Source organism: Benincasa hispida, chromosome 12 (assembly GCF_027475165.1).
Source record: "Benincasa hispida cultivar pf3 chromosome 12, pf3_genome.v1.1, whole genome shotgun sequence".
NCBI lineage: Eukaryota > Viridiplantae > Streptophyta > Magnoliopsida > Cucurbitales > Cucurbitaceae > Benincasa > Benincasa hispida.
In genome coordinates, this window is record NC_143489.1 from 1,145,964 (window position 1) to 1,215,734 (window position 69,771).

Sequence of the window (69,771 nt, forward strand, 5' to 3'; positions counted from 1 at the left end):
TGTGGTTCGGTCTTACGTAAACTCATTGCATAGGATGCCCCCACTTGTATATCTCCATATGAACGATTTATAATCACATCATTTGTACCAAATGCAAAATGGGCCGCATTCATAGTGTCCTTAGAATAAGGTACTCAACCTTATCCTTATACTATAGATTGTTTTGGCTTATTTACTCGAACTTGATCCACTTTTATGTCTCCACATATAGTTCAAATATTCATGTAATAGCCAAGGGTTCTTAATTTATTGGATTTAGGGTTTTTAATTACAATTCACATATTCAATAACATCTTTACTGAGTAAATCTCAATAACAACTTTATTGCAAAATAGAATATGTTCATTGTTTACAACCATGAGTTTTAGGACATAAAACCCAACAAAATCCTACTTGGACTAAAACTCTAGTGGGGTCTATCATATATCGTGTTGAGTGTGAGAGAAAAAATAAATACAAAAAACTAGGGCATCTCATATCCATGACTTCTCCCACTTGCCCTAGATTTATATAACTCGTAGTCCTAGACTTATTAGTTGACCCTCAAACACTTTAGCCGTGAGGGTTTTTGTAAGCAAATCAACAATGTTGTACTCCAAGGCTATCTGTTTGACGATCACGTCTCTTCTTTGCACAATCTCCCTAATGAGATGATATTTGCACTCAATATGCTTATCGCGCTTATGGCTTCTGGGTTATTTAGAATTTGCAACTGCACCACTGTTATCACAATAGAGGGTGATAGACAGATGCATATTTGGAACCAGTTCCAAATCTGTCAAGAACTTCTCAAACCATACAGCTTCCTGTGCCACTTTACATGCAGCTACGTAGTTCGCTTCTATAGTGGAGTCAGCAATACAACCTTGCTTTATACTCTTTCATACTACTGCTCCTCTATTTAGAGTAAACACTGACCCGATGTAGATTTCCTTGAATCTTTATCAGTCTGGAAATCATAGTCAGTATATCTTGTAAGGATTAGATCCTTAGCGTCATACACGAACACATAGTTCCTCGTTCTCCTAAGATACTTGAGGATATTCTTAACGACAGTCCAATGATCATATCCTGGATTGGACTGATACCTGCTGACTATTCCCACTGCGTAGCATATGTCAGGTTGTACATGACATAACATACATCAGACTACCAGCTGCTGATGCATAGCAGATATGTCTCATATCCTCAACTTCTTGAGGTGTCTTAGGACACTGTTCCTTAAATAGAGGAATTTCATGCCTGAAAGGTGATAGTCACCTTTAAGAATTTTGCATCTTATATTTTGACAACATCTTGTTTATATATGATGCTTGAGACAAGTTAACATTCTATTATTGTGATTCTGAACAATTTGGATTCCAAGAAGATACTAAGCCTCTCCCAAATCTTTCATTTGGAATTAGGTTGCTAGCCATTGCTTAACATCAGTTAGGAATCCTACATCATTCCCAATGAGTAGGATGTCATCAACATACAATACTAGGAAGGCTATAGTGGTGTTGACAATTTTCTTTGTAGACACAAGGTTTATCAACATTCTGTTCAAAGCCATAAGATTTGTGTTCGAAGCTAAGTAGGTGTCGTTAGTTCTACCTAACCTGAAACAAACAATATTTGTAAAGCTCAAACATCAACCTAAACTAACTCGTAGTTAAAGTGAAAGTAAGAGGTTAGTCCACAGGGAAATGTTATTTAATATTTTCCTTTACCAAGCTTAACTATGAAAACTATAAAATATGGGGTTTTTTTTTTATTAAGACAAGAAACATGCTAAAAATAAAAAGATAAAGGATAATTGTAACCAAATTTAAAACAATCTTGCTTCTAATCCAAGTTATACCTTCAATGCAATTCTTATCATCGAATTCTACAAATTTAATTCACAATCAAATTAAGCTCACAACTACTTACTTAACTAGATTAAACTAGTCTCTACAAAGGCGGACAACTAGCAATAACCTAGTAAAAAAAGTGTCCTAATCAATGATTAAAGTAAGATAGCCCTAACCCTAATCTATTTACATGCTTCTACCTCTATTGGGTTCGATAGTGGCCATATAGAAGAGAAAGCACACACATTAAGTTCTAGGATTCAATTGCGTCGATTAATTAACCGAATTTTCTCTAAATCTAGTAATTAGTACGTTTTTGGACAACCATTCAACACATAGTTACTATTGCCTCTTGGAGATCTTGGCTAGACATTCTATCAAACACATTAAAAGCAATGCATTCAATCATGAGTGTATGTGACAAAACCAAGCATCTAGGCTAAACATGTTCAAGATATAGATCATTCAACATGCTTCAAGAATTAAAATCAGATTCAAGAATGCTCAAGTTCAAATTGCTAATGATAAAGAAAAGTAGAAAACTCAAAAGAATTTGCAAGAACTCTTGAAATAGAAACAAGATTGAATTACTTCACAAATCCATAGACAAATTCATAAAAAATTACAAGTTATTGATTACAAATAAAAAAGAAATCAAAATCTAACCTAAGTAGGAAACAAAATTACCATAGAGACTAATCCATACAGAGAGAAATTCCTGCCTCCATCAAAATTGTGCTTCCTCCTTCAGCAAAAATGAAAGAAAAACTATTTATAGTTGCAGGGTAGCATTGTGACACTGGGGTCAGCGTTACAATGCTAAATCGCAAGAAAAAAAAGCCAAGAAACATTGTGCTTGAGACGTGACACTAATGCTTGACGCTGCGTTTTATGAGGCGCGTCTGCAGGGATGAATCGTGTCAAACTCTAGAGCGTTGCAATGCTGCCCTATTTTGCAGCGAAAGCGAGTGTTCTGTCTTCAAGCATTGCTCGACGCCTCTCCTAGGGTCGTGACGCAGAAACTCGATGGCCTTACTTGATGACTTGATAGCATTTACTCAATGGTTGATGGTATTAACATGATTACTCGATGATCGATGACCTTTACTCGATAGTCTTTTTTGATAATTACTCATGGTACTCAATGATACTCGATCACAATTTAGTAATTTTTTTGATTCTCTTCAATTTAGTTGATTTTCTTGTCATTTTTTGGCCTAATTTTATCAGAGTGACTCTTAAACGCCTCGGAGACCGCTTTATCTACAGAATTAGCAATTAAAGGAAATAGTCAATACTATTTTTGGAAAATTAACATAGAAAATATGTATCCTTTAAAGACCTCACAATTTGATCGCAGTGTTAAATTTTATATTCCAAGATCTAGTTGTCCGTGTTAACCCATAAACTGATCGTTTAAGCTTGCAAACTTTTTGCTCTTGGCCTTGTTTGATGAAACCCTCTGGTTGAGCCATATAGACACTATCTTTAAGATTGCTATTTAGAATTGTTGTCTTGACATCCATTTGCCAAATTTCATAATCATAAAAATTGGCAATTGATAAAAATATTCTAATCGACTTTAGCATGGCAACATGGGAGAAAGTTTCTTCACAATCCACCCACTATCTCTGAGTATAACCCTTTACCATCAGCTGAGCCTTAAAGGTCTATACCTTTCCCACTTGGTCTCGTTTCCTTTTATAGATCCATTTACAAACAATAGGTTTTACCCCCATCCAGTTAATCTACAAGTTCTTAGATCGAACTGCAGTATATAGACTTCATTTCGAGGCCCATAACTTTCATCCATTGGTCTCGGTCTACATCATTCATTGCCTATTCATTGGTTAATGGATCCTCAATACCATAATCACGTATGACGATCTGAGATTTTGTTAAGCTCATATAATGGTCGGGTTCTTGGACAATCCTTTCATTATGTCAAGGCACTCTCAACTCTTGAGAAGGATGTGACTGACCAGAATTATCGGCTTCATCAACAACTCTTGTTGAAGAACCTACCTGATCAACAACTCTTGTTGATTTATCTGTAGCTTCTTTGGAAATTTCACTCAATACTAGTTTACTGCAATGTTGATGATCTCTCATGTGGTCTTCCTCTAAGAATATAGCATTTTTCGATACAAACACTTTGTTATCTTAAGGATCATAAAACAGACCACCTTTCGTCTCTTTGAGGTATCCTACGAATAGGCATAATTTTGAATGACGTTCCAACTTCTTTGGATTTTTTTCCAGCACATGTGCAGGGCATCCTCAAATTCTTAAGTGACATAAACTATCTTTATGCCCTTTTTATAACTCATATGGTGTTTCAGAAACACTTTTGGTAGGAAACATGTTCAAAATATACACAGCAGTCTCTACTGTATATCTCTAAAACGAATAAGGTAATTGAGCATAGATTATCATTGAACGAACCATGTCCAATAGGGTTCTATTTCTCATTTTCAATACACTATTTTGTTGAGGTGTACCGAGTGTTGAGAGTTGAGACTGAATTCCATGTTCTATTAAATAGTACTGAAATCTCAAGTCCATATACTCTCCACCTCGATCTGATCGAAGTGTTTTAATTATTTTACATAATAGGTTCTCTGTGGGGTTGAGCTCTAAATCTCATAGGGTTCTATAGTTTGTAAACATGTGTATGAACAAACATTTGTGATGTAATAACATGATATATTTTCTTCACTATTATAGATGAAATATGAGATATTTTACTTGCATTAACCACAAACCAATAAACTAGGATCCCTGGTTATCGTTGTAACTTAAGCATGTACGTTGAGACATATAAGTGGATCGTGCTTTAAGTGACAACCTAAATGGTCTGTAGTGTATGGATAAAGGAGGTAAATCTTATCCTGGTGACATTACAGATACGACCCGCTTTGTAGATGTTACAAGTGGTGTAAAGTGCTACAAATGGTTTGATCCTGATCATTCATGTGGAGACATATGAGCGGGGGTATCCTATACAAAGGAGTTTGTATAAGATTGGACCACAGTCTCGTTATATAATGCTGTTCATGATAAAGACTTTCATTTCACTAGGATGACCATAGGTAACATGACCTTAATCCTGAGTGAGTTGGAAACTCCTGCCTATAAGGGCGATCCTTTGATTTGCATGGGTGCGAGTGGCCAGATCGTCGACTCAAACTTACCACTTTGGGGATTCGTATGATTGGAGAGCTGGGAACTCAGCTACACAAGACGAAATTCACTCCTTCCCCAAAGAAGGGGTAAGTAGATAGATTGCTTCCTTAAGGGTTGATTCCGGGGCTTGAACAATATGGCGCCACACCTTCTCATAGCCCAAAAAGTGTTCATTCATAGTAGGACTATGATGTATTGTTCATTAGAGGATTCAGTGGTACTTAAGGAGTTAGATGTAGCTACAGGGGAAAAATGGAAAATTGGCCCAACTGTACTTAAGAGCGATTTGTGAAGGGTCATTGTATTGTTGATTGGTTATATCCAATAGACACAGAAATATATTTGTAGGGCGAAGAGTTCAGCTATCGGTCTTTAGTAGAGTGCCCGACAGTTAACAGATAGTGGATATCTTGATTAAAGAGTTTAGTCAGTTATTCACGTACCGCTGGAGCTTCAAGCTACAGTTGCATAAGGTCCCCTTGGTAGCTCAATGGATTCAAGTTGACAATCAATTTTTGGATTAGTTTGAAGTGTTCAAATTATCAAGAGGGAAATAGATTATATATGATATAATTAAATTATTTCAATTATATGTGATATAATTAATTTGATGTATTAGATACATTGATTGGATGATAATATAAATATGATTTATATTAAATGTCATAAAGGAGAAAAGAACTATGGTTTAAATATTACATATGATGTGATATTAAAACTATAGGTTATAAATATAATATGATAAATTAGTTATTATATTTATTTATAATAAAAACAATTATAAGATAATTGTTTGGTTGGTTATTATTTTCTCATTTAACCGTGTTATGAGTGGGAAGTTACTATCAACTTTAATAACTGATGAATAAAAGTGAAAAGTTTTCAATTTTTGGAGATTGCATCACATTCGATCGAGTGAAAGAAAAAGATATACGATAGCCTTTGAGAGATGAACGACGAGGCAACGACTTTACTAGATGACAGCTTCTTATGTACTAGACGATCGAGTACCATGATGGGTGGAAAATGGAGAGCAAGTATGCGTGCGTCTTATGATGTGCGTTGATCTTCATGCATCGATGGTCATGCATTGGACTAAGAAATATGCAAGATGCATTTAAGAGTGTATGCAATGACCATGCATTCCTGCCACAAGTTTTCTTGCTTTCTCGCCAAGTATAACGAGAACACAAGTTTCTCGGGGTGATCCGAGGTCGAGCTCAGGGAATTGTAACTAAATGTTGTGAAGTAATGTGTTTACGGCGAAGAATAAAAGAATAACGAAGTTAAGAGACTATGCTCTACTCCTACTCTTAACTAAATAGATTAAGCAATGGAAGTATGACTATGAGAGTTGGTAGAGATGCGGCAACTATTAACGCGTAATAAGATGCATGGAAAAATAGATAAAATGGTGGAGGGGATAAATTCACCGCATCACTAAGCTTGATCGCAAGGGTAATCCTAACCAGCACAAGTTATGTGATCATGCTATACACAAATATACGCATGCGATGCATATGCAAAAATGTCGATAGAACTTATGTCTAAGTCTCTATTCTTGCTTATGCAATCTAACACACATAAAACAAGGTGACCACATACCACCATATCCTATTTCTAGGTCACATGAGATGTGTAAATAGCAGATAAAACTTATTCCTAAGTTTCTTCTCTTACTTATGCGATCCAATCTGACTCTCCCAAGCCTAGATTTGGTCTTTAGAACACTCTCCCAAGTATGTCCAAATGATGAATGATGCACTCATAAGACAAGATGATCACATAAAGCATGGTTGACATAAGATTATTCCTATCTCTAGAAACACTGCTTACTTTGCTCAGTGCGTTCCACTACTTACCCTCTCGGGCAGTTAGTCATCACTGATCAGCTCATAGACAAGCATTGTTACAACCTCACACTAAGCAAAGAGAATTTACTCACTATACTCACGCAACGCACACCTCTCGGTGGTTTGCTACATGCTTCATATGTCTATGTCGTATGATTAAGTATGCGATACTCTTGCAATCTTACTTAGTTCGTTGCAATGAAAGTAAGGGATGATAAAGAAGAAGTTAATGAAGATGGAGTCAAAAGAAATAAAGAGATGCATTGATTACAAAATGTATTAATGTATTAAGCCAAAATGTAATACAATACAGAGATAAGAAGAGAAGTGGAGGGCTAGATGTAGGCAATCTCTTACTTCCATCAGATGTGTGTTAAGGCTACCGGTGGTGCCATGGATGGGTGGTGAAGTAGTCTCTCTCGAGATCTATCTCTGACAAAGCTTCGGTCGTCACTTGGAATGGTTGAAGGAATGAAAAACTCTCAAAGAATGTCTTCTCACACTCTCATCTGTGATCACAAGGTCCTGCCTTAAAGCAGAAGCTCGGATACTCGGAATTTGGGCTCTAAGGCTCTATTTATAGAGCTCAATCGCCGACAGCATTAATAGTCCCACTCTGAGTCTCCGCCACTAACGACGCGATGGACCTGCGCTGAATCTCTACTACTAACGACGTGGTAGGTAAAATGTCAACATCATCTTTTTTATACTCCCAATGTATGCGTTCATGCTTGGTTTTCGAAGTACCATCGCATTCCACCACCCTTGCGTTCATCCTTCTATCATGGTTATTATCCTGTAGCCACAACCTCTATGCGATGGACGCATGCGATTAATAGCCACAACATCCATGCGATGAACATACGCGATCACCCTTGCGATGGTCTGGGATTCACCGCATGGAATTGGTTCCTGCGATAGCTATAAAAATAGACGTTTTGTCGCAAAATAACGCATAATATTGGGTTAGCCAAGATTTTCAATGTTGATCGACGCAAGCTCACTTTTCACATGAATTCTTAGTATAATCACTGCATATTCTACTTGTTAGCCCTCATAATTCTAAATAAAAAGGCTACAATAACTTGCATTTCTACCAGTTATCATACTAGTGTATACGATAGACTTAAGACATTCTCCCACTTACTCGATCGTTTAAATTGATCGTATACTTCCTCCTTCCCTCTACCAAAACCACATAGAGCCCACACCTCCTGGATTCCCACACCGAGAATACCAAGGCAACCGAGTGGTAGTATTGAGTGTTGCTGTTGGAGGGTCGAGAATCGGTTTTTACTAGATTGGGGTCGAGGATTTTGTTGGGATTGATGTACTAATTCTCCTAGAGTCTCATTGTTTGTAATTTATACACATTTTTATGAATAAAATAAGAGTTATTTTATCTGACATTACTCATATCCAATAAATACAGCTCCATGGTTATTGTATGCAAACTTAAGCATGTATATGAGATATACAAGTGGATCACCTAAACAGGTCTGTAGTATAAGGATTAAGGAGGGATACCTAATCCTGTTGACACTACGGATATGGCCCACTTTATAGAGGTTTGCAAGTGTTGTGAACTACTACAGATGGTAGATCCTGACCATTCAAGTGGAGATATGCGAGCGAGGGTATCCTATACAAAGAGTTTGTATAAGACTGGACCATGAGATGATTCATTTCTGTATATAACGCCGTTGATACTGGAGATTTACATCTTACCTAAATGACCATAGGTAACATGACCTCAATCCTGAGTGTTTTGGAAACTCCTGCCTTTGAAGGCGGTCATTTGATTAGTATGGGTGAGAGTGGCCAGATTGCCAACTCAACATGCTTACCTTTTTGGGGACTTGTCTGATTTGGGAGCTGGGAACTCAGTTACACAAATTGGAATTCACTCCTTCCCCAAAGCAGGGGTAAGTAGATAGATTACTCCCTTAAGGGCTGATTCCGAGGCTTGAACATAGTGGCCACAACTTCTCTTTGGAAGAGAGGACTTAGTCATAGTAGAACTATGACTTATGTTCATTAGAGGGATTAGTGGTACTTAAGGAGTTAGATGTAACTACAGAGGCATAACGGTTATTGGCCCAACTGTACTTACGAGCGATCTTGAAGGGTTATCGCACTATTGATTGGTTAATATGGACACAAAATATATCTGTGGTAAGGAGAGTTCAGCTGTTGGTCTTTAGTGGAGTGTCGGGCAGTTAAAGGATAGTGGATTCCGTGACTAAAGAGTTTAGTCAGTTATTCACGTACCGTTGGAGCTTCGAGCTACAGGTCCATAAAGTTCCCTTGGTAGCTCAATGGATTCAAGTTGATAATCAGTTCTTGGTGTTGATTTGAAATGTTCAAATTGACAAGAGGTAATTCGATTATATATGATATGATCAGTGTGATGTATGAGATACATCAAGTGGAGGATTAATGTAAATGAGATTTACATTAAGTACCATGAAATATAAAAATAGCTATGGTTATATGTTTCATGAAATGAAATATTAAAACTATAGGTTATAAAAATAGTATGATAATTTGGTTATCTTATATATATTTATAATAATATTAACTATTGGATAATTATCTCATTTTCTCTAATAACCAATTGAGTGGGAGGTTATTGGTGGTTTCATGGTAACCGTGAGATAAAAGGAAAAGTGTTTTCCTAAATTTAGTAGTTGATGATTGAGAGTTTCTATTCTAAAAAATTACACATGGTGGCTGTCAAGTGAATTAGATTTACTAAGCGACAGTTTGAAGAGAGACTCGACGATCGTGGAGTGATTCTATACGATAGTTCACTCAGCTGGCCGATTAGCTAAACGATCGTATTTTGTAAAGTTAACTGGATCCCTCCTATTACCACAACTGAGATGATGCCAGGATCTAATCCCCTGAAAAGAAGAACAAATATGATTAGTGGCGCCCGAATCAATAATCCAGGTAGAATCATCATTCTCCACTAAAGAAGTTTTTAACACCAGTAAATCATATTTTCCTTTGTTTGCCTTGGCCACCTTCTTTTCCTTCAACCAGCGAGGACAATCCCTCTTTCAGTGTCCCTCTTGGTTGTAGTGGAAACATTTTCCCTTATCAATAGGCACCGAACGCCTATTTTGCTGGGCGACAAATGGCAGGTTAGCAGGTGCTTTCTCCTTTCCCTTACCACACTTCTTCTTCTTCCACTTTCTAGTGTTAGAAGGAGAAGGTGCAGACTTTGTCCCTGAGGTCGAACCTCGATGGAACGTCTTTGAAGATGAAGCAACATTTGCCTCACCTCTTTTCCTCTCCTTACTTTTCAGTAAAGATTGGTATGTCTTCAACTCGTTGAGGAGAGTTGTAAGATTATATTCCATTTTGTTAAGAATCGCATTGCTAACAAAGTAGAGGAAGCTTTCTCGCAATGAATGCAGGATTATGCTAACCTGACTGCCCTCATCGATCCTAGACCCATTCATCTCCACCATATTGAAGTGGACCATCATGTTAAGCACATGTTTGTGAACAGAGGTGCCTTCCTCTATTTTGGAGTTGAAGATGTATTTCAGAGCCTCATGCTTAAGCTGTTCAGACGGTTGTCCGAACATCCCCCACAGGGACTTCATGATCTCACGCGTTGAGACCATGGGCTCATGCTTCTTGGCCAACACATCGCTAAGATTGACCAAGATATAGGCTTGGGCCTTCTCACTCGCCTGTGTCCATCGCTCGTACGCCTCCCGAACATTTCGAGGCGGCGTTAGGAGTTAGAATATGAGGATGCTCTTCTGTAAGGGCGAACATAAGATCCTCGATGATGAGTATTGTCATGATCATATGTTTCCAACTAGCGTAATTGTCGCCATTTAACTTATTGGCACTTAGCAAAGCAATAGTGGCTGTAGCCATTTTAAAACCGTTGCTGAAAAACGAACAAACTTTTATAAGTATTTTGCTAAACCACATTTTAACACCAAGTAGTTATAGCAAAATAGTTACCAAGTACCCTAAGTGATAAGACTTCTATTTTATAATGATGCCCCAGCGAGGTAGGACAAATGTCACCGGTGGGGTGATCAGATGCCCCTTCACTAGAATGAGACACTTTCAACCATTAGGCAGAACCAACCCTTGGAACTGAACCTAACAACCACTATTTATTCGGTCCAGAATTGTTAATTCTTGATAATTCTGCGTAAGTGTAACTCCTCATTTTCGGCCCCAAAGTCCTGCCCTAATGCGCCTACCGTAGGGAAAAAGTAGATTAGGACAAGAGACTAAGTAACCTTATCCTATACAGGAGATCAAATAAAGAAACGTGCAAAACTGCCATCCTATAGGGGGACGCTTTCAGGGTGTCTCGAGGCGATGTACAGAAACTTTATTCAACCTAACGAGAGAGACCATGGGATATGTTAGTGCACTTCCCGCTCTCACTTACTATGAACATTCTTTCCATCTACCTTGATATGACCTACCCAAACATCATCCTTTAGGGGGACACTCCCAGGGTGCCACGAGACCAAGGATAGATCTCACGATGTGGACAATAAAGGGAGGAAGCGAGAGGTTCAAATGAAGCATCAGATGCCCCAAGTACCTCCCACTGAATGTTCTATCTAGGGGTTCATTAACCTAGACAATCCGGCTACTGATTTTAGTCTAAGTCATTTTTAATCTGCTCAAAAACAATTTTGTCTTTGAAATTAAACAAGTTCAAGTAGTCACATTAAACTCTTTAATGGATTGTCCTTAACCTTGCATGCATGCATCAAATCTATCTAATTCACCTTTCTAAGTAGGTTCCCAAGTAGGGGTGTTCCGTTTCCATCACCTTAAATACCCCAACCTAGACAGAACCTGCCTTAGACAAAAAGTCCCTTATAGATAGATTTGCTACACATTAACCTTTTAAACTGATTAAAAGATTAAAACCTATGTTTGCTAATCATATTAGAACCATGATAATAGGTCTATCTCAACCAAGTTTTAAAACACTTTTAAAACCATGATTTAAACCTAAGTGGGCATGCATGTCTTTCTTATAGATTTTAGTTCTAATTTCCTTATAACCATTATAAAAGAAACAACTAAAACCATACAATGCCACACAACTAGGTATTTATAACGCTTACAAATTTAACCTATGTGTCATACTTCATGCAATATCTGTTTATTACTATACATAACTTTTACATACAAGTAACGAACCAAGCACACATGCTCCAAACACCCTTATACTATAACACTTATAATGTAAAGATGATGCATGTCAATGCTTTATACATGCATAAATATAACTCTTATATTAGATGATGCATGAGCATGCTCTTATGTAATTAAATCATGTTTCTCTAAATCATAACACTTATAATAAAGAAATGATGCATGACCAATGCATAACCAAAGGTAGGATTTCTTCTATATGGCATACCATATGACATATAAATAAAATATACATCCTATGTACACTCACAAAGAATTAATGGACCGGAATGAACCACCTAAAAAACGGAAGTAAAAACTCTATCTATTACATTTTACATCGAGCAAATCGGTTCACATGTGAACTGGGTCTTGAACCGCCGGGCGAAGCTCCCCATGGTTTAGTAAACGCGGCCAGGTATATAATCGTTTAGTGCACAAGACAAAAACACGCAGGTGCTAAACAATCGTGTAGACGACAACGTAGCTGCGAAGCCCGATCGTCTAGACGATCATTTAACACGCGATAGGTAAACGATTTACTCTGCAATCATGTAGTCAGGAACTAAGCGATGAGGCTCGTTGAGCTACACGATCGTCTAGTGCCCATGCGTAAACTAGCTCCCGAGTATCCGATACTCAACAATCGTCTACCTCATCATTTACACGAGCCGACCAATGCTTGGTTGTCTTTTTCCTCGAAGAACAGCAACCCTTGCTATGAAGCTTCTTCACGAATGACTCACAGACTCAAACTCTTTGAAATTACAGACTTGATAGCAGTTAATATACCCAAAAATGCAGGGGCCCTTACAACTAACTTCAAATGTAAAAGAATTTAAACAATCCAGAGGCTTCATCCTAGAAACTCCATCAATCCCACATCCACATAATTATTTAACGATTAAACAGAGAGTAGATATGCTTTTACCCACCGAGAAAGTAAATGTAATTCTTTGCATCAATGAATTTGGAATATCAGAACCTGACTCTGATACCAATTGAAGAAACTCTTATACAAGAGTACCTCTGAGTGGAAGTGGATCGTTCCAAATACATTGTGACAGAATTTTCACATTTACGATCTAATAGACAAGTTATGCAATTAAAAACTAATTACCGGCATGCTTTGAACAATAAATAACCAGAGAACGGAATATGTACCAGTCGAAGAACCTTTCTTCATAGCAAAACTCGTTCTCTCCAAGGGACTGCTCCTATCGCTCTCGCTGGAACATCCAAGCAATCGTTCACCAAAACCACCGGTAGTCTACTCACAAACGGATTTCACACGAACAAAAGAATGAAGATGACACCACCATTTAGAACCCTCGGTATTACCGATGTAAGAATCCAAAATGTGGGCTCTATTGGAATTTGGTAGAGGGAAGGAGGATAAAAGATCGTATATAACGACCAAGGAAGTGGGAGAAGGTTGAGTCCATCGTATAGACAATTCTTGATCGTTTAGAAGAATGTACACGATTGTGTAGTAAATAGGTTGTGATCGTATAGATGATAGTTTAGTAATTGATGACGGAAAATTGGGAGTCAATTTTACTCGACAACCAACTTCCCTTGGACGCGGTATGCGATGCATGTTCCTAAGATATGCGTTGATAGTCATGCGTTGATGGTCATGCGTTGGAATGAAAAATGCGTTAACGAATGTATGCGATGACCATGCGTCCTGCCATAAGTTTTCTTGCATTAGTACCAAGTATATTTCCAACGCAAGTTTCTCGGATAATTCAAGGTCGAACACAGGGACTTGTAGCTATATGTTTGCAGCGATGTGCATGCGACGGTTTGAATAAAAGAATGGAGGGGATGTTGCTAAGTTAATCCTACTCCTACTCCTATCTAACAGACAACACAATGAAAATATGTATGAAAGGTAGAGATGCGACAAACCTTGACATGGAATAAATGTATGGGAAAATAGATAGAATGCGGAGATGAATTCATTGCAATACTTAAGAGTGACCGCAAGGGCAACCCTAGTCAACGCAAACTAATGCGATCATACAACACTCATACAATAGTAAACCACCTCTCGGTGCAAATGCTACGACTTCTAATGCTAGAACGCATGCGATGTATGTGCAGAGGTGTCCATAGAGCCTACACATAAGCCTCTAATTCTTGTCTATGCGATGATACACAAACAAGGTAACCACATATCATCATTCTTATTCCTAGGGTGCATGCGATGCAGTATTGACAAACAGAGCTTATCTCTAAGTCCCTATCTCTTGCTTATACCGATCTAATCTCGCTCTCTCGAGTCTAGATTCTAACCTAGCTCTCTCAAGTCTAGACTCTAACCTAGCTCTCTCGAGTCATTAGGTTCTTTCTTTAGACTCTCTCTCGAGTAGCTCTAAAGGGGTGTTGGGCACAACATAAAACAAGACAAACGCATGAACTTGGTTGACGCAAAATTGTTACTATCCCTAGTGAACAACACATACCTTGCTTAATGCGTCCAACCACTTACCCTCCCGAGCAGTTGATTGTTGCTGACTTTACTTATAGAAAAGCAATGTGTTAGCCTATAGATAGGTGTTGCAACAGCTTCACACTAAGAAAATAAGGTTACTCACACACTCGTGCAATGCACACCTCTCGGTGGGTTGCTACATGCTTAATATTCCTAATCCACATGACTAAGTATGCAATACCCAAGTAATCCCACTAAGTGCTGCAATGAAAGTAAAGATGTTAAGCAAAGAAGATGGAGATGGAGTCGAAGGAATAGAGAAATGCATTGAAAACAGATTGTATTAATTCTTTAATTCCAAAATGTCATACAATACAATGTAGGAAAAGAATGGAAAAAGAAATGATTGGCTGGAAGCAAAGCTTTATTTCCAGTGGATGTGCGTCAAGGCTGCTGGTGGTGCTATGGATGGGTGGAGAAACTGACTCTCTCGAGATCTAACTCTGGTTGAAGGCTTCGGTCGTCACTCGGAATGGATGAAGGAGGTGAAGAACTCTCAGGCGTCTTCTCACACATTTTTTCTGGATCGCGGGGAAAATCCCCGGTTGAGGGATAATTTTCGGATGATTGAATTTTAGCTCATCAACCTCTATTTATAGAGCTTGGGTCGCCAATAGCATTAATTGGACTGCTCTGAATCTGACATTCGGCGTGTTAGTCCTTTTCTGAACCTCTTCCACTAATGGCATGGTAGATGAAATGTCAACATCATCTTTGGATTTTCTCGAGGTAGATGTGTTGATGTGTTCATTTCACCTACCTTGCGTTGATCTCATTAGTTTGAGTTGTTGCGTAGCCGCAATCATTCAATGACTGCATTTGCTTAATACCGAAACTCTACATGATGACCGCATTTGCTTGACGAGCGCAACTCCCATGCGATGGACGCATACGGCTGATTACCGCAACATCCATGCGTTGATTGATGTGTTTGCCTTTGCGATGGAGTGTTTCTCCGCATGCGGTCATCTATGCGGTGGTCTGGTTTCCTCATTTGTGTTCATTTCCTGCATTAGCTACAAAGATAGAATATTGAATGCATAATTAACGCAAAATAATGGGTTAGCTGAGATTTGACATGCTGATCGACGCAAGCTCATATTCTTATGAATTCTTATCATGATCGATGCATATTCTGCCTAACAACCTTCATAATTCTAAGTAAAAGGCCTAAGATGACATGCATTTCTGCATGTCATCACACCTCCAAACTTAAAATCATGCTTGTCCTCAAGCATGCGTTATACTCAAGAAATTTCCTCAAGCATGCATTATACTCAAGAAATTCTAACTCACCTTCATGCTTTCCTTTGCGATGACCAGCTTCTCAAAATATAATTTACACACACCTTTGACCATCACCACAATGCTCTCCTCCACTTTGGCTGCTTCTTCAAAAAGATCTTTTCTAAGTTAAATCTGGCAAGCCTTTGCTAAAAAGCCTTTATTCATTCACCGCAACTTTGTGTTCAGCTTTTGAGAATGCATTCATTCAAAATACTTCAAAACTTTGCGATGGTTTATTCAAATGCGACATTGAACCTAGTTACGCCCCTCGTTTTGTCTTACCCCCACATGTGTCATACAAGCATCCAACTTTGGTTGCATTCCATATTCAACTTCAACTCTTGTCTCTTTTGATTTGGCTTGCACCGGGCAGAGGAGTTGCACTAATGCGTTGATCCTGGCGACTTTCCTTCGTTTTGGCTTGTCCTCCACGTGTGTCATGTGGACATCCAACTATGAGCAAGTGCCTTTCACAACTTAACTCTTATCAACAAGGGTTTCCCTTTTGTGTTGACAGTGGAGTTATTATTCTCAAAAGCTCACCTCAACTTTTTTTTTTAAATGATCGCAATATAATGAACGTAATTCTCCGAGACCGCTGCCACCCCCAAACTTAGAGGTTGGCAGCGTTCTCACTGCAAAGCTAAAGACAAAATTAAAAGAATGCATTAATAAATGTTTGAACAAAGGTTTGCACAAGATAAAACTCAAGAATTCCGAAATTTGAAGAAGCTAATAAAAGTGAAGAATGCCTTGCGTTGATTAGTTAGAAAATGCGGTGAACTATATATACCATCATAGAAACATCGCAAAACAACACAATCGAGAAAAAGAGAATTTCAAAAGGATAAGGTATACAAGATAACAAGAAAAGACCTTAGGTGGAACAACGTGTGCGCTCATGCGTTAGAATCCACATGATTGAAGCCATGTATTGAAGGGTGAAAGGAATTCTTCCGTTGTTCTATGAACCGAGGAGACTTATTGTTGCACCTATAAGAGCAAATGTACCACAACCAAGGAAGGAGCCATATATCCAAAATAACAATAAAAAGAAAATAAATAACCTATACTAAGAAAGCAAAGTAAAGATAGAACGGAAGACGTCCCTGGAAAAATAGGAGTGTTGTCACTGCAAGGAGTCCTCTATGCAGGAGATGACTCTCAACTACTTGGGTCAAGTTGCCCTGACCATTGGAACTTCCAGCAATTGTTGGGCGCATGTTGGCCACCATGAGCTTAGAACTGCCTTCAGTTCTTTTGCGACTGATTACCCTTCTACCTTGGGGTCAACATTGGCTTTCAGTGCATCGCCTACACTTCAATATTGTTTGCAACCTGGTCGCACAATCTGTAATACACCCAAGATAAAAAGTTTGCTCGCAGAGACACAAAACTTAACAAACATTTAGCTTCCAAGTCCCCAGTAACAGCACCAAAAACTTGATGACGGGAAATTGGGAGTCAATTTTACATGACAACCAACTTCCCTTGGATGCGGTATGCAATGCATGTTCCTAAGATATGCGTTGATAGTCATGTGTCGATGGTCATGCGTTGGAATGAAAAATGCATTACGAATGTATGCGATGACCATGCGTCCTGCCACAAGTTTTCTTGTATTGGAACCAAGTATAATTCCAACCTAAGTTTCTCCGGTAATCCGAGGTCGAACACAGGGACTTGTAACTATATGTTTGCGGTGATGTGCATGCGGTGGTTTGAATAAAAGAATGGAGGGGATGTTGCTAAGTTAATCCTACTCCTACTCTTATCTAACAGACAACGCAATGAGAATATGCATGAAAAGTAGAGATGCAACAAACCTTGACATGGAATAAATGTATGGGAAAATAGATAGAAAGTGAAGATGAATTCATTGCAATACTTAAGAGTGACCGCAAGGGCAACCCTAGTCAATGAAAACTAATGCGATCACGCAACACTCCTACAATAGTAAACCACCTCTAGGTGTGAATGCTATGAATTCTAATGCTAGAACGCATGCAATGTATGTGCAGAGGTGTCTATAGGGCCTACACATAAGCCTCTAATTCTTGTCTATGTGATGATACACAAACAAGGCGACCACTGATGCGTTTTTTTTATTGAATGGAAATACGGATGATATGCATTGATGTATTGCGTTGTGCACTCAAGTTTCCCCAGCGGAATTCAAGTGTAAATTCTCCTGAGTTTCCTGGTAAGTCAAGAGTCGAACACAGGGACTTGTGAAAATAGTTGCGTTGGTAATGTTTATGAAAACTTTGTGGTAACCAAGTAAATAAATAAAGTGTTGGGTGTGTTGTTGCGTTCATGAAAAATAAGTAAATAAAGGCGGCGGATTTGAGAAAGATAGTTGCGTTGATAGATACAATGAGTATGTGATGAACGGGTTGAGAAAATCTTTAGCTATCGTTACTCGGGAATGCATCAGACTATGCGATCATGTTACAACCATGCACAGCAAATCATTTCCCAATGTAAATGCGATGCTCCTAAGTCTAGGACGCATGTGTTGAATGCAAAATGTCCATAGAGCTTATCCCTAAGTCTCTACTCTTGTCCTATGCGTTGATGCAAAATGCATGAAAGCAAGGTGACCGCATACAATCATATCTTATTGCTAAGATGCATGCGATGCGTTAATAACAAATAGTGCTCATTCCTAAGCGCCTATCTCTCGTTTATGCGTTCTAATCTGATTCTTCCAAACCTAAATTCTGACCTGACCTTCCCAAGTCTAGATCTTGTCCTTAGACTACCCTCCTGAGTATCTCTAATAGACGAATGTAGTATTCCTAAAAAAGACAATCGCAAGAATGAAGATTCCCTCGTCATGCTAGCTAATTGCTTCTCAACCCATTCAACTAATTTAGCTACTCATGTGTGAACAACAGAGAGTGAACAGATATAGAGAAAGAAATTTCATTCTTATAAATAAGTTGAATACAAAAGAACAGTGGAAAGTAAAGGTAGAGAGCCTGGTAGCAATTCCTTGCTGACCGAGGCTTTTTACACTGAATCTCTATTCTAAACTAAAGATGTTCCCACTTCCGCAGCCGTCGGCCCTCTCTCTGTCTTGGAGCTTCCGGTGCTTTCCCAAGCTTACCAGAATGATCTACCGGCGCACTTTCTTCCTCACGACCACCTTAAAGTGAAAGAAAACTATGGACAGAGGCGTGAGCTTGTAAAGTGATGAATTAATCGACTGCTTAACCCCTTCTCTGAAGAATGCACTTGGTATTTATAGAGCTTCCATTATGAAAGGCGGTTTCTCTCTCCCGATTGTACAGATGGGACAACTTTAATTCCTGATTGACGTATCGAATAATTATCACCGATAAAGCTGAATGTACTTTGTGACCGTTATCGACTGTCAACTTAATTTGGATCCGAGTGTCATCAGCTTTCTGTCCCATCGCTCTTAATTATCCTTTGACCCGAATGCGCCCACCATGTTGCGCTGACCAAGTTGCGGCGATTCTTCTTGGGCGAATGTTTGTGAGCAAGATCAACACAAAGCCTTGCAGTGAAGTTGTGCTCGACTAATGAATTCCTATGAATGCAATCTTTGCATTGTATTAATGAATATTCTGTATAAAAATATAAAGATCAACTGTTCTAATGCGTTGGACGCATGCGACCGCAATATTATAGATTTTATGCTTAATGGACGCAATTTAACATATTTCATCAACGCAATCTAATATTGTTTAAGAACTTAGCACTATGATAACGTGCATTTCTGCCTGTTATCAACCACATATCATCATTCCTATTCCTAGGGTGCATACGATGCAGTGTTGACAAACAGAGCTTATCTCTAAGTCCCTATCTCTTGCTTATACTGATCTAATCTCCCTCTCTCGAGTCTAGATTCTAACCTAGCTCTCTTGAGTCATTAGGTTCTTTCTTTAGACTTTCTCTCGAGTAGCTCTAAAGGGGTGTTAGGCACAACATAAAACAAGACAAACGCATGAACTTGGTTGACACAAGATTGTTACTATCCCTAGTGAACAACGCATACCTTGCTTAATGCGTCCAACCACTTACCCTCCGGGTAGTTGATTGTTGCTGACTTCACTCATAGACAAGCAATGCGTTAGCCTATAGACAGGCGTTGCAGCAGCTTCACACTAAGCAAATAAGGTTACTCACACACTCGCGCAATGCACACCTCTCGGTGGGTTGCTACATGCTTCATATTCCTAATCCACATGATTAAGTATGCAATACCTAAGTAATCCCACTAAGTGCTGCAATGAAAGTAAAGATTCTATGCAAAGAAGATGGAGATGGAGTCGAGGAATAGAGAAATGCATTGAAAACAGATTGTAATAATTCCTTAATTCCAAAATTTCATACAATACAATGTAGGAAAAGAAAGGAAAAATAAATGACCGGCTGGAAGCAAAGATTTCCTTCCAGCGGATGTCGTCAAGGCTGCCGGTGGTGCCATGGATGGGTGGAGGAGTTGACTCTCTCGAGATCTAACTCCGGTCGAAGGCTCCGGTCGTCACTCGGAATAGATGAAGGAGGTGAAGAACTCTCATGCGTCTTCTCACGCATATTGTCTGGATCGCAGGGAAAATCCCCGGTTGAGAGATAATCTCCAGATGATTGAATTTCAGCTCATCGGCCTTTATTTATAGAGCTTAGGTCACCGACAGCATTAATTGGACTGCTTGAGTCTGACATTCGATGCGTTAGTTCTTTTCTGAACCTCTGCCACTAACAGCGTGGTAGGTGAAATGTCAACATCATCTTTGGATTTTCTCGAGATAGATGCGTTGATGCGTTCATTTCACTTACCTTGCGTTGATCCGATTAGTTTGCATTGTCGCGTAGCCGCAATCATTCAATGGTCGCATTCGCTTAATACTGCAACTCTACATGATGACCGCATTCACTTGATGAGCACAACTCCCATGCGATGGACACGTACGGCTGATTACTGCAACATCCATGCGTTGATCGATGCGTTTGCCTTTGTGATAGATTGTTTCTCCACATGCGGCCGTCTATGCAGTGGTCCGGTTTCCGCGTTTGTGTTCATTTCCTGCATCAGCTACAAAGATAGAACATTGAACACATAATTAACGCAAAATAACGGGTTAGCTGAGATTTGACATGTTGATCGACGCAAGCTCATATTCTCGTGAATTCCTATCATGATCGATGCATATTCTGCCTAACAACCTTCATAATTCTAAGTAAAAGGCCTAAGATGATATGCATTTCTGCATGTCATCGATAATCGCTCGGACACTAGACGATCATTTAGAAAAACTTATACGAACGTTTAGAAAGTTGCGCGCTTGTATAAAATCGTGTAACAACGATGAGCTATTGTGTAGGCTCTCAGTTTGCTAAGCGATAGGCTATATACACTTTCTTGAGCGAATGACCGATCTCTATGAAAAATGAAAACGATTTTTATTTTATTCTTCAGTTACAAAAATTGAATGAAACCTCTCACTAACACACGGTTATGGAAAAAACGTCGGCACAATTATCCCATAATTGTCCAATTAAAATTAATAAATATAATCATATTATATTCATTAACCTATAGTTTAATATCACATATAAACCATAGTGTTTTCTCCACCACAAGATATAACTTATATTTATATCCATTTTCCTCCAATTAATGTATCTCATATAAAAAGTCAATCATATCATATATAATCGAACTTCCTTTTGCAAATTTGAACATTTCAAACTAACCCAAAAACTGATTTTTAACATGAATCCATTGAGTTATCAAGGGGACCTTGTGGACTTGTGGCTCGAAGCTCCAACGATACGTGAATAGCTGACTAAACTCTTTAGCCACGGGATCCACCATCCATTAACTGCCAGGCATTCCACTAAAGACCGGCAGCTGAACTCTTCTTACCACAAATATATTTTTGTGTCCATTGGATATAACCAATCAACAGTACGATAACCTTTCACAGATGTTCATAAGTAAAGTTGAGCCAATTTACCATTTTGCCCCTGTAGTTTCGTCTAACTCCTTAAGTACCATTGACCCCTCTAATGAACAACACAACATAGTCCTATTATGTGTGGACACCTCTTAGGCCATGAGAATGTGTGTGGTGCCATATCGTTCAAGCCTCTGGATCAACCCTGAAGGGAGTAATCTATCTACTTACCTCTGCTTTCGGGAAGGAGTGAATTCCATCTTGTGTAGTTGAGTTCCTAGCTCCCAAATCAGACAAATCCTAAAAGTGGTAGGTTTGAGTCGGCGATCAAGCCACTCGTACACATGCAAATCAAAGGACCGCCCTCAAAAGCAGGAGTTCCTAACTCACTCAGGATTGAGGTCATGTTACCTATAGTCATCTTAGTGAAGTGAAGTCTCTATCATGAACAGTGTTATATAACTAGACGTTAACACTTCGTGGTTAAGTCTTATAAAAACTCTTTATGTAGAATGCCCTCACTCAAATGTCTCCACATGAATGATCAGGATCAGATCATCTATAGCAAGTCACAACACTTGCAACTATTCTACAAAGCGGGCTACATGTGTAGTGTTACCAAGATAAGGTTTCCCTCTTGTATCCATATACTACAGACCATTTTAATTCTCACTTAAGACATGATCCACTTGTATGTCTCCACATACATGCTTAAGTTACATAATGACATCTAAGGATTTTAGTTTACTGGTTTGTGGTAAAGCAAATAAAACATCCAATGCTCATAGACAATAAGTGCAGAAAATATCATATATTATACATCACAAGCGTTTGTTCAAAACTGTGTTTACAAACTACAGGACACGAGAGTTTACGGCATCATCCCCAACAAAAGTAAGCTTGTTTTACATGAGATTTCTAGTGAGACTACTAAGGTTCAACAAGAGTTGTTGACCAGGCCGAATGATCAACAAGAGTTGTTGATATCGATACATCTAGTCAACTAGCTCAAGAATTGAGATTACCTTGACGTAGTAAGAGGGTTATGAACCCACCGGAACGCTATATGGGTTTGACTGAAGCCCAGAATATCATTTCTGCTGATGGGGTCGAGGATCCATTGTCTTTTAAGCAAGCAATGGAGAATGTTGACAAAGATGAGTGGATTAAGGCCATGAACCAGGAAATGGAGTCTATGTATTTCAATAAAGTTTGAGAACTTGTGGATTAGCCTGATGAGGTAAAATCTATAGGGTGTAAGTGAATCTACAAGTGAAAACGAGGTGTAGATGAAAAGGTGCAAACCTTTAAGGCTAGACTTGTGGCAAAGGGTTATACCCAGGTCGAGGGGGTGGACTATGAGGAAACTTTCTCACCTCTTGTCATGTTAAAGTCTATCAAGATACTCCTGTCCATAACCACATTTTATGATTATGAGATATGGCAAATGGACGTCAAGACTGCCTTTCTTAATGGTAATCTTGAGGAGACCATCTACATAGCTCAACTAGAGGGGTTCATGGTTCCAGATTAAGAGCAAAGAGTTTGCAAGCTTAATAGGTCCATTTATGGGCTGAAACAAGCATCTAGATCGTGGAACATTAGATTATACAGTGCGATCAAATCGTTTGGCTTTGATCAGAACGTTGATGAGTCTTGTGTCTACAAATCATCAATAGCTCAGTAACTTTTCTAGTACTGTATGTGGATGATATCCTACTCATTTAGAATGATGTAGAGTTTCTGACTGACATTAAAAAGTGGCTAGCCACCCAATTCCAAATGAAAATTTAGGAGAGCCGCAGTATGTTTTAGAGATCCAGATCATTCGAGATTGTAAGAATAAGAGGTTAGCTTTGTCTCAGTCATCGTACATCGATCAAATATTGATCAGGTACAGGATGCAGGATTCCAAGAGTGGTTTATTACCCTTTAGGCAAGGAATTGTATTGTCTAAGGATCAATGTCCTAAGATACCTCAAGAGGTTGAAGAGATGAGACAGATTCCCTATGCTTCGATTATTGGAAGCTTAATGTATGGAATATTATGTACCAGACCTGACATTTGCTATGCAGTAGGGATTGTCAGTCGTTATCAGTTATATCCAGGATTAGATCACTGGATGGTAGTTAAAACGATCCTCAAGTATCTTCGGAGAACGAGAGACTACATGCTCGTGTATGGAGACAAGGATTTGATCCTTACAGGATACTCAAACTCTGACTTTCAGACTGATAGAGATTCTCGAAAAACGACATCAAGGTCAGTGTTCACTCTAAATGGAGGGGCTGTAGTTTGGTGAAGCATCAAACAAGGATGCATCGCATACTCCACTATGGAAGCCGAATACGTAGCAGCTTGTGAAGCAGCTAAGAAGGCTATTTGGCTAAGGAAATTCCTTACAGATTTGGAAGTTGTTCCAAATATGTCTTTTCCGGTCACTCTTTATTGTGATAACAGTGGAACTGTGGCAAATTCGAAGGAACCTCGGAGTCATCGTAGAGGCAAGCATATAGAATAGAAATACCATTTGATTAGGGAGATTGCGCATCACAGTGATGTGATAGTCACGAAGTTCGCGTCGGAGCACAACGTTGCTGATCCGTTTACAAAGGCTCTCACGGCTAAAGTGTTTGAGGGCCATCTGGAGAGTCTGGGTCTACGGGACATGCGACATCTTTTCTAGGGAAAATGGGAGATGATACTGGGGTATAGAGTATGCCCTAGTTTATTGTATATTATACTTGTATTTTTCATGTATTGTACATTAGTCTCCCAAGGCATTAGAACAAGTGGGAGATTGTTAGGATTCGTGTCCTAATTCTCCCGAAGTCTCGTAGTTTCTAAACTTTGTACACATTGTTATGAATAGAATAAGAGTTATTTTATTTAGCATTTACTCATATCCAATAAATAAAGCTTCATGGTTATTGTATGTAAACTTAAGCATGTATATGAGATATACAAGTGGATCATGCCTTAAGTGATAACCTAAAAAGGTCTGTAGTATAAGGATTAAGGAGGGATACCTGATCCTTGAGACACTACGGATACGACCTGCTTTGTAGAGGGTTACAAGTATTGTGAACTACTACAGATGGTTGATCCTCCATTCATATGGAGACATGCAAGCGGGGGTGTTCTATACAAGAAGTTTCTATAAGACCGGACCACGAGATGACTAGACTCTGTATATAACGCCGTTGATACTGGAGACTTACATTTCACCTAAACGACCAAAGGTGACACGATCTTAATCTTGAGTGTTTTGGGAACTTCTGCCTTTAAAGGCGATCCTTTGATTAGTATAGATGAGAGTGGCCAGATTGTCAAGTCAACAAGCCTACCTTTTTGGGGATTTGTCTTATTGGGGAGCTGTGAACTCAGTTATACAAGATGGAATTGACTCCTTCCCCAAAGCAGGGGTAAGTAGATAGATTGCTTCTTTAAGGGCTGATTCCGGGTCTTGAACATAGTGACCACAACCTCTCTTTGAAAGAGATGACTCAGTCATAGTAGAACTATGACTTATGTTTTTATGACCCAAATATATCTATGACTTATTAGAGAATCAGTGGAACTTAAGGAACAAGATGTAGCCTTGGGGGTAAAACGGTTTTAATGACCCAGCCGAGATTACGAACAACCTGTGAAGGATTAATTTACTAATCATGGTTATATCAAATGGACACAAATATATCTATAGTGAGGGGAGTGCAACAACGAGACTATAGTGGAATGACCCGCCAGTTAACGAATGTTCAACGGATCGTTGGAGCACATGATCTATAGGTCCATTAGGTTCTCCTACTAGCTCATATGGAATAAACTTAGAATAGTATAATAGAATGATTCGAATTGTTCGAATTAGGTGAAGAGAGAGAAACCGACAAGTATATGTGATATAGTGGTCAGATTTTTAGTTTAGAGATATAGCTTTAATATTTAAATGTGATTTAAATATCAAGAATATGAATACGTTCATATTCGGAAGCTTGAAAATAATGGAAATGGTCAAAGATGTAAAAAGTCAAACTTTGACCGACCTTATTCAAATGTGATTTCAATTTTGAGAAAATGAATGCGGATTCATGCTCGGGAGGTCAAAATTAGTCAACACGAAAAAAATCATAAAAAGTCAAAATGTTGACTTTTTGGTCAAAGTTTGACTTTGACCAAATGATTATTTTGCCTTTTGACTATAGTTAGTGGGAAAATCCAAACTTTTGTTGGATAATTCCACTAACAAAATAGTGGGCTAAGTGTTGGCTTATAGTGGAGACATTAAGCCCACTAAGATAGTGGATTATAGGTCTTGGGTTTTTATGGATTTGGTTCATGCAATTGTTGCATGGTTTTTTTTCTATAAAATGGGCTTTCATTTTGAATGAAAAAAGTTTTTTCCAATTTTGCCAAATAGTTTTTCAAAATTGGGATGAAAAAAGAAAAACCCAAAACCAAAATTCCATCTTCTTTTCCCATCGCTTTCTCTCTCTCGGTCTCTTCATCCACCAGGTCCCACAACTCGGTTTTGAGTCTAGAGGATAATAAGTCAACTCTAGTGGTGGTCCAGAAGAGTTCGGGTCGAGATTCAGCGAGGAGAAGCAATTTTCAGGAGCTTCAAAGGTAAGTTAATTACTGTTTTTTTTTCCATTCAAATTGCATGTTTTTCCTTTAAGTTAAAAGCAATTAGAGTGTAATTAGATCCTATTGCGCTGCGTATGTCTCGTGTTCCATCATGTGGTATCAGAGCATCCCAGAATTACACTCAATTGCTTTTGGTGGGTGTTTTTTTTTCCTATCTATTCAAGTGTTGAATGAAATGTGGACTAAAGTGGATTTATTATGATTTTGGCATTGTTTTTCTCTAAATTTCTCGTGGAAATTTGTAATTGCTCACATGTTTATGAGCATTAATGTGTGAAAAAGGGTCTGTAAATTTGTTGGAGTCATTAGAGTTGAAATTAGGCTGTAATTTCTTGATTCCGGGAGAGAGAATAGCAGCAAATTGAAGAAAAATGCATCACAAACCCGAATTTGGCCACAAGACTCAAGAGAAGGCTCCCAGACTCGACCAGACCCGGTTCGCCACCTAGATTCTCTCGCACATGTGCCTAGCTTCGCACACCTGCCTGGTCAGATCTGATCCGAGCGCCCACCCGCTCTGGTTCGCGCGACTCGATTCAAAGTTGCCCGCGTGCCTCCCGCCTACTTGCGACCCACGTGCCTGCTCCGCCTCCGTTGACCCGACCTTCACTTCTGTTGACCAGCTAGTCCAAATGGTTTGGACCGGTCCGTTTGACCTGATTAGCCAGTTTGACCAGTTTAACTTGGTTTTTGGGGTTTTTGGGTCGGTTTGAGAGTTTTTGAGCCGGTTCGAGAGTTTTTTGGCCAGTTCAAGATGATTCAAAGTGTTTGAAGCCGATTTTGGGAAGCTGGTTGCTGAATTTTGTAATAAATTAGTTATTTGTTTGTTTTTAATGCCAAAATGGGTCCACTTTAGTGTTGTTTACCTATTATGTATGTGATGTATAATGTTGTTTGATTATATGTACATATAGTATGCCATATAGTTTTAAAACCCCACCATAGGAAACGCATGTGACATGTATTTGTTATATCTTATAAGTGTTATAAAATATATACTATGCATGCTTAATTTTAATATAAGTGTTATATTAAAACATGTTTGATTGAAGGAAGCATGTTATAGATGAATGCTCTAGGGTTATAATTGTTATAAAATAATCTAGACTTCTAAAATCTATAACAAAGATAAGATGCATGCTCATTTAGGGTTAACCATCGAGCAATCCCAATAACCTAGACTTCTAAAACCGAAGTTACAAGATAACTCACCCGGCAAGATCTTGGAAAAAAGTCAGATAAGATGACTAAGGTTGAAGGTTTTTAAGTTGACGGTTCACAAAACACTTACTACTTGGAAATCGAGTTGGCATCTGAGTTAGGTTAAACCGATTTTATGAGCATGCATGAGCGGTGTGAGGTAATAAAATTTGTTTATCACCTAGACATCGTAGGTTAAAAATCCAGTATAAAAGTTATACTTGGACGAATCACCTAGACTTAGGATATGTTTAGTTAGCCGAAATGTATCGCTAAGTATTTTATACCCTAACCGTCTAGAACACTTCAGCTGGAGAGAAGTAATGTACTTTTAGCTCTAACGTCCCTAAGAGTTCACACCGTGAGATTCATGTTTGGCTTTGGGCCGCCCTGGGAGTGGACTTCATTCGGAGAGTGTTTGCATGAGTCAATACCAAGGTGAATAGAGGAAGTTATTCATAGTAAGTGGGAGAAGGAAGTGTGTCAACACATCCTACGGTCTCTTCCATTAGGTCGCATCGTGAGATTCCTATAATGCGCCTGCATGTCTACCCTGAAGGGACCTTACCAATCAGAGGGTTGTATTATAGAATTCGAAACTCCACAAACTCTAGAAATTGATAGGGTCTCTCAGGTTCGTTTTCATTCTTATCTTTCCAACTTCGGGAGCATAATGATTCTGATCTTTGAGGTCTGAAAATGGAGGGTCACACTTATGAGAATTACTAAGTGTTAGTAAATTCTTGACCAAAGTAGCGATAACTGAGTTACTATAGGGATAAGAGTTATTCTGGTGATAGTATCTAGTCAAGATAGTCTTGGTTCAATGGAGGAATAGTCGATCACCCCTCGGTGGAGGTTATTCTAAACCATTGAAATATCGTTGCAAAATATAATAATGAAGGATACATTATTAGTTTTTTTTTGCTAAACTTGATTGGATTTAAAAGATTAATGTTTTTTACTAAAAAGGATATGTTTTTCTTTTCAGCATGACTAGCTTTCTAGATCCACTCTTAGCTTCCGAGAAACTAAACGGCGATAATTACTAAACATGGAAAAACAATATGAATTCAACACTAGTAATAGATGACCTGAGATTTGTCATAACTGAGGAATGTCCTTAGGCCCCTGCCTTGAAAGAAGCATAAGATAAATATGATTTACTAGTTACTGAGACATGTTTAGTGGAGGATGATACCTCAACCTGGATATTGGATTCAAGAGCCACTAATCATATTTGCTTCTTTTTTCAAGAAACTAGTTCCTGGAAAAGCTTGAAGAAGGCGAGATCACCCTTAAGGTTGGAACATGAGAGGTTGTCTCGGCCGAAGCAGTGGGAGACTTGAAGTTGTTTTTCGACGATAGATATATCATACTTAAAGATGTTTTGTATGCACCTCTTATGAAGTGGAATTTAATATCTATCGGTTGTATTATGGAACAAATGTATAAAATATCTTTTGAAGTTAATAAAGCATTCATTTTCAGAAAAGGTATTCAAATTTGTTCTGCTATACTTGAAAACAACTTATATAAGTTAAGACCAACTAAAGCAAAATTTGTCTTAAATACTGAGATGTTTAGAAAAGTCGAAACTCAGAATAAAAGACAAAAAGTTTCTTCTAATGTCTATCTATGGCACTTAAGACTTGGTCACATAAATTTCAATAGGATTGAGATTGGTTAAGACTCCTAAATCAGTTAGAAGGTAATTCTTTACCTTCATGTAAGTCATGTCTTAAGGGAAAAATGACTAAGAGATCTTTTCTGGAAAAGGTCTCAGAGCCACAATACCCTTAGAGCTCGTACATTCGGACCTCTGTGGACTAATGAATGTCAAAGCACGAGGTGGATATGAATATTTCATCAGTTTTATCGATGATTATTCAAGGTATGGTCATATTTACCTAATGTATCACAAGTCTGATTCTTTTGAAAAGTTATATCTATGACTTATTAGAGGATCAGTGAAACTTAAGGAACAAGATGTAGTCTTCAGGGTAAAACGGTTTTTATGACTCAGCCGAGATTACGAACAACCTGTGAAGGATTAGCTTACTAATCATGGTTATATCAAATGGACACAAATATATCTATAGTGAGGGGAGTGCAACTACAGGACTATAGTGGAATGACCCGTTAGTTAACGAATGTTGATTAACTCCATCTAAAGAGTTTAGCCAGCTAATCTCGGATCGTTGGAGCCCATGATCGGTCTATTAGGTTCCTCTACTAGCTCATATAGAATAAACTTAGAACAGTATGATAGAATGATTCGAATTTTTCGAATTAGGTGAAAAGAGAGAAATCGAAAAGTATATGTGATATAGTGGTCGGGTTTTCAGTTTAGAGATACAGCATTAATATTTAAATTTGATTTAAATATCAAGAATATGAATACGTTCATATTCGGAAGCTTGGAAATAATGGAAATGGTCAAAGATGTAAAAAGTCAAAGAGTTGATTTTTTGACTTTGAAAAGTCAAACTTTGACCGACCTTATATTCAAATGTGATTTCAATTTCGAGAAAATGAATGCGGATTCATGCTCGGGAGGTCAAAATTAGTCAACACGAAAAATAAAAAGTCAAAATGTTGACTTTTTGGTCAAAGTTTGACTTTGACCAAATGACTATTTTGCCTTTTGTCTATAGTTAGTGGGAAAATCCAAACTTTTGTTGGATAATTCCACTAACAAAATAGTGGGCTAAGTGTTGGCTTATAGTGGAGACATTAAGCCCACTAAGATAGTAGATTATAGGTGTTGGGTTTTTATGGATTTGGTTCATGCAATTGTTGCATAGTTTTTTTCTACAAAATGGGCTTTCATTTTGAATGAAAAAAGTTTTTGCCAATTTTTCCAAATAGTTTTTCAAAATTGGGATGAAAAAAGGAAAACCCAAAACCAAAATTCCATCTTCTTTTCCCATCGCTTTCTCTCTCTCGGTCTCTTCATCCACCAGGTCCCACAACTCGGTTTTGAGTCTAGAGGATAATAAGTCAACTCTAGTGGTGGTTCAGAAGAGTTCGGGTCGAGATTCAGCGAGGAGAAGCAATTTTCAGGAGCTTCAAAGGTAAGTTAATTACTATTTTTTTTTCCTTCAAATTGCATGTTTTTCCTTTAAGTTAAAAGCAATTAGAGTGTAATTAGATCCTAATTTCGCTGCGTATATCTTGTGTTCCATCATTGTTATCTTCTAGTCTCTTCCTCTAACCAAGATCGTACAGAGCCCACAACTCTAGGATTCTCACACCGAGAATACCAAGGTAACCATTATGGTGGTGTCCTCACTCAACTCGATTGATATCGAGGTTCTGGAGGTCGTTCGTTGGGTTTGTGATCTTTGTGCTCGTGTTGTTTGTGTAGTGTTTTCAATTGATCGTATTGTTGTACCAATCGTTGTGGTTTGAGCATTTCTGTACTTGGATGCTTGAAGTTTGTTCGAGGGAGTTGTGAAGAATGTTTCCTCAAAGGTATGCATACTCTATCCCTTAACTCTCTCTTAAAGCATGTTGTAATTTCTTGTTGTGTATGACCTATTAGTTTATGTTCTTGTACTGTAATTATTGTTATTTAATTTCGAATGGAATTTGGAACGATCCTTCCGCTGCTCATGGAAATCCTCATATCTGATTTCCTTTAGCCCCCATCCCACCATCCCATGATAAATCAAAACTATATTAGTAGTTTTCAATTTGAAATGATATCCAATGTACTTTAATCAAAGATTTAAAGTTAAAGTTTACCTGGAGATATTTTGTTTCTCTGTCTGATTGCTAAAGACTGCCCGATAATCCTTCAGCTTTCTTGAATTTAGTTAGCTCTCCAAGTATCATGTCTTGAATGTCCAAAGAAGCAACCATCTTTGTTATACATGTATACAACCTATTAACAATTTCATCATCAGCTTAAATATTTGGATTTGAATAATATAATTCTGGGTTTAGATAACATCCCTCAGCATGCAAAGGATAATGCAACTAAAGCTCCCATCGTTGATCAATTATTGTAAAAATATCCTGGTACTTTTCTTCCTTACCATTGAAGGATTTGGCAATAGCCTTCTTAGCTCTATTCATAGCCTTATAAATGTATCCCATAGGAGGCTTCCTCTCGCCATCCACCAACCTAAGTACTCGCAGAGGGCCAGATACATTAAGAGCAAATAGGGGTGGAATCGGTTCGGTTTGATGGTCAAACCGAACCAAACCGCTTTTGTTTATACATGAAACCGAACCGAACCGAACTGTTCAAGAATCGGTTTGAGTTTTTTTTTTTTTTTTTGCCTTTTTTTTCTTCTTCCTTTTATTTTCCTTCTTCTTTCCAAGTTCCACTCTCTTTCTTTTATACTCTAAATATAATTTAAATATCAATCCAGTAATCCACAATAAGAACATGTCACATAGCACAAATCTCTAGCACAATCCAAATGACTACAATAAAAAGTTAAAAACTAAAAGTTCTCCAAAGTACACATAGCACAGATTTCTTAAATATCAATCCACATTCACAATAACTCATAAAAACATATCAAATCAATCTACAATAACTCAGAAAAACATTTCCATCTAAATGACTACACTAAAAAGTTCTCCAAAGTAGAAGTACACAATACACAAGTCACAGAAAAGCAAATAACAAGCTAAAACACTAGTGCTGAATTCCAAAAATCCAATCAATACAAACAAATTTGTTCGCTTATTAATCATGATTCTCCTTCTGCTTGTTTTTTGCATTTGCCGCTCCGTTCAATCCCGTTATGAAAACTAAGAAACAAATCATAAACTTGTTAGTAGTTACTATAATAAATATATGAATAAATATGTTAAAATATATATATATATAAATATGTTTAGAATATATGAACCTCCTCTTCATCTTCAATTTCCTCTAAGTATGGTCGTAAACCAGTGCTAATTTGTTCAGAACGTAACCAATTTTGTGCACATACAAGTGCCTCAACAGTGGTTAGAGATAATGAGGTACGAAAAGAATCAATTACTCTCCCACTAGTGCTGAATGCGGACTCAGAAGTAACTGTGGATATCGGAACTGCTAAAAGATCTCGTGCAATTTTGCTAAGAATCTTATATCTAGAAGAATTCCCCTTCCACCAATCTAAGATATCAAAGTTATCTTCACGTTTAACACGAGGCTCTAGTAAGTAAATATCAACTTCTGAATCCACACTTTGCGAATCATCTTCATCCAAATATTCAAAATCAAAACGGAAAATCTCTTAAGCACTTGCACTTGAAGTTTTAAATGGAGAACTTTTAATGATACATGAAGATTGACCCTTATTAGCAACTGATAATGACAAATTGTATTCATTGAACAATGCTCTCAAAACACCCTCTACCTTACTTCCTATGGCTTTTGCCACATCAACATCAAATAATTGATTTAGGCAATTCAAAAGAAATTTCATCTTATAACGAGGGTCCAAAATGAAGGCAACATACAAGAATAAATTTGTTCTATCTCTTTTTCCCCAATACTTATCAAACTTTTCTTGCATTTTCATTGTCATTTCTTGCAAAAGCACATCATTAGGACTAGTTGAAATTGAATATTTTTTTATGCAATTCTGAACAATACTAATCTCATGGAAGACTGTATTGGAAGTAACATACAAAGACCCTGAAAGCCTAACAATTACTTCATAGAACACCGACAAGAATTTGGTAAATATTCTCGCAATTTCCTAATCCCTGGTGGTTGATTTTTCCTCCTCATTCATGTAGATTGTGTTGTAGTCTTCTAACCTCTCAAATTCTTTTTCAAATTTTACAGCGGCCTCAAGCATCAAATAGGTAGAATTCCATCTAGTTGGGACATCAAGACACAACATACTTTTACTATCTATGTTCTCCTCTGTGATACACTTCTTAAATGTGACAAGTCTAGCAGGAGAAGATCTAACAAACCTCATAGCATCTTCAATTCGAACCAATGAATCATTAATATCTTTTAGGCCATAGCATACAATTAAGTTCAATATATGTGCACAATATCTAACATGCAAGAATTCACCATCTAACACCAACCCATGCTTAAAACACTTCTTCAAATAAGCAATGTCAGTATCATTTGACGAAGCATTATCAACTGTCAATGTCATAACCTTTTCAATATCCCACTACTTTAGACATTTCTCAACCTCTTTTCCTATCATCTCCCCTCTATGATTCTCAATTTGGGTGAAATTAAGAATTCTCTTATGTAATTTCCAATCTTTATCAATAAAGTGTGTAGTTAAAACCAAATAGTTCATATTTTGGATTAATGACCACGTATCGGTTGTGAGTGACACTCTATATCCTTCTTTCACAAAAATGCCCTTCAACATCTCTTTTGTGCTATCATAAATTCCCAAAATATCCTTAGCAATTATTTTTCGAGAAGGAAGAACAAAATTAGGTTCTACTAACGTCAAAGTCCCATTCACAAACATCTTAAACCCTTGGTTCTCCACGAATTTAAATGGCAACTTATCTATAATAATCATCTCAGCAAGTAGTCTATGAGCACTCTCAATAGTAAACATCTTGTAACTAAGGGATGAATGTGGTTGCGAATTATCTCCAAATCCCTCATTGTTCTTAAAAACCAACTTAGTTTATGTTACATCTAACTTAGACTTGTTAATCTGATAAGGTTTTTTTTACAGTAGTGTTCAATATGCATTCTCATAGATGAATTTCTATTCCTTCTAGGATGACATGCATACACCATACCACAATAGTTACATTTAACATGCAGATCATCATCACTATATTCAAAACATTTAGTAAAGTGATCCCATATAATAGATGAATTTTTCCTCTTTCGTCCACTTGTATGCTTTGAAACTGTCTCCTCACTTTCGTTTTTTCGTGGTGGTGGTGGTAGTGATGGCATCACAATAACATCATCATTGGAATCGTTGCTCTTACTCAAGCTCATTGTGATAGACGGGTAGTACCTATAAAGGGGAAAATAGAGAGAACTTATTACCATCAAACAAAATCATTTACATTTTACTTAAACTAAAAATTCAAACACAACAACAACAAATTATTTATCTAAAATTTTATTTTAGTTACCTAAAATTTCAATAATTCAATCAGAAGAGGACTGACTCGAACCAAATAATTGGATGAGGATGAGCTGCGGCCTGCGGGTGGCAATCTGAGCACGAACCAAATTTTATTTACCTAACATTTCATTATTAATGTGGTACTGGAGTTAATCAGATGAGTACTAGAGTTAAATTTTATTTTAGTTACCTAAAATTTTACTATTTAGTTATTTACCTCTGTTCGTGTTCAGTGTTCATGGCGATGCTACGAAAGAAGAAGTGAACGGCCTGGTCGACGTAGATGAACCAGACGGTTTGGACAATGAAGAAAAACCAGACGAAAGAAGAACTCTGGTTCACGAAAGAAGAAGTGAACAGCGTCCGTGAGGTACAGATCTGATTTCGTAAGGCAGTCTGGTAACGAAGAAGAACGGCGGCGGTCTGGTCGACGAAGAAGAACGACGGTAGAACCCTAGTTGGTACAGATCTGATTGGCGAAAGCGATTGTGAAATGGAAATGTGAATGCGTGAGGAGGATGGAGGTAGAGGGGTGCTTGAGTCGCTGAGTTTAAATTAGGTTATTTATTATTAAATAAATATTAATATTATATATATATATATATATATATAATTATATATAAATGGTTCGGTTCGGTTTAGAAATCGGTTTTCAAGCCTTGAACCGAACCGAACCGTTTAAATTCGATTTCAACAGCCCAACGAACCGCATCAAACCGAAAAATTTGGTTTTGCTTATAAATCGGTTTAGTTCGGTTCGGTTTGAGCAGTTTTTTTGTCCACCCCTAAGAGCAAATACGATGGTATTCCAAAAAGTTGTCAACAAAATTATTTGAACATGTTCTTTACTACATTTCTTTTTTTTTTTTTTTCATTCGTCTGAAGTAAATATCTTTCTCAATTTTTTTTAATGATGTAAAGTTTATAATGTTATGCAAGTTGTAGCAAAGCGAGTCTTAGTTGGTCTAACTAACTTCTTTTGATTAGTAAACTGGCTCATCACGTTTAACAATCTGGGACGAACATAAATGAAATTGCTAACCTCTATGCCTCTTTTTAGTGTTTTGTGAATATGTGGGATCTTGTATATATCCTCTAACATCAAATCCAAGCAATGAGTGGCACATGGAGACCAAATTAATTGTGGTCATTTTGCTTCTAACAATCTCCATATTAACAAAGTAAAACAAGAATATATTTAGGTTTCTTAAATGTGTAAGAGTAAGCGTAAGACTAACAAATTAAGAAAGGGTTAGTACTGTGCATTCTTACTTGCCATAACATTTGCTGAGGCACTATCTAACAACTTGTGACATTGGCTTCTCCAATGCGTTCTACAAAATTGTTGAGTAACTTAAACATTTTCTTTTCATCCTTTACATAAGATGAAGCATCAATAGACTCAATAAATATGGTGCCTTTAGGACTATTGACTAAAAAGTTAATTAATGTCATATTTCTTCTATTTGTCCATCCATCAGCCATAATAGTGCATCTAACCTTGGACCACTCTGCCTTATGGTTCTTCATCAACTCATTTGTGGCTTTTAATTCCCTTTTCAAACACGACACTCTCAACTCATGATACGATGGTGGTTTCAATCTAGGATCGAATTGCCCAATTGCTTCAATCATAAGGGTAAAGCTTTTATAATTGCAGGCATTGTAAGGTATTCCTGCATCATAAAACCATCGAGCAATTCTTTGGATGGAGCGCTCCCTCATTTCCTTTTTACTCATTCATGGTAGTTTGTTTTCCCTTTCCTTTATCATTCTTTCTATTTTGCACCATATTTTTCGGGTTTGGTGTAAAATATTCATCCGTTGGACCCTTTTGTCTTGACTTCTTTGAACTTGGTGCCACTATTTTATTCGAATTATTTATGCACACTTCATCTTCATCCTCGTCCTTAATACCATAGTTTTCCACATCAATGTCCACAATCAAATTTCTTTTATCTGTAATCTCTTTTTTTTAGACATATACTTTTTAATCTCTTCCTTCACATGATCTGGACATTTCGTACAGGCTGTGGCATTTCTATAACCACCAACAAGAAGTTGTTTCATTCTAAAAACTCCTCCTTTTGTTATTTTACAACAAAATCCACACACTAATGTATTACATCTTGAACATTTTGCAATTTTGCATATTTCCATGTCATATCCTTTCTTAAACCGTCTTCATCCATCAATTATTAGAAACTTAAATGAATTAGTAACTACCTTAATAAATTGATCACAAAAGTGAGGAATTGGGATTTAGGAATTAGGACGTACCGGAATTTTGATGACGGCTGCTATTTTGTGGAGTTTTCTTCTCTGTTTTGAAGCCTTTCTTTGTTTCTTGATGACAAAATAAAGATTCCAATGTGGTAGCAAAGTAAGAGGGGTTGATAGCAAAAAAAAAAAAAAAAAAAAAAAAAAGAAGAGGACTTTCTTCTCTTTTTTTGAAGAAAAAATAGGGTTGGACACCGAGACGTAAGTCACACTCTCTGTTTTTTTTAAGAAAAAAAAACTCTCTAATTTTTTTTAAAAAAATAGAAGTAGACATATCACACTCTCTCTGTTGTTTGGAGACTTTGAGATGAAGAAGAAGAAGAAGAAGAAGAAAGTAACTTAAGCTTGGAAGAAGAAGAGACAATTCTGATTTTTTTTTAAGAAACCTTGAATGAAGGAAGAAGAAGAAAAAGAAGAAGAAAATAAGAGATGTTCTTTTTTTTTTTTTTTTTTTTTGAAGAAATTGTGAATGAATGATCAAAGAAGAAGAACAAGAAGAAGAAGAGAAGAGAAGTTTTGATTTATTTATTTATTTTTTTTGAAGAAACTGTGATTGAAGAAGGAAGAAGAATAAGAAGATTTGGTGAAGAAAGAAGAAGAGATAGAGGAAGAAGAAGAAGAAAAGACTTACTGAATTCTTAGAGATGGAACCGTGAAGAAGAAGCAACAAGCAAGCCGTCCAGTAAGATTTGATTTGTTGACATTGTAGTCGTCATTCATACATAATATAATGATGCCAAATTAGGTTAAAAAAAGTATCAATATATATATATATATATATATAATATTAAACAAAATTTCATTTGTGTTTAACTGTTTAAGTAATTATTTTTTTCTAAAACAAAGAAGTGATAGGCATACATAAGTGCGCCTCGATGCTTTGTGGAAGGCGCCAGAGGTCACACCTTCTCTCATGCGCCTCGCCTTTCTGAGGTGAGGCGCCACCATTTGAAAATCAAAATTCACATTGATTTGAAAATAAGAATCAGTGTATCCTGTAAGGATCAGATCCTTAGCACCATACATAAGCTTGTATAAGATGTTCTTAACAATAGTCAAATGATCATATCTAGGATTGAACTGAAATCTGTTGACTATTCCAACCACATAACATATGTCTGGGCGTGTACACAACATGGCATAAATCAAATTCCCAACTATTGATGCATAAGGAATTTGTTTCATAGTCTCAACTTGAAGTCTCTTAGGATATTGTTCCTTAGACAGATGAATTCCATGTCTAAAAGGTAACAAACCACTCTTGGAATTTTGCATCTTATATTTAGACAACATTTTATCAATATAAGATGTTTGAGATAAGGCTAACGTTCTATTCTTATGATTCCAAACTATTTGAATTCCAAGAACATATTGTGCATCTCCCAAATCTTTCATTGAAAATTGTGATGCTAGCCATCTCTTAACGTTAGCAAGAAATCCTACCCCATTCCCATGAGTAGGATATCATCAACATTAATACCAGAAAAGCTACAGTCTTATTTGACAATTTTCTTGTACACAAAAGGTTCATTAACGTTCTGTTCAAAGTCATAAGACTCGTTCACAGTGTCAAATCTTATATTCTAGGATCGAGATGTTTGTTTCAACCCATAAATGGATTTTTTAAGCTTGCAAACCTTTTGCTCTTGACCCTATTTAATAAACCTCTCTAGTTGAGACATATAGATACTCTCTTCAAGATAGCCTTCAAAAGGCTATCTTGACATCCATTTTCCATATTTCATAATCATAAAAGATAGCAATAGATAAGAGTATTCTAGTTGACTTAACCATGGCAATTGGATAGAAAGTTTCTTCATAGTCCACCCCCTCTCTTTGGGAAACCCTTTTGCCACGAGTCTAGCTTTGTAGGTCTATACCTTACCAGCTTGATCTCGTTTTCTCTTGTAAATCTATTTGCAACCAATAGATTTTACCTCATCTGATTGATGTACAAGTTCCCAGACTGAATTAAAGTATATAGACTCTATTTCGAGGTTCATAGCTTTTATCTACTAATCTTGATCTACCTCTTCCATTGCCTGTTTAAAGGTATGGTTAATGGATCCTCCAAGCCATCATCAAGTATGACAACTTGAGTTTATGGAAAACCCATGTAACGGCCAATCTGTTGAACAACCCTCCCACTAGTCAAGGCACCCTCAACCCTTGAGAAGGATATGACGGACCAGTTTGATCAACAACTCTTGTTGAAGGATCAGCCTAATCAACAACCCTTGTTGATTTGTTTGTAGTTTTTGTGGACATTTCTTTTAATACTAGCTTACTACGAGGTTGCTGGTTTCTTATGTGATACTCCTCTAAGAATGTTGCATTTGTCGATACAAATTCCTTATCCTCCTAAGGATCATTAAATAGACCACCTTCTATTTCTTTGGGGTATCTAAAAAATAGGCATACTTTTGAATAACGTTTCAGTTTCTTTGAGTTATGTACCAGTACATGTGCTAGACATCCCTAATCCTGAAGTGACATAAACTACCTTTACGCCTTCTCTATAACTCATAAGGTGTTTCTAAAACACTTTTCGAGGGAACCATGTTCAAAATCCTACAGTTTGTACTACATTTCCCATAATAAATTAGGCAACTGATCATAACTCATTAACGAACGAACCATGTTCAACAAGGTCCTATTTCTCCTTTCCACTACACCATTCTGTTGAGATATACCGATACTGTGAATTGAGACTGAATTCCATGTTCTATCAAATAGTCCTGGAATTTTAAGTCCATATACTCGCCATCTTAATCTAATGGAAGGATTTTAATCTTTTTACCTAATTGGTTCTCAACCTCTACCTTATACTCCTTGAACTTTTCAAGAATTCTGGACTGATGATGCATTAGGTAAATATAACCATATCTAGAATAATCATAAATAAAACTGATGAAATATTCATACCCTCCCCGTGCCTTAACATTCATTGGACCACAAAGATATGAATGCACGAGCTCTGAGGGTTCTTTGACTCTAAGACCTTTTCCCATAAAAGATCTTTTGATCATCTTACCCTCAAGACAAGACTCGCATGATGGTAGAGAGTTGTCTTCAAACTAATTTAGGAGTCCACTCTTAACCAATCTCCCAATCTTATTGAGATTTATGTGGCCAAGTCTTAAGTGTCAAAGATAGGCATTAAGAGAAATTTTTCGTTTTTTATTTTGAGTTTCAGCTGTTTTAAACATCTCTATATTTAAAATAGCTTTCGCTTCAATTGATTTTAACACATACAAGTTATTTCCTATGTTTGCAGAACATATTTTAATACTTTTTGAAATAATGAACACTTCATCAACTTCAAAAGAAACTTTATATTTTTGTTCTAGCAAACATGAGATAGATATTAAATTCCTCCTCATAACAGGAACATAATAAACATTTTCAGGTAAAATGAATCTATCTTCAATAAAAAACTTCACATCTCCCACTGCTTTAGCTGAGACAACTTCTCTAGTCTCTACCTTAAAGGTTGTCTCACCTTTTGTAAGTTACCTCCAGGAACTAGTTTCCTAAGCGAAAGCGCAAATATGATTAGCGACATCTAAATCCAATATTCAAGTTAACTTATCATTTTTCACTAAACATGTTTCAACAACTAATAAACCATATTTACTTTGTTATGCTTTCTTAGCTTCTTCATCTATGACATTCTTGTTTATTACTTTCAACATATCTAAAACATGTTTGTTAACAGAGGTTCTATCCTTTATGTCACAATTATAAACATTATCGAAAGTGTGCTTGACAGATTGTCCAAACAATGTTTGTATCGAATCCATGATTTCTTTGGCGGAAACCATGCTCTCGTATTTCTTATCTAGTATATCGGATATGCTTGCCAATATATACATTCAGTCCTTTTGATTTGCCTTAATCCATTTATCATAAGCATTCTAAATCTTTTGGTTTGCAGATAAGCTGGGAGTTAGAGGACATTTCTCTGTTAAACGAATTTTAAATCATCATCTATTAGTATTGCGTTTATATTTGTTTCCATGTTGAATATTTAAAATCGTTAAACTTATCGAAAGAGAGTGTTTGTTTAGAAGGATTCGACGTGTTAAAAATATAAACAAATTCTAATTAGTAAATTATTTTTTTAAACGCAATCAAATTTTAGCAAAAAGAAATAATGTACCCAGATTTCATTATTTATTTGCAATGATACTTTAGTGAGTCAGAATAGCAGTCAAATACTCCTTTACTGAAGCAAGACATTCTCAACTAAATACTAACTCTAAAATAACTCTTTATTCCCATAGTCATTTAGTTATCATTTTCAATCAAGAACCTACTAATACTTACTAAATTTGACACTTAGTCGAGGAAACCGTACATAGATTTCATAGATTTTCTACACTTACTAGCTTTAATCTTTAGCAAAAAGAAATCGCTTTTACTGTTTTTAGTTCTAAATCCCATTTTACAACCCTCCGAAGGGATAGTCACTGAAAAGACGACTAGCTAATGTCGCCTAAAAATGACAGTAGGCACAACATGGGAATCTCACGGTCCAACCTAATGGAGGAAACCGTAGGATGTGTTGACACACTTCCTTCTCCCACTTACTATGAACTACTTTCCCTATTTACTTTGTTGTTAACCCATGCAAACACTTTCCGAATAGAGCATTTGTAGTAAAAGCGACACGAAGCTGAGCAGGACTTCACGGTTTGAACTCTTAAGGACATAAGAGCTAAGAAAAAGTATATATTATTAATCTCCCACTAAAGTGTTCGATTTGTTTTTAGGTAAACATTTACTCAGGTATGTTCTGGCTAAAAAATAACTTAAGTCTAGGTGATTGTCTAAGTATAACATTTATATTTGGATTTAATCTACAATGTCTAAGTGATAAATCAATTTTATAACCTCACATCGCTCACACATGCTCATAAAATCGGGATAACAACACTCAAGAACCGACTAAAATCCCCAAGTAGCAGGTTTTCCGTAAACCGTCAAGTTAAATACCTCCAACTTTAGACATGATTTAGCCCAGGTGAGTTTGTAACCATAGTTTTACAAGATAACGACCTATTTTAACTAATCAAAACAAGTTATTATGTGTTAACCCGAAGTGAGCATGCATCTTATCTTTGTTATAGATTTTAAATGTCTAATTCATTTTATAACACTTATAAAACTATAGACATGCCTTTCCATAACAAACACCGAGCATTTTATAATTTAATACAACAAATTATATTATGATGGAACAAACACATGCACAACGGAAGAAATAACGGATCTAAAGTACTCTAGTTAGGTTAATTTCAAAGAATAAGCATACTATTAAAACAAATAAAAGGGGAAGAAGAAATACAATCTTTGTTGACTTAAATCTTCTCCAAAATAGCTCCAATATCCTCAAGAATGATTCGTAGAATACCACGAGAGCCTTTTCGACTATTCTCCAGCCTTAGAACGGGATGGTGGACTCCGATGAGTGATTAATTTGGAGAGGAAAAGGTTAAGACTTTGAGAGAAAATAATTATGAGATATCAATCTCATAAAAATCCACTTTGGCCAAGAGTATTAAAATTCATTGAACTCTTCCTTTTACAGACCATTTCAACATGCAACTTTGAGTTTGATGAGAATTTGACACTAAAAATTCACTAACTCAAAGTGGGATTAGTGGGGCAAGTATCTTCAAATGACGACAACACTTAGCAATGCAAAAGTTGACATTACCACTCACAAATGTTGGATCGTTCCATTAACTTGATCCAATGTCAAAGTTTGACTCTCAAAGTCTAAAGTCAACAATTTAACTTTCATTACATTTTTTACCTAGTCAACAATTTTGACTTTTTAATACAATTTTGACCAATTCCATTTAATTTCAAAATTAATTCTAACAATTAATTTTAAAATTAAATTAATATTAAATAATTAATTAAACAATTTAATTAATTTAATTTAATATTAAATCCAACAATAATACCAATCAATATGAATCTATATTCATAATCTTAGATTTAAATATCTTCTATTTTCTCTCTCTCTTTATGTTTAATTCACAATTAAACAATAGGTTAAGTATATCGTATATATTTAACGTTTTGCTCCAAAACACTGAATTTGAACATTTCAAATTCGTTCGTCACATTATTCTAAGCTTTAGTTCAATATGAGCTAGTAGGTGTTGGGTTGTATGTCCTAAAACTTGCAGTTTGTAAGGTTAAATATATTCTATTATCAATAAAGATGTTATTCGACATTACTTCAATAAAGTTATTGAATCTATAAATTGCATGTATAAAGTCTAAATCCAATAAACTAATATTGTTGGCTATTATATGAATACTTGAACTTTATATGGAGACATAAAAGTGGATCAAGTTTGAGTAAATAGTCAAAATGATTTATAGTACATGAATAAGGTTGGGTGCCTTATTCTGGTAACACTATTGGATGCGGCCCACTCTGTAATTGTTACAATTTGTTGTAAGGTGCTCCAAACGAAGTAATCCTGATTCGTTCATGTATTAACATGAGGAGTGAGGGCATCCTATGCAATGAGTTTGCGTAAGATCGGACAAAGAAATAAGTCACTCTTACTTTATAACGTTGTTTACTGTTTAAGACTAACTATTTCTCTTAGATGACCTAGGTAACTCGATCTTAATCCTGAGCTAACTATGAACTCCTGTTTATTCAGGATTTTCTTTAGATTTGCATAGGTGAGGGTTGGCTCAACAACGCCGACTCAATAAATCTCCCATTTCAGGGGTAAGACCGAGTTGATAGCTGGGGACATAAGGTGTAATAAGAAATTCACGTCTACCTGATTTAAGGATAGGAGAAAGGTTGCTCTTTTAAGTACTGAATCCAGGTCTTGAATAAAGGGCCCCCTCTCATTGGCCTGAAAGGGATCCGGTTTAGTGATTGGATCACAAACCAATTGTTCATTAGAGGATCAGTGGAACTTAAGAAGCAAGATGTAATATCAGGGGTAAAAAAGCATATTAACCCAGCCAGTATTACGAACAACCTGTGAAGAGTCGACTTACTGATTATGGTTAAATCAAGTGAACAAAAATATATCTACATTGAGGAGAGTGCAATTATCGAGCTATAATGGGGTGACTTGATAGTTAATGAATACTGATTAATTTGCTTTAAAAAGTTTTAGCCAATTAATTTTAAATCATTGTAGCTCATGATCTGTGGGTCCATAAGGTCCCTCTACTAGCTCAATATGAACACCTTGAATTAATAAATTGAGTGAATTTGGAATGATATCAATTTGAAATGTTCAAATTGAAATTAGGGTTTGAATTTGAATAAGTTCAAATTCAAATTAGGGTTTGTACAATTATATTCTATATAATTAATCAATGTTTAATTTAACGAAATTAAACAAAATTAGAGAGTTTATAATATTTAAATATATATTTAAATATTAATTACATGAATAGGATTCATGTTTTAAATTAGGTGTGTGATTAGTTTAATATTTGATATTAAATTATTATTTAATTAATTAAATATGTTTAATTAATTAAAATTAAATTAATTTCTCGTTTTATTTCAATTTTCAGAAATTGAAATTTTTATTTTAATTAATTTTGAATTAATTGAAATTAAAAACAAATTAAAGGCAAAATGAAAAATTGAAAATAGAAAGTAGAAACACCCCACTTTTGTGAAGTAGGAGGTGTTTCCTCTTCAATTACACACCTTGCCCATTGAATTTTAAGTGATTGAAGTGTCAATTGCTGAACTTCAATGCTTGCATGTGAATAATATAAAACCTCTTAAATTTGTAGATGTGATTAGAGTTTTTGTAATTGGAAAAGTTCTTGCTGCAGTGTTCTTCTTCATGACAAAAACCCACTCTTTTTCCTTCACAAATTCACTTTAATTTGGAGTTCCACCACTCAAATTCAAGATTGAGACTAGTAGAGAAGATCTCTTGGTGGTTCACTGTAGAATTGGAGCTAAAATCACGTGAAGAGCAGCTTGGAATTAGGAGAATTCATCAAAGGTATGTTGTTAAGAAACCGTCTTCTTAAATTTTTGTTTAAGCATGCTTTTAGAACTCAAATTAAATGTAATTAGAGTGCTTATTAATTCTATTTGCTTCTATTTCATGCTAGTAGATCGTATTAGTAGGGGGACCTCATGGACCTACAGATCATGGGGTCCAATGATCCGAGATTAACCAGCTAAACTTTTTAATAAAATTAACCATAATTCGTTAACTACCAGGTCACTCCACTAAAGCCTAGTAGTTACACTCCCCTCACTGTAGATATATTATGTCCACTCGATATAACCATGATTAGTAGGTCAACCCTTCACAGGTTGTTCGTAATAATAACGGGGTCAAAAGCTATTTTACTCCCGAGATTATCTTGCTCCTTAAGTCCCACTGATCCTCTAATGAACAATTGGTTTGTGATCCAATCACTAAACTGAGTCCCTCTCAAGCCAATGAGAGGATGGGACCCCTTATCCAAGACCCAAAGTCAGTACTTAAGTGAACAACCTCTCTTCTATTCCAAAAAGTGGGTAGGAGTGAATTTCGTCTTGCACCCAATGTTCTCAACTATCTACCCAATCTTAACCCTGAAATGGGAGGCTTATTGAGTCAGCGCTGTTAAGTCAACTCTTACCCATGCAAATCTAAGGATAATCTTGAATAAATAGAAGTTCATAGTTAGCTCAGGATTAAGGCCAAGTTACCTAGGTCATCACTTTGAAATAGTCAGTCTTAAATAGTAAACAACGTTATAAAGTAAGAGTGACTTATTTCTTGGTCCGATCTTATGCAAACTCATTGCATAGGACGCTTCCGCTCCTCATGTCAATACATGAACGAATCAAGATCACTTCGGTTATAGCACTTACTACAAATTGTAACAACTACAGAGTGGGCCGCATCTGGTATTGTTACCAGAATAAGGTACCCAGCCTTATTTGTATACTATAGACCATTTTGGCTATTTACTGAACTTGATGCACTCTTATGTCTCCACATAAAGTTCATGTATTCATATAATAGCCATAGATCTTTAGTTTATTGGATTTAGTCTTTACAAGTTCAATTCATATATTCAACAACAGTTTTATTGAATAAACGTCAATAACATCTTTATTGATAATAGAATATGTTTAACATTACAAACTGCGAGTTTTAGGACATATAACTCAACATATTAAACACATGAAACCCTAAATCATGCATACTATATATTATAACAAATTATAATATACTTTCAATGCATGATACATGCTTTTCTATGGTGGGATTTTAAGTCTACAGGGCATACATTATGCACATACAAGATTGAATATACATTCACAATGCATAAATAATTAAACATACACTGATATGAACCCGTTTTGGCATCTTAAGCAAGCAAACAAGCTAAATTATTAAATAATAATTTAAAAAAAGTATCTTAAACTGCTTCTAGACCATCCCAACCAACCCGAACCGGCTTCAAACAGCTCGAACTGGACATCCAAGGCAAGAAAAAGGGTTGAACCAATCAAAACTGGGCTAAACCGGACGTCCATGACCGGAATTGGCAACCCTCGAACCGAACCACATTGCGCGCGTGTCATCTGGGCTGGACAAAGAACAGTGTCGCGACGCTTCGAGGCAGAAGCTTCAACTCCAGTTTTCTACTATTGTGCTTGCTTCCAAATTTCTTCAATTACAACCTAATTGCAACTCTACTGACTCTAACAAATTTACAAACTTTTAATCACAAATTCAGGCCCAAATAGCCAATTATAACTTTCGCAACGGAATTGAAGAAAAATCTAATGTCAAAATTGAAAAACATCTATATCAGCACCCATTTCGTACAATTTATGAAAAACACTTGCCATAATTAAAACTAAAGTAAAATTGATTTTAATATTAGAATGAATTTTTATAAAATTCAAAATTTTAATTTTAAATAAAATTAATTCAAATATTTGACTTTAATTTTAAATAATTAACTAAACAATTTAATTGATTTATTACAATGATTTAATATCTAGTATTAAATTATTACCAATCAATTCCTCAATCATGAATCCCTATTCATGTATTTAATATTTAAATCATATTTAAATATTTTTTCAACTCTCTAATTTACATTTAATTCGATAATTAAATGTATAATTATATTGTATATAATTAATAATTCTGTTAATTCAAATTTGAACGTTTCAAAATTTCTCATCACATTATTCTAAGTTTTAGTCTTTTTATGAGCTAATAAGGGGACCTAATGGATCTACAGATCATGAGCTCCAACGATTCGAGATTAATTAAATAAACTCTTTTAGCCAAATTAACCAACATTCGTTAACTACCGGGTCACTCCACTAAAGCCCAGTAACTACATTCTCCTCACTTAGATATATTTTTGTCCATCTGATTTAACCATGTTCAGTAAGTTGATCCTTCACAGGTTGTTCGTATTTACACTCAAGTCAAAATTACTATTTTACCTCTGTAATACATCTTGCTCCTTAAGTCTCCCTAATTCACTAATGAATAATTGGTTTATGGTTCTAATAAACCGAGCTCCTTTCATTCATAGAGAGGGTGAAACCCCTTGTTAGACTAGGAATTAGTACTTAAGGAAACAACCTATCTGCTAACACTGATCTCGGGTAGGAGTAAATTTCATTTTGCAAGACTATGTTTTCAGCTATCAATTCGACCTTACCCCTAAAATGGGAAGCTTATTGAGCGGCAATGTTGAGCCACTGTCACCCATGCAGATTAAAGGATTATCCCAAATAAACAGGAGTTCATAGTTAGCTCATGATTAAGATCGAGTTATCTTGGGTCATCGAGTTGATATAGTCAGTTCTAACAGTAAACGGTGTTATAAAGAAAAGTGATTATTTCGTGGTCCAATCTTATGAAAACACCTTTTGCATAGGATGCCTCCATTCGCATATTTCCACATAAACGATTTCAGGATCACAACATTTGTATAAAATACAAAGCGGACCACATCTATAATATTCCTAGGATGAGATACCCAACCTTATCCTTATACTTATAGACTATTTTGGCTATATACTCAAAATTGATCCACTTTTATGTATCTCTATAAAGTTCAAGCATTCATGTTATAGCCAGGGGTTTGTTAGTTTATTTGATTTAGGCTATTACAAATGAAATTTACATGTTCAATAACAACTTGTGAGTTTTAGGACATACAACCCAACATAATATACTTGCAATGCATGCAACATGCTTATCTTATGGTGAGGTTTTAAATCTACATGACATACTTTATGCACAAACAAGATTTAATTTAATTAAAACATACATTCATAATGCATAATTAGTTAAAATACACTAAAGTGGACCGATTTTGGCATCGTAACAAAGCAAAAAGTTAAATTATTACAATAGTAATTTAGAAACAGCTCTGAACTGCTCCCGAACACTTCGAATCGGCCTGAATCGGTTGAAAAACTCTTGAATCGGACCTCCAAGCACCAAAACAGGCTGAACCAGAGCGCAATGCATTGAATCGGACCAAACTGGTCCAGCTAGACCGTTGTTTCTCGTGTGCACGTGTTTCTAGAAAAGTTGAAGAACTACGCCGCAATGCTATTGAAGGAGTATCGTGGTGCCGCTTGACATAAGTAGCAACCTGTTGCTATTCTTGCTGCACTTTGCTCCAAATTCTTCCAATTATGACCTAATTTCAACTCTAATGGCTCCAGCAAATTTACAGACCCTTCTTCACATATTAAAGCCCATAAACAAGGGGCCAATTACTACAATCACAACAAAATTGAAGATCAAACTTGATACCAAATCTGTAATATATCCACTTCAGCTACCACAACATTCATCACATGAATTAACACCCATCGAGCTAAAATTAATGCAAATTGAGTACTTAAAACATACTCTGATACCAATTGTTAGAGTTAACAATGCACATACAGAAGCAATTAGGATCTTAAGCATTCTAACCATATTAATTTTAGGATTAAAGCATGCATGTTTATATCAAGAAATTAGGGTTTGAGATACAACCTCTAAAGAATATCAAAATTTCAGCAATCTCTAATTTGAATCTAATCACGAACTTGGCGTGGACCATTGTTAGAGTCTTCCCCACTATTCTCTGACCTTAGAACGGATTGTGGAATCCAAATTGTGGTGAGCTTAAGGGAATTTTAGAGAGCAAGATTGTTTTGGAGTTAAGGGTTTAAAAACAATTTTTACACCAAAAACTCATATAAAAGAAGAAATTCTTCATAGCAATTTCTTCTATTTATAGAAGATAAACATGAAAAGTTAAATTGATGTGCACTTCACACCAAATTAATCACGACAAAGTTGGTTATGAGATGTTTAGGGTTAATGGAAAAAGTTAGAATTTTCCACTAAAATTTTCATTTTCAAAAAGAATTTCCTAAGTTCAATTTTTTAAATGAAAATTAATTTTAAATAAAACATTTCAAATAATTGATTTTAAATAAAATTATTTTCTTTTAAAATAATTTTAAATAAAATTAATTCTAATGATTAATTTTAAATAAAAAAAATTAAAAATTAATTAAATATTTTAATTAATAATATTAATGTAATATCAAATATTAAATAATAACCAACACCAATCCCGAACACGTAAATTTCTATTCATGTGTATAACATTTAAATCGTATTTAAATATTTTCAACTCTCCAATTTTTTTAATTCGACAATTAAACGTTTAATTATGTCGTATATAATTAATAATTTATTCCCTAAACCGAATTTGAACGTTTCAAATTCTCATTACTTTGTTCTAAGGTTTAGTTCAATATGAGCTAGTAGAGGGACCTAATGGACCTACAAATCATGAGCTCCAATGATCGAAGATTAGCTAACTATACTCTTTAACCTAATTAACCAACATTCGTTAACTATCGGGATACTCCATTAAAGCACAATAGTTGTACTCTCCTCATTGTAGATATATTTTTGTCCACTTGATTTAACCATGATTAGTAAGTCAATCCTTCACAGGTTGCGTAATTACAGCTGGGTCAAAATTACCATTTTACACCTGTAAATACATCTTGCTCCTTAAGTCCCACTGATCCTCTAATAAAAAATTGGTTTGTGGTCCACCCACTAAACTGAGTTCCTCTCGAACCAATGAGAGGGTGAGACCCCTTGTTCAAGACCTTAACTCAGCACTTAAGAGAACAACCTATCTACTATCCCTAGAATCGAGTAGGAGTGAATTCTATTTTTGTAGGATTGTCCCCAGCTATCTACCCGGTCTTACTCCTAAAATGGAAGGCTTATTGAGCCGGCGATGTTGAGACATTCTCACCCATGCAGACTAAAGGATAATCTCAAATAAACAAGAGTTCATAGTTAGCTCAAGATTAAGATCGAGTTACTTAGGTCATCAATTTAAAAAAGTTAGTCTTATCAGTAAACGGTGTTATAAAGTAAAAGTGACTATTTCATGGTGCGGTCCTATGCAAACTCATTGTATAGGACGCCCCCACTCGCATGTTTCCATATTCACAATTCAGGATCACATTGTTTGTATCAAATATAAAGTGGGCCACATCCATAGTGTCCCGAGGTTAAGGTACACAATCTTATCCCTACACTATAGACCGTTTTGGCTATTACTCGAACTTGATCTACTTTTATGTCTCCACATAAAGTTCAAGTATTCATGCTATAGCCAAGAGTTCTTCGTTTATTTGATTTAGGGTTAAAAGGTGCAATTCACATATTCAATAATATCTTTACTGAATAAACCTCAATAACAACTTTATTATAAAATCGAATATGTTTAAAGTTTACAATCCACGAGTTTTAGAACATATAACCCAACAGTACAAATGTGACATTAACTAATAATTTATCTCCTCAATGTTTTTAGATTAAAAGGAAGAAAACTCTTTTGTGTGATTTGTTCAAACCCTCAGCACGATTCAATCAAGCATGACTCGAGTACTTTTTTTTCTCTCTCATTTGTTAGCTTTTATTTTTTGTTTATTATTGTTTTTACATTAACTTCAGTTTTTGTTGTATGCTTTCATGTAGGTTGAACAAAATACTCCCCAAAATGTATATATAAACACCAATCAAGTAAGAGATCAAGGGAAGTTGGAAGGCCAAAGATAAATTAGTCACATCCATGAAGATCAACCTTGAGATTAATTGTGTATAAACTGCTAACATAGGAATATAATATGTTTTTGTGCAGATGATAAATATTTTTTGTTGATAAAATGTGGCTCAAGTTATTTGTTAGATGTATTAGAAGGTCTATTTTATGTATTGAACATATTTAGTACTTATATTTTGAATGAAATAGATGTGATCAGTTAAATATAGCTGTGAGAATGACTTGAATAGATATTGTTTCTGTTAACTGATGTGAGCAAAAACTGGAGCTTCCAATTACTTCTTGTTGTTGTCCCTAAAACAGAAATCAACTAAAAATCAGTTAGAACTGATTTAACCTTCTTGCAAACTCTCTTAAATGAATAGATAGCTCAGCATGTAACGTAAAAATAAGATATAGTGATATAACTGTAAGAAGAGTCATAGAAAACTTATCTTCTCTCGAAGAATAAAGAACACTCTGATGAACTTCCACAGTGGATGTAGGTGAAAATTGAACCACTATACATTTTCTTGTTCCTCTTCTTCTTCTCTACTCAGTTCTAGTTTTGCATGCTTGATTTACCATGGATTTGAACTTCAAAATACATCAGAAAACCAAGTTTATAAAAGGAGAATAAGGAGGAGGAAAGAGTTTCTGAAAAATGTTGAAGAGAAAGAGGAGAAAAGTGACAGCGCTCTTCATTTTGTCACTTCTGTAATCATTTTACAGATATCAAAGAGATTTTTTACACCACATGGGAAAGAGAGGAAACGTGGCACATTAACCATCATCCATTTTAATTTTTTTTAGACCGAGCTGGTAGAATGGGCTTCTTTAATAAAGAAAGAATTGAGGGCCCATTTATTAACCATTGGTATCAGAACCTTGGCTAAAGTATCCAAGACACTCCAAGAAAGTTGCAAGAAACGCTCCAAGAACCTGTCAAAGAACCTTTGTTTCATCAAGACTCATTCAAGAAGTAAGTGATGTCTTGAAAAAGGTATGAAATAGAGAAATTTAATGGTTCGAATGATTTTGCACTATGATCCAAGAAAATTCAGGTTATTCTCACAGCACAAAAGACTTTCAATGCCTCAGAAGATCCTAAAATGCTGCCTGATACATTGATAGATGAATAGAAACAAGAAATGGAAGATACAACCTTCACAACACTTATTCTAAACATCACTGATACGGTATTAAGGTAGGTGATCAATGAATCAACAACTCATGGTGTCAGGGAGAAATTGAAGCTACTCTATGACAAAAAGGACCTACCTAATAAGATCTTTATTCGTGAGAAATTATTTTCATTTAAGATGAACCCATCAAAGTCTCTGGATGAGAACCTATATGAATTCAAGAAACTTACTAATAGTTTCATTCCAGGAGAGGAAACACTTGGGGTAGAAAGTGAGGCTGCAATCATCATTAACTCAATACATGAAGCTTATAAAGAAGTGAAGTCAGCTTTAAAATATGGCAGAGACAATGTGACAATGGACTTAGTGATTAATACTCTAAGGTGTAAAGAATTTAAGCTAAAAATAAAGAATAAGACAGGAGGAGTTGAATCTCTCTACTCAAAAGGGAAGAACTTCACTAGAGGGAGTCATTTTTGTTGAGATTGGTGTCCTAATTCTCCCAGAGTCTCGTTATTTGTAATTATACACATTGTTTTATGAATAAAATAATTGTTATTTCATTCTGGCATTTACTCATATCCAATAAAAAAAGCTCCATGGTTATCTTACATAAACTTAAACATGTATATGTGATATACAAGTGAATCATGCCTTAAGTGATAACCTAAATAGGTCTGTAGTATAATGATTATGGTGGGATACCTGATCCTGGTGACACTACGGATACGACTCGCTTTGTAGAGGTTTATACGTGTTGTAAACTACTACAGATGATAAATCCTGACCATTCATGTGGATATATGCGAGCGGAGGTGTCCTATACAAAGAGTTTGTATAAGACCGAACCACAAATAGCCTCTATATATAATACTATTGATACTGGAGACTTACATCTCACCTAAACTACCATAGGTGACACGACCTTAATCTTGAGTGTTTTGGGAACTCCTGCCTTTGAGGGTGATTCTTTGATTAGTATGGGTGAGAGTGACCTGATGTCACTCAACATGCCTACTTTTTTGGGGACTTGTCTAATTTGGGAGTTGGGAACTCAATTACACAAGATGGAATTCACTCCTTCCCCGAAGCAGGGGTAAATAGAGAGATTGCTCTCTTAAGGGTTGATTCTGGGACTTGAACATAGTGGCCACAACTTCTCTTTGGAAGAGAGGACTCAGTCATAGTAGGACTATGACTTATATTCATTAGAGGATTCAGTGGTACTTGAGTTAGATGTAACTACAGGGGCATAACGGTTATTGGTCAAGTTGTACTTATAAGCGATCTGTGAAGGGTTGTCGCACTATTGATTAGTTAAGATTGACACATAATATATATGTGGTAAGGAGAATTTAGTTGTCGGTCTTTAGTAGAGTGCCTGGTAGTTAACGGATGGTGGATCCCATGACTAAAGAGTTTAGTAAGTTATTCACATACCGTTGGAACTTCGAGCTACAGGTCCATAGCCCCTTGGTAGCTCAATGGATTTAAGTTGAACATCAGTTTTTGGTGTTGATTTAAAATGTTCAAATTGACAAGAGGTAATTCGATTATATATCATATGATCAATATAATGTATGAAATACATCTAATGGAAGATTAATGTAAATGAAATTTACATTAAGTGCCATGGAATAGAAAAAGAGTTATGGTTTGTATGTTTCATGAGATGAAATATTAAAACTATAAGTTATAAATATATTATGGTAAGTTAGTTATCATTTATATTTATAATAATATTAATTATTAGATAATTATCTATTTTTCTCTAATAACCAATTGAGTGGGAGGTTATTGGTAGTTTCATGATAACCGTGAGATAAAAAGGAAAAATGTTTTCCTATTTTAGGAAGGTTGATTGATGTTGATTTTGAGATTTCCAATCTCAAAAAATACTCATGGATAGTGGTCGAGTAAATAAGATTTACTAAGTGACAGCTTGGAGTTAGCTAAATGATCGTGGAGTGTTCTTAGGTGATAAACACTCAACTAAACAATGAGCTAAACTATCGTAAAGCTTTTGCTAGACGATCGCATAACTTTTCCTAAATGATTGGGCATCGACCTATACAATAGATTCTTCTATCTCCCACTTTCTTAATCGTTTATACGATTGTGTTTCCTCCCATTTTCTGCTTCAAACCAAGTACACAGAGCCCACCCTCTGAATTTTCACACCGAGAATACCAAGGTAACCTTCTTGGTGGTGTCATACTCAATTCAACACTGTCGAGGTTTTGTGGAGGTCATTCATGGTGTTCGAGGTGTTCGTGACCTTGGCGATCGCTTAGTTTAGCGGTGTTCATGCTGTGTAACGATCGTGTTGGATGAACGTTCGTGTGTTGTTGTGTTGCTGTGTTCGAGCGTTCGTGGTCAAGGAACTCGAAGCTGAATTTACAAATGTGTGTTGATTCTTGTCCTTGATTTTTTGTATAGTATGCTGTAATTTATGTATTTCACATAATTATATGTTTCTGTTTGTGATTCTAATTATAATTTTCATATACGATTAAAATTTGAAATGATCCTTCCACTGCTCATGGAAATCCTCGTGTTCGATTTCCTTCAGTTTTGAGAAAACTCACAAGAAGCATCAGGATAAACCCCCCTTAAAGTGCTTTATTTTCCACAAAGAGGGGCACTTCAAGAGGAATTGTCCTGAGAAGGGAAAACCCTATAGAAGAAACTCAAGAAAGCATAGAGATAGTGGTAGAAATGAAACAAACAGAGACTATGAATGAAATGACAATAAAAGGCCAAGAGATTATGGTAGAGGTAATGTTTCAGTGGGTGAAGTTCCTATGAATACACTAAAATCCTAACAGTAACTCATTTGAAACCCATGGGATATAAGACTGAGGAAAAGGGAGATTGGGTCATGGACTCAAGGTATACCTATCGTATGACTTCCAAAAGAGAACGGTTTGTGAGTTACAAATCATGGGAATGAGGCTCAGTCTACATGGGGGATGATCATGACTGTAAAGTTGTGAGAATTGGCTCAGTATGCCTAAAATTAGAAGATAATAGATAAATACTTCTAAGGGAGGTAAGACATGTACCTAAACTTAGAAGGAACCTAATCTCTCTGGGATTGCTAGCTGACCAAGATTGTTACTACACTGGTAACAAAGAAAATTTACATGTGAAGAGGGCTAGAAAGACAATTCTACTTGGAGTAAGGATGAATGGCCTATACTACTTGAAATTATGTCATTTCCTAATGTTACTTTAGTATCCCAAGATAGTAAGACAGAAGGCATTGAACTATGGCATAAGAGATTCTCACACATTAGTGAATAGGGTTTGAATTTACAAACAAAACAGGGGCTGATTCAACCTAAAGGCTCAAAGAGGCTAAGCTTTTGTGAGCATTGCGTCTATGACAAAGCTAAGAGAGTCAAATTCACAAAACGGATCCATACATCAAAGGATAAACTCAATTATATATATGCTGACTTATGGGGACCAGCTAGAATTCCTTTATGGAGTGACTCAAGGTACTTCCTATCTCTAGTAGATGACTACTCTAGAAAAGTTTGGACCTATTTGCTGAAATAAAAAAATCAAGCCTTTGATAAATTTAAATAATGGGTTGCAAAAGTTGAAAATCAAACTGAAAAAATAGTAAAAACTTCAAGAACAGAGAATGGTCTTAAGTTTATAAATAATATGTTCACTAATTTTTGTAATGAGCATGGCATATTCAGACACACAACAGTTACCTACACACCTCAGTAAAATGAGGTAGCTGAAAGGATGAACAGAACTCATATGGAAAGGGTGAGGTGTATGCTATCAGAAGCTAACCTCAAAGAAGTATTTTGGGCAGATGCCTTAGCAACAACCACCTACACTATTAACAGAAGCCTCTGTACTTCTATTGACATGAAAACACCTGAGGAAATGTGGACATGTGTACCTCCAGATCTATCAAACCTAAAAGACTTTGGGTGCACAACATATGTACATATAAGGTAGAGAAAACTTCACCTAGGGCTCTAAAGTGCATTTTATAGGGTATCCTGAGGGAACTAAATGCTACAAGCTCCGGGACTTCAGTTCTAGTCAGAGAATTGTGAGTAGAGACAGTTTTCAGAGAAGATGAAATGTTTTCAATATTAGAGAAAGGCAAACAACCAGCTGAAGGAGTTTTAAATGAGAACTCCACTACCTTCAAGGTGAAGCTCTTACCTAGAACTGAAAATGCATCATCAGAGAATGGTGTCCAGAATTTCCAAGCTATTGAAATAGAAGTAAGTGAACAAATAGCTCAAGACCAAGCCACCCAGCCTGAGAACCTAGCTGACTATACTTTGACAAGAAAGAAGAAGAGAGATCAAGCCCCCAGCCAGATACTCAAATACTGATTATGTATCAAACTTTGCTAACATTGCAGAAAGCCCACTTGATTGAGAACCTCAAAGCTTTAAAGAAGCTATGACAAAAAAAGAAAAGAATAAGTGGATGCAAGCCATGGAAGCTAAAATGAGTTTTTTAAGGAAGAACAACACTTGGGACTTAATGAATCTACCTCCAAACAAAAAAATCCATCCCCTGCCAATGGATTTTCAAAAGAAAACTAGCTGATAACAACTTAGAGAGGATAAAGTTCAAAGCTAGGCTAGTTGCTAAGGGCTTTAGGTAGAAAAAAGCGCTGGACTACATTGAAATTTTCTCACCAATAGTCAAACATACTTCAATCAGATTGCTACTTGCAATAGTGGCCTGCCAGAACTATGAACTTGAACAGATGGAAGTAGCTACAGCTTTCCTACATGGAAAGTTAGATGAAGAAATCTATATGCATCAACGCAGGGGTTTTGAACTGGCAGACAAAGAAAATCTAGTCTGCAAATTAAATAGGTTCTTGTATGGCCTCAAACAAGCTTCTAGATGCTGGTATAAACGGTTTGATGATTACATGAACAAGATCAACTTCACTAGAAGTCAGTATGATGCTTGTGTGTTCTTTAGAAAAGCTAAAGATGGAAGCCTGATTTATCTACTACTCTATGTAGATTATATTCTTATTGCAGGGAGAGATATTGGAGAAGTAAATCAGATTAAAGAACAACTAAGTTCTAAATTTGAGATGAAAGACCTAGGACCAGCTAAAAGAATCTTAAGCATGATCATTGAGAGAAGAAGACCCCAAGGAGAACTCTTTGTCTCCCAAAGTGACTACACTAAAAGAATCCTAACTAAGTTCAACATGTTGAATACTAAGTCAGTTGGCACACCCCTGGCACAACACTTCAAGCTATTCAGAAGATATTCAGAAAATGAACAAAGTTCCCTACTCAAGTGCAACAGGCAATTTAATGTATTTGATGGTTTGTACAAGACCAGACTTAGCTCACAGCTCAAGTTTGATCAGTAGATACATGAGCAATTCAGGAAAAGCCCACTGGGAAGAAACTGAATAGGTCTTTCATTACTTAGTTGGAAGTATGAACAGAGGTCTACTCTATAAGTCCCTTAATTCCACTAAGCTAGTACTCAAAGGCTATGTGGACTCAAATTTTGCAGGCGACCTAGACAGAAGAAGGTCTCTTATAGGGTTTACCTTCCTATTTGGAGGTAATGTGATCAGTTGGAAGTCAAATTTACAGTCAGTGGTTGCCCTTTCAACCACTAAAGCATAGTGCATAGCTACCTCAGAGGTTGTTAAAGAAGCTCTATGGTTCCAGGGGTTAGCTACTGAATTAGGCTATGAACAACTACAAGTAGAACTATTTTGTGACAATCAAAGTGCTATTCACCTAACTAAGAATCAACAATTTCATGATAGATCCAAGCACATAGATGTAAAACTATGTTTTGTTAGAGACATAATTGAAAAGGCACAATAGCAGTCACAAAGGTCAGTTCAGAAGAAAATGCAACAGATTTTTTAACCAAGGCAATAACAAAAAACTAAGTTCGAACACCGTTTAAATCTACTAAAAGTAGTAGATGAAGCTAAAAACTAAAAATATCTGAAGAAGAAGAAGCATCAGAGATCATTTTGTCTCAAGGTGGAGATTTGTTAACTGACGTGCGCCAAGATTGAAACTTCCAATTACTTGTTTCAGTTGTCCCTGAAACAGAAATCAACTAAAAATTAGTTAGAACCGAATTAACCTTCTTGTAAACTCTCTTGAATGAATAAATAGCTCAACATGTAAAGTAAAATAAGATATAGTGATATAATTGTAAGAAGAGTCATAGAAAACTTATCTTCCCTTAAAGAATAAAGAACACTCTGATGAGCTTCCACATTGGATGTAGGTTAAAACCGAACCACTATACATTTTCTTGCTCCTCTTCTTCTTCTCTACTCAGTTCTAGTTTTGCATGCTCGATTTACCATGGATTTGAACTTCAAAATCCATCAGAAAACCAAGTTTACAAAAGGAGAATGAGGAGGAGGAGAGGGTTTATGAAAAACGTTGAAGAGAAATAGGAGAAAAGTAACAGAGTTCTTCATTTTGTCACTTCTGTAATCATTTTACATATATCAAAGAGATTTTTTATACTGCATGGGAAAGAGAGGAAATGTGGCACATTAACCATCATCCATTTTAATTTTCTTTTTAGACCGAGCTGGTAGAATGGGCATCTTCAATAAAGAAAGCATTGAGGGCCCATTTATTAACAGTTTCAATAACTATACTTTACCTATTAAATAGACAAAGATTATTTAATAATGTGGTTTCATTTGCAAATCAAGTCAACAAAAAATAGCCACATTTTTTTTATTATCTTTTTAAAGTTTAATGATTTTTTTTAAGAAAAAAATTATCATGTAATGTAAAATTATGTTCATTTATTCAATTTTAAATCTTCAAATTTACCAAGTTAAAATAATAATAGTTTTCTTCAATTGGGGGGGGGGGGGCGGTGGGTGTTGGGGGTTATGAATAATTGGTTTGAAAATTGGGGTCAAAACCGGCTGATTTATAGGGTTTAGAAGGGTTAGTTAAGTGTTCAAACGTGTGAATTAACAGTTTTTAAACAGAAGGTGTAAATTGATGCAATCCTAAAATTTGGGGATATAAATTGATATAAATTTGAAAGTTTGGGGTTCAAATTGATACAACTAATAGTTTAGGGTTTAAATTGATACAATCCCCAAAGTTGAGGGGTATAAATTGATATTTGCTCTTAAATTTATCTAGAGTTTGATCTTTGGTTTTCAAAAAATAGACCCAATATTTTCTAGAAAAATCATCAATAAGGGATAGAAAGTACCTTGAGCCATTTAGTGATTGTATTTGTGTAGATCCCAAAGATCAGAATGGTTGTAGTCTAGAATGTCATTTGTTGTGTGTTCAGCTTTAAAGAAAGCTTGTCTAGTGACTTTCCCAATTATGCAATACTCACATAAGCTTTGTTGTTCACATGAGCCTTTAGGTAGCAGCTCTTGATTTGATAGGATCTTTAGGCCTTTACTACTTAAGTGTAATAGCTTTCTGTACCAAAGATCTCCTTTTGTGAGTGTTGAATTGGAAACTATTAGAGTTGGTTGATATCTCTGGACAGCTTTGATTAGGCAAAGACAATTAGTCTTCACTCCAACAAGTATTGTTCTGTCATCTTTCTTAACTTCAAACTTACCTCCAAATCTATGATACTTACGCCCAATAGTGTCTAACATCCCTAGAGATATCAAATTTATTTTAAGTGTGGGCACATGTCTTACATTCTTCAAAAGAGTGACTCTCCCATCTTTGAATTACAATGAGACATAACATATTCCCACTATTTCACAGGTATTATCATTACCCATGTAGGCACGACCTCCATTCTAGCTCTTGTATGTAATGAACCAGTACTTTGAAGGTGTCATATGGAATGTACATCTAGAATCTGATACCCAATTTTGATTTTCATCAAAGTGTTCACTATCAAGAGTGTGCTGTGAGGTGGACGGGGCATCTGCAAAGATATAACTTCCCTGTTCTACCATTGATGTGTCAGCCTTAGGTTCCTTAAACTCTTCTGCTTGTTTCTCCTTTTGTTTCTTCTGTTTGTTTTTTTTTAAAGAAAAAATAGTCTTTCTTTATGTGGCCTATCTTGTGACAGAAATTACACTTGAGTTTACTCTTATCTTTTTTATTCTACCATCTTTCCAATTACTCTGTATATCCCCTTTGAGAACAACCATTCACCATTGTTTTGTCTTTATTTTGAGCTAGAATTTCTAACTCCTTGGTCTTGATTGTTGAAGTTAGCATCTGTAGTGATCTTCTCTCTTCCATATTTGAGAGCCACCTTAACCTCTTTATATTCTTTTGGAAGTGAGTTTAATAAGATGAATGATTCGTTTTCATCACCTATCTTGTCACCTAAGCTCTTGAATTCAGTGGATAGCTTCTTGAATTCACTTAGATTATCACTTCGGGATTTGTTTGAATCCATTTTGTATGTAAAAAAAACTTTTCTTTAAGGTACACCCGATAAGGTAAATCCCTTGAGAGGTACAATTCATCTAGCTTCACCCATATTTCATATGTTGTTTCTTTTTCTATTATTTCTGTAAGCACATTATCACTTAAATTCAAAAGAATTGTACCGTAGGCTGCACTCCCTATTTCTTCTCTTTCTTCTTTGGTCACTGATTGAGATAGTTTGGTTGGGTTTGTGATGGCTTTTAGAGCCTTCTGCTGGCCAAGAATGGCCTTTACCTTTGCTTTCTCCCTTCCCATTAAACTTCTCAATATCATAGCCTGCCACAACCATTTTTAATCAAGAAAGTGTTTCTTAGAGTAATTCTTGGACCCTTCTTGATCTTCACACAGTTCTGATACCAATTTGTTGGGCTTAAACTTTATTTTTCATGTCCACGCTCGGAACAAAGCAGATCAAAAAGGAAGATTAGCTAGATGTCAGCAGTGGACAGAGTGTAGTCATTGCAAAACCAAATTTACATGCAAGGTGAGTTTCTTTTTAGACTAATCTTTTCAATTTGTATTTTGCAAAAAGAAGAAAAAACTTCTCTTTCTCACAGCAGCTTTATCTCTCTCTCGATTGCTTTCTTCTTCACCAACCCTTTCTGTTCTTTGATTTCTGATATGATTTTTATGCAGATTTGGAGTTCACAATGATGTTAAAAAAGAGAATACAGGATGAGGAAAGGAGAGATAAGAGGTATGGACGCATAGAGATTTTTAGAATGGTTCGGCTATTACAATATCTACATCCACTATGATTGAGAAGATTTTATTAAGGAATTCAAAGGATTTTACAGCTTAAATTTCAAATAAGTATTCTACTATTCATGCGCCTCTAAATATCTCCTATGTATAGAGTTTTAAGCATGCATTAGTTTATTTGTAAATTTACCTAACTAATTTTCAATTTCACACACAAAATAACTTTTAGGTTATTTTCTACAAAGGTTATTCTATATATATGTGTATATGTATAAATGTATAAATTTAAATTTTGAAGAAATATTATTTAGTTTTTATTAGGAAATACAATAATATACGACTAGAAATTAACAATTTAAATAATTTTTGAAAGAATTTTATTTCATTGTATCATGATTAGAAAAAAAGTAAATGAAGATTTTTTTTAGAATCCAATTTCAACTAATTCTGAGTGGGTAATTTCATCTGAATTTTTCTAAAAAAAGAATTACACAAATTTTTAGTTCTAGCGGAGTTGGAGATTGCCCCCACTAGAACGGAGAATCCCGATTAGATGGAAAATTGGGGGAGGGAGTAGAGAAGATTTTTTTCCATTGATTAAATGGGAATGAGGATGAAAATTACATTCCCCGATCCCAACCCCGTCTCCACCCCGCACCAATGAATATATATACTAAACTAACACATGTATGAGATATATATAATAACACATATATCCATAATACATATAATAATTTTTTTTTACTAATAATTCACAAATGGAACATCAAAAGATGCCCAATTTTTCTTTTCATTTAATAGACATTTATTAAAATTGTATTACACTATAGTAATTATGATTGTTTGAACATTTCGTGATGTTTAGTAGTTAATTACATTGTAATTTTAATGTGTTGTTGAAGAAAAATTAGTGAATAATAGAAAAAGAAAGAAATAATTACTACGTACGGGATGGTTGATAATTCTGTAAGTTAAGGGACTGAAATTACTGAGAAAAAAATTATTTGTTAATTATTTATCTTCTTCTTCATCTTCCGATTTCGAATTTAGAATCTCTATTTCGTCTTGTCAAGCCTCCATCGCACTTCTGTCGATGGCTAGAATTTAAATATTCACCATTTGATTGGGATCTTACAATTTCTAACTAAACGAGATAGACGATAGGGGAGAGAGGAACAATTATGAGAGAGAAAGGAGAAGGGAAAAGAGATTCTCTTTGATCATCTCTTAGGTATTGTATTATGAGAGAGAAAGGAGAAGAGAAAAGAAACCTTCTTTTATCGTCTCTCACGTATTGAATTATGAGAGAGAAATGAGAGGGGGACAACAATACCTATCTATATCGAGGCTGGACAAATTGCAGCTGGGCGGTACTGTTTTGCGGCCAATAGTGGAAGAGGCAAACAACTAGTTGGGCAGCACGATTGATAACGAGCAGCTGAATGCGTAGACAAGCAGTTGGGTGGCGCGACTGGGATCTAGGAATGAACGGAGTTGGCGTATGGTTGAATTTCGAGTCAAGACGATGACACGCTAGAGGACTAACGAAGGACAAGAAGATGAGAATTGAGGAGGGTTTAGCACACGCTAGCCAGGATTTTAGGAGAAAATCTGGAAAAAAAATATTGTCAAATCTGATACTTGGCCTTCTCTCTTCTTTCCTTCTTTTCTTCCTTTTTTTGATACCCTTTTCTTTCTTTCTCCGTTTGAGATTTACAATTGAAAATGAAGAGAGATTCGAACGTAAATATATATATAAAATACCATACATTTATGCCTTTAACTCAAAATACTGTACTAAAATTTAATACTTAAAATAGTTATAATCTCTTCTCACTTCCTAACATTCTACTCCCACTCATTTTATATAGAGTTTGTCAACTCCTCGCGATGGGAGATTTAAAGCCACGTTTACGGTAGTAAAAACGTAATAAATCAATGGTATTGTAAAAGTTGGGACCCATTTGATTACATTTGGTATTGTTTGCATGTGTTCTACATCTGTACTAACACATAAGGCTCATTTCCAAACATGTAATAAAAAATGCAAATGATTGACGAATGGAGCGTGCTCAATCCAATCGTGTTTACAAATTACGTCACATTGTTACTGTTACCGTTATGGTTACTGCTAATTATGAATTTTTTTCACATTTATTATTACCTTTATCTTGACCATTTGATCCTTAGAGGTAAATTACAATTTGATAAACATGACCTAAATTCATACATGAGTTAACGAAGTCTCTGACAATATGTCAGTCATTTAGGTGCAAATCTCTTCTTGGCACAATGAACAAAGTTATTGTTTGTTTTATGATTTTCTGTTTGGTTATATTAGTTATATTAGTTTTATGATATTTTCTATGTTAGCTTTGTCTTTGGTTTGGCTTTAGGGTCATATGTGGTCGTGTGTTTATTGTCTTTGTTACTTTCGAGGTCCTCTGTTTTGCATCGATACACTACTTCTGCAAACGAAAAAAGGCAGCATTTTGAGATTGATGTGATAAAAGTAGGTATATTCCTTTAATTGGTTGAGATTGAATTGGATAAAACAACTTTTCTTTTTTAATAAGTTTTGTCATTTTATTTGTGGCAATGGCTTTACAACCAAAGAATTGACCTCATGAAAAGAAAGGCAAAAATTTATATCAAAATGAGAATAAATAATTGATTATGCATCATAATAATCGAGAGATGTAGATTTAATATAAAACTGAGATATTTCTCTATCATAATTTAACCATAAAAAGATTATCTTGTTCACATTGTAGTGGTTTCATCGAATAATTTCTCCAACTCATGAGTTCACATATTAATTTTAATAATATTCATCAAAATTTTGTAATCCAACTTTCATATGTAAAATGAGAATATGATCATTTGACTCTAAATTGTAAGAATTTACTATATGAAATCTTTAGTTCTTTGTTTAATACAACAATTAGAGGTTGAGAATTAAACTTCCGATCTAAAAGAAGAGAATATATATTAATTATCAATGATCTAAACTTACTTTGATGTGTGGAACATTTAGTTGATGATCTATTGAATCACCTTTTAGAGAAAAACCATGGGAAATAGGTAATAAACAATGTAATGATATTGTATACATATGAACATGCATAATTGTCCTAACTACTAACGAACTAGATTAATTAATTGCTTTCAAAAAAAAAAAAAAAAAAAAAAAGTTTAAATCCACATTTCCATTTTAAATATTCTAAGACTTTAAGGTAGTGTTTGGCCCTCAAGTTGGGTTCACCAATTATTAAATAGGTTTATTACCTCGTTATTTGCAATAACTCATATTTCTCAATTCATTATTCGCATCAACTCTCTCAATTACTCTCCTTCTAAATAATTACCAACTCAATTCAATTCAATTTTGCGCACCAAACGCCCCCTAAGAAATAAAAAAAACATCCTAGCCTTTTCTAGGTAAATTGACCCTTAGTTCACAATATCTCAAGATAAAAAAATAGGTTAAAATACTATTATTGTCTTTATAGTTTCAGACTTAATAATTTCAAATGTTAAATTTTAATCTATATAATTTCAATAAATCTTCAACTAAATTTTACTACTAGTTTATTATTGATTTTTAAAAAATATTTTATTTCACTATAAATTTTAGAAACATATTAATATATTGTATTTTCTTACTTATTAATAATAATAATTATAGTAATCTGATAATTTCAATAAAAATTAATTTTGAGTGTTTAAACTTAAGATTTATTAAAAGTATAAGAAATAAAATTGAAATTTAAGATTATAGTGACTAAATTAAACAAATTCCAAAGTACTACCAACCTAAATATATGTGAAATTACACATTTAGTTCATAAACTTATTAAATTCACGCATAACATTTTCCTAAAAAAAAAATGTTTAACAGATTGTGAACATTTATCGTGTCTAATAAGTCCATAGAATTTACAAGCGCCTAATAAATCACTAAATTTGAATTTTATATTCTATAATATGATATATTTAATATTTTTTTAAACAGATCCATCTTGACATAAAATTGAATTTGTGTATCTAGTAGATTTTTTTTTTTTCTTTTTAATAATATTCAATAGGTAGAAGATTTCTTATACACAAATTAAGTTCAATAATAGATAAACACAAACTTAAAATTCTAAAACCTATTAGACATTCTTTAAAGTCCAAAAACACATTAGATACCAACTTAAACTTTTAAAAACCAAACATGTAAATTAACACACATACTATTCCATTGACATTTTATGCTACAACAGTTAGACTCAAAACTAATAAGTTAAATCATTTAAAAAAAAAAAAAAACTTTAATTACTAACCTTCATAATGGTAATTCATAAGCAATATATGTAGATTCTCTTAGTTTTCTAATGGGAAGAACATTATGTATGATTAACAAAAATCCAAGTTGGAACAATAATGTTCCAAATGATATAAATGTTTGAAAAAGAGTTACTTAGAAAATTACAAAATAGGAACAGGAAATAGTAAAGAAGCAAGAAAAAGTACACAAACCACTTAGAAAATTACAAAATAGGAACAGGAAATAGTAAAGAAGCAAGAAAAAGTACACAAACCTGAGTGAGACAAATGTGGAAAGTAACTTTTTTTATAAAAAAAAATACAAAAAATACAAACTCTTTTAATAATCTTAAAAATTTCTTGTACCATTCCCTTGGTTCCTACTAAGTCCATAAACTCTTCTTCAACTTACAAACAAGTTTATCTTTTTTTCTTTTTCTTCAAATCCTCCGGGTTGCTCCATGTAGATCTCTTCATGCAAGCCACCATGTAAAAAATTGATTTTTACATCAAGTTGCTCTATCTCAGGATCAAGACTTGCTGTAAATCCCAACACCGTTATGATAGATATCATTTTGATAACTGGAGAGAAGATCTCATCAAAGTCAATACCCTTTTTCTGGTTGAATCCCTTAACCACTAATATGATTCACTATCTTCTCACCATCCTCATTGTACATGAAAACCCATATGTTTTTCAATACTTTCTTGTCCTTTGGAGGTTTCAATAGCTCATACGTTTCATTATTTTTGGGGAAATTTATCTTCTCCTTCATTGCGTCAAGCCATTGATCTTTTTCATCATGAGACAAAACCTCTTGATAGTTCTTTGGCTCTCCATCTTCAATAACTAAAATGAATTCTGAGCTTGGATACCTTGTTGAAGGTTTATGCACTCTGGTGTGATGGGTTTCATACCTTGAAACTCGTAGATAGTAAGTGTTATTAATTGATCATTATCAATAAAGAGTTACAGATGTTAATTCAATAAATATTTATCTTCTATTTTGTCTTAATAATCTTAAATCCAATAAACTAACATCCAAGATTGCCTTATGAGTCTTGCACTGTATGTGGAGACATACAGGGATCATTGTTCAAGATACAACCTAAATGATACATAGTATATGAATAAAGTTGAGTACCTTATCCTGGTGACACTATGGATACAACTCACTTTGTATTTGATACAAGTACAATGATCCAACGCGTTTTTTTAAGTGACACGCGAGTGGATGTATCCTATGCAATGAGTTTGCATAAGACCGGAACGTGTAATAGTAATCACTAGATGTAACACCGTTAACTAGTTAAGTTCCTATTTCAATAGGATGACTTAGGCAACTTAGTCTTAATCTTGAGTATATTATGAACTCTTGTTCACGAGGGATTGTCCTTTGATTTATATAGGTGAGGGTGTCCAGTTCGTCGACTTAATATGCCCTACCATTTTGGAGGCAAGACCGAGCGAAGAGTTAGGAACATAATAATACATTATGGAATTCATTCCTTCCTGTTTTTAGGGTAAGTAGATGAGTGTTCCCTTAAGTGGTCTCCGAGACTTAAACAAAGGGTCCTGCCCTCTCATTGGCCCAGAGGAGTTTCGATTTATTGGTTAGACCGTAAATCGATTGTTCATTAGAGAAGCACTAATACTTGAGGAGTCAAAGGTAACTCAAGGGTAAAACGGTAATTTGACCCCGTTGCAGTTACGAACACTTGTGAAGGACTAATTTATTGTTATTGGTCTATATTTGCAGACACATAAATATATTTGTAGTGAGAATAGTGCATATGTGGGTTTTTAGTGAAGTGTACCTACAGTTAACGAATATTGATTAACTTGGTTAATGAGTTTAGCCAATTAATCTCATATTGTTGGAGCTTTTGATCTACATGTCCATCAAGGTCCCCTTTTTAGCTCATTAAAGAATATTAAAGAGGGATGATTTGAATTGTTCAAATCAATTTGAAGAAATTGTATATTAATATGATTAATATGTAATTGATTATGGATGTGATCTATAATTCAAATTAAGTTGGAAAGAAACATTTGGATGAGATTCAAATAATTAACTCAAGTGAATTAGATTCACAAAGAATTAATTAATAGAGTGGTGTTGCATACATACATATGATATTTATGATAATTAAATATAGATACATTAAATTGAATTTAATATATAAATAGTTATTTAATTAATGTGCTAATTAATTAAATAAGTGTTATTTAATTAATGTGTAAAATAATTAAATAAGTGTTATTTAATTAATTTTGCACAAGGAAAAGTTGAAAAAAGAATAAGAGAAGGGGTTAACCATTATCTATATAAAGTCATCCTTATGACCCTTTTGGAGACACACAGAATGAAACAAAATTGCAAGCATTTATTATGCAATTTTTTTCCTTAAGCCACAAAAGAAATCCTCTCTACTCTCCCAAAAAGTTTTCCTCGTCGTCCTCTTCAAATAGTTGGGTACTACCCATCCTTATATTGGAATCTTTAAGAATAACAAGGTTACTCTTGTGGTAGTGTTCAAGATTGTTTGAGGAAACGATCGTGTTCAAGATCGTTAGAGGACTCGTTTGTTGGAACATTGAGAGGATCGTTCTAGAAGCTTGGAAATCTACAAAGGTAAGAATGGTTCATCCTTTCCCTACAACATGCTATTTACATATTTCTTCTATGTATATTCTGTTTTAGTCTATTGTTTTTGTTTATGTAAAAATCAATTTGTGGGATGCAAAGCGTTCACAACGCTTCCGCTATGGGATCCAATCCTTTCATGGTGGACTTTCGAGCATGAGTATCCTCCACTTGGGGAATAGATTACTCCCCCTCCTCATGAATTTCTCCACAAATCACTTTCTCATATGCATCTTCCTCATGAATTTCTTCATCGGATGAAGACTTATCAAGATCATCATCATCAACATGATCTAGTACATTACCATCAATTTGTATCTTACCAACATCATCATGTACATCATCAACATTCTCATTTTTCAGCTGAATGTCAGGAGTAGAAGTAGAATCATTAGTAATATCAAAACACAACTTTGAAGTAGAAGTGTACCTTGTACTAAGAAGATCTGCACCTTTCTCGTGCTCAAAGAATACTACATCTCTGTTTCTCACTATCTTTTTCTTTTCTGAATCGTAGAGCCTATGACCATACTCTTCATCCACATACCCAACAAAAATACATGGATTGGTCTTTAAATCAAGCTTTGATCTCTATTCCTTAGGAACATACATGTATGCCTTGCTGCCAAAGACTCTGAGTTGGAAATAAGTGGGATCATGTCCCTTCCATACTCTTTGGAATGTCTAAACCAAGAGGAATTGATGGAGATCAATTAATCAAATTGTCTTAGAAAGATCAGACATTCTAAGCATACTCTTCACCTTCTCCATAGTTCTATTCATCCTCTCAACAAGTGTTGGAGTAAGCAAGCAATTAGCAGAAGAAATCAAGATCATTAAGCACTTTAATTCATCAACTTTAGCATTAAATCAAGCATGACCATAGAATAACAATAAGGTTTCTAAAATACCTGTGATGAACTTCTTTGATCCACGAAATCAACTTCAATTCTAACTCTAAAAGCTTATGGATCACCAATAGATCTTCCCTACTATTCTCTAGGACCTTAGATTGAGTTGTGAGACTCAAAATAAGTTGGGATTAGAGGGAATTTTAGAGGAGTGATTTCTAGTTTTTAGGTTTCTAGCTAAAGAAAACCTTCTTCAGCTCAAAATCAGAGAAAACCCAATTTGTTTGCCCTTGAATCAGTTGAAGTGAGTTGATCTTTATCACATTCAGTCATGCAATCAAATTGAATTCTAAGTTGACACCACCTACTTAGAGGTTGAAGTGGAATTTGGTGACTAATGTGGGAAAAACCCACTTGCTTGAAGAAAAAAAAAACAATTCTTCAAAATCAAAATCAATTCTATTTAAAGTTGATTTAAAATTAATTAATTGAATTTTCACTAATATTCAAAAAAAATAAATTAAAACAAAATTG

At 35.4% G+C, this 69,771-nt stretch overlaps 1 protein-coding gene, 1 long non-coding RNA gene and 1 pseudogene across 2 annotated transcripts; all 3 read right to left on the minus strand.

The window, feature by feature from the left end:
- Nucleotides 1-32,497: 32,497 nt before the first annotated feature.
- LOC150031686 (zinc finger BED domain-containing protein DAYSLEEPER-like) lies at nucleotides 32,498-33,178 on the minus strand. The gene is made up of 2 exons (XM_090307982.1): nucleotides 32,932-33,178; nucleotides 32,498-32,847 (listed from the first exon to the last, which is right to left on the minus strand). Exons 1-2 carry the CDS (start codon nucleotides 33,176-33,178, stop codon nucleotides 32,498-32,500), a joined length of 597 nt encoding a protein of 198 aa, XP_090164108.1.
- A 174-nt stretch (nucleotides 33,179-33,352) lies between these two features.
- LOC150031687 (uncharacterized) lies at nucleotides 33,353-36,918 on the minus strand (annotated as a pseudogene).
- Nucleotides 36,919-51,157: 14,239 nt separating this feature from the next.
- Nucleotides 51,158-59,030, minus strand: LOC150031688 (uncharacterized). Its single transcript, XR_016525085.1, has 2 exons — nucleotides 58,328-59,030; nucleotides 51,158-52,081 (listed from the first exon to the last, which is right to left on the minus strand). It is a non-coding gene; the product is annotated as an uncharacterized LOC150031688 (long non-coding RNA).
- Nucleotides 59,031-69,771: the final 10,741 nt, after the last annotated feature.

Bases quoted from the DNA above. Each gene is read 5' to 3' on its own strand.
- LOC150031686 (XM_090307982.1), bottom strand. From the start codon at position 33,178: ATGACAATGAAAATGCAAGAAAAGTTTGATAAGTATTGGGGAAAAAGA. The intron at 32,848-32,931 runs GTATCATTAAAA...ATTTGGATGAAG, and splicing joins TAATAAGGGTCAATCTTCAT to ATGATTCGCAAAGTGTGGAT.